The 70,830-nt window shown below is 41.8% G+C and overlaps 7 protein-coding genes across 8 annotated transcripts in view; 3 read left to right on the plus strand and 4 right to left on the minus strand.

Moving 5' to 3' along the window:
• Positions 1-10: 10 nt before the first annotated feature.
• On the minus strand, positions 11-3,075 carry LOC139651885 (macoilin-like; the record flags this gene model as incomplete). Its single annotated transcript, XM_071528775.1, has 5 exons — positions 2,999-3,075; positions 1,543-1,684; positions 1,266-1,392; positions 548-671; positions 11-180 (listed from the first exon to the last, which is right to left on the minus strand). Coding segments are annotated over exons 1-5 (640 nt in total), but the record flags the coding sequence as incomplete, so codon positions are not given.
• A 2,142-nt stretch (positions 3,076-5,217) lies between these two features.
• LOC139651872 (cysteine-rich venom protein-like) lies at positions 5,218-9,950 on the plus strand. Its single transcript, XM_071528753.1, has 7 exons — positions 5,218-5,314; positions 5,693-5,793; positions 7,141-7,231; positions 8,225-8,367; positions 8,616-8,710; positions 9,281-9,363; positions 9,823-9,950. The coding sequence occupies exons 1-7, from the start codon at positions 5,218-5,220 to the stop codon at positions 9,948-9,950; spliced, it is 738 nt and encodes a 245-aa protein (XP_071384854.1).
• Positions 9,951-25,024: 15,074 nt separating this feature from the next.
• Positions 25,025-34,330, plus strand: rhag (Rh associated glycoprotein). Its single transcript, XM_071528782.1, has 10 exons — positions 25,025-25,292; positions 29,158-29,341; positions 29,857-30,007; positions 30,231-30,378; positions 30,677-30,843; positions 30,943-31,080; positions 31,512-31,633; positions 31,756-31,829; positions 31,942-32,015; positions 32,466-34,330. The coding sequence occupies exons 1-10, from the start codon at positions 25,118-25,120 to the stop codon at positions 32,538-32,540; spliced, it is 1,308 nt and encodes a 435-aa protein (XP_071384883.1). The 5' UTR covers positions 25,025-25,117; the 3' UTR covers positions 32,541-34,330.
• Positions 34,331-36,672: 2,342 nt separating this feature from the next.
• LOC139651873 (nuclear RNA export factor 1-like) lies at positions 36,673-38,520 on the minus strand. Its single transcript, XM_071528755.1, has 2 exons — positions 36,966-38,520; positions 36,673-36,887 (listed from the first exon to the last, which is right to left on the minus strand). The coding sequence occupies exons 1-2, from the start codon at positions 38,518-38,520 to the stop codon at positions 36,673-36,675; spliced, it is 1,770 nt and encodes a 589-aa protein (XP_071384856.1).
• A 3,089-nt stretch (positions 38,521-41,609) lies between these two features.
• LOC139651881 (protein FAM133) lies at positions 41,610-45,578 on the plus strand. Its single transcript, XM_071528763.1, has 7 exons — positions 41,610-41,742; positions 42,126-42,201; positions 43,133-43,297; positions 43,647-43,708; positions 43,813-43,902; positions 44,272-44,364; positions 44,485-45,578. Exons 1-7 carry the CDS (start codon positions 41,740-41,742, stop codon positions 44,533-44,535), a joined length of 540 nt encoding a protein of 179 aa, XP_071384864.1. The 5' UTR covers positions 41,610-41,739; the 3' UTR covers positions 44,536-45,578.
• A 766-nt stretch (positions 45,579-46,344) lies between these two features.
• rd3 (retinal degeneration 3, GUCY2D regulator) lies at positions 46,345-50,441 on the minus strand. Its single transcript, XM_071528762.1, has 2 exons — positions 50,152-50,441; positions 46,345-46,781 (listed from the first exon to the last, which is right to left on the minus strand). The coding sequence occupies exons 1-2, from the start codon at positions 50,439-50,441 to the stop codon at positions 46,415-46,417; spliced, it is 657 nt and encodes a 218-aa protein (XP_071384863.1). The 3' UTR covers positions 46,345-46,414.
• A 15,886-nt stretch (positions 50,442-66,327) lies between these two features.
• Positions 66,328-70,830, minus strand: part of slc30a1a (solute carrier family 30 member 1a) — a 5,502-nt gene continuing 999 nt past the window's right edge. The window contains exon 2 of one of the 2 annotated variants that reach the window (XM_071528765.1): positions 66,328-69,017. In XM_071528765.1, the coding sequence (XP_071384866.1) occupies positions 68,134-69,017 (884 nt within the window). In that variant the 3' untranslated portion in view covers positions 66,328-68,133. Of the gene's footprint in view, positions 69,033-70,830 lie in introns of both variants that reach the window. The other variant, XM_071528764.1, reaches the window with a different exon arrangement.

The following is a 70,830-nucleotide window of genomic DNA, read 5'->3' on the forward strand; positions in this document are numbered from 1 at the left end:
CTGCCGCTGCCATCTGTGCCGGTCTTGGGGTACAGCTGCAGGCCTGGAGGGAGCGAGTGCTGGAGGAGGTGCATGTGGAAGTCGTTCTCACTCTGCACAGCTTTCTGTGTGCGCAGCTTGAAGATGTTGGTGAAGTAGCAGGTGGCGTCAAACCCCAGATACACGACGGGGTATCCGATGCTGCGTGCCATTACAATGAGACAGAGAGACAGTTACAATATGTGTGACATACTACCAAGACATAAACACAGCCTGACTGACCACCGAAAACACCAGATGCTCACACCAATGGTTAAAAATATGTCTATTTTTACATCTTTCATTTCACACTTGATTGGTCATCAGCCTGTGGGCGTTAAACCTGAAATTACTCCAAAAATAATCCATGGAGGACAGAACATTGAGGCCAATTCATATATCATACAGACAGTTTAATACTCCCACTTTCTTATTACAGCTCAATCATCTAGTGAAAGAAATCTCGATTCTAAGAAAGCATCTGAATTCCGCTTAAGGCAGAGTGAGGGTTTATATGAAATCAACGCACCAGTGTGCAGCGAAAAGATGAGACAGGTTGGCATGGGAGTTCTTCAGGTCTTTGAGTCGAAGCGAAGCCTCCGTGTACACAAGCAGAATCCACAGGGACACCGTCGATATACAGATGCCCTTCTCTGAAGAGAAATGAGATGCTGTTGTTGGAAAGAGGACTGAAACATTTTACTCAAGCAGAAGTACTGCTATTTCAAGTCAGAGTTAACCAGCACCTGTTGTAAAATAACTAAATGGGTAGCTCACTAAAAAAGTAGCCAGGCACTTAAGATTTTGTGCATATCCAATATGAACACAGATAGTATCATCTATGGAAGTGACTGTGTTTTACTGTTAATGACCGCTCACACTGTACTCACTAATAGTATGTCTACAAATAAAACTCACTCAAGTAAAATAAGGAGCAAATCATTAAACTCTGTAAAAGCAGAGTGTATAATGTGCATTACAAAATCTACCAGGGTAGTGGTAAATAGTTACTTTCCACTTTTGCATATTGTATGTGCATGTATATCAGTTTACTTTTTAGGTGAGGATTAGGGTTAGGGATGTTGAGTTACATTTTGTGGTAATACACCATGGTAATACAAGCTCAAATGTCAAGTTGGCACATAACAATAGCTGCATGACTGAAAATTGTGAATCTGAGAGCTTGCATGATTTTGCATATTTTCAAGAATCTATCAAGCAATTATATATACAACCAAGACACTCACCTGTGTGCCATATGTAATTGAATAACACATAGGTGCTAGCCACAAAGAACAGCCAGTGCAGTGGAACAAAAATTAAGCAAAAGATGTCCAGAGTGAACGCGGCACAAACAAACACAACACAAATAACCTGCGGACAGAGAATACATTCGCTTTAGTAAGCATTAATTTAAAACACTGAAAATAACGGTTGCTGTATGTTAAAATGTCAGCAGGCTGCAGATTCTTGGCAGTATTATCGTGTCCAGTCAGAATATGAAATGAGAGCAGGGTCTCTCACCAGCCCGTGGCAGTGGAAAGTGGTGTACACACTCCCAAAGAACAGCCAGCACGGCCACAGGTACTCCAGTCGAAATTCCAGGATGAAATCTGCCAGCAGCACCAGCGTCCACATTATCATAAACTTCAGGAAGGTGTAAGCGCTGCGAACACAAGTTGTATGTACAAAACTGTATGAATATATCAAATGTCAGTCAGTGTTATTATAATTATACACCAAACATTAGCAGGGGGGATGTGTTTCAGTTTGGGCCTAAGTAAAATACATTTTTTTTCTGCTTCTGATTCAAGTAAATGAAGAGATTTTGAATTAAGCATCTGAGACATGCCAAGGCATTAAACACACAAGCCAATAGACAGGCTATGGTTGAAACCTTCATTTAGTTACACAATCCTAAACGTATAATTGAGCAGCTGCATCCAATAAAACGCAGCACATCACACAAAGTGAATTAAGGAGCAATGATTTTGCCCTCATTCGGCACTCATTTTATTAGGCTACCACAAACCAAATGGGAGCTGTGGTTTTCTCCTTTGTTCTGTTCATCCATAGGCTGCTATCACATCGCCCCTTCTTTGTTTGGTAACCATGGTGATATTTCATCTGTAAGAGTGAGGAGGGAGACAGAGACAGCACCACAGCATCCTGTAGTCCCCAAACAAGTTAAAATATACCCTGTAATGTATAAAATATAGCCTGTAGTTAATTTATCTTGCCTACCCAAGATACTTTGATAATGACAAACAATAAATATGCAATGGTGAATACAAAAAGCAGAGATGTCTGACATATATAACCTAATAATTTCATGAATATACCCTTAAAACAATGCTTTGTTTATATTTTAAAAATACATTACACTACATTAACGGTAGTCTTGCTGGTGTGAAAAATGCAAAAATGTAACATCAGTGTATTTTTTTTTTCTTCTGTGGCAAATCTTTTTCGTCTGGACTCAGTCTAGACGCTGTCTGTTATGGTTTCAAATTATCTTTTTTTGTGGTCAAAATTAGCTCTTTTCACGTAACGTGTCATAATAATAATACTAGTACAAATAATTATAATACGTATGCAGCTATTAATGTTGTTCAAGGCAAACGGAATAGCCAACTTTTGCATAAAATATGGCCAGGGAATAGCCTCGTGAAACAGAAAACCAGCAGCAGGCCCCACGTTAACTTACACAGCTGCTGGTTTCTGGCTTCTTGTAAACAATGCAGGCTAAAGCTGTGAAGTAACACACTCGTCCAACATTTCTACACACCTGCCCGCCTCCCAAATTCAGGCTACACACCTCCTAACGTCCCGGCCTACTTTCTAGAAAATGTCAGACATGAGAGGTTTCGGGGTGAGACGCAGACAGGTGAGCGGGATGATGGCTGGATTACACAAAGACCGCACAACAACAAAAGCACCCACAGCCAGGCGACGCGGCACGGCACGGCACGTATTGTACCTTTCAGACAGCTTCTCCGTTATTTTAATTTTTTTCATTTTCCGTAGCCTGTTCGCGTCCACATACCGTTTCTTCATCTTATGGCTTCTACTCCCTCTGCACTGTTATTACACCGCACGAGCGCGGCAGCAAAGAAATGAAGCCCAAAAAATATATAAGATCCTAGTGGAAGAGGATGTAACAACCTGACGTCTGGGAACAATATTAGTCTACTGATGATGCTAACGACCGTTCTGCGCATGCTCAGTGGTCAGTGTACCTACATATCTTCATCGCAGGAGGGGAGCAGATCTACAGCGGCAGAGACCCTCATTTTGTTATCAGTGTATTTCAAAAGCTCGTAACTTGGCGAAAAAATTTACCAAAATACTAAAAACCTGACGAGCAAACGAGCTGAATCACCAACTCAAAAATATCCCTTACAAAAAAAGAACTATAGTAGTCCTATAATACATTTTAGAGGGATATTGCACCAAAATCTAATCACAATTAGTAGCGTATGCTATATTTTATAGGACTATTATAACATAACAGTATTTTAGAATATCATAAGCTACATAAGGTCACTATAAGCTCACCATCGATTACCACAGACACACTACAAGTCCCTACTATAGCATTATTGTTGTAATACCATAGGATATATATATATGTATATATATATATATATATATATATATATATGTACACACACACACACACACACACATATATATATATATATATATATATATATATATATATATATATATATATATATACATACATATACATACTGTATATATAAACATAAAGTACAATAAGGTCACTGTAAGCACCTGGGCTGTTTTGTCAAACTCTCAATGCTTTGGAAACTTAAGAAAATTACATAGTTATTTTTTCAGCAATCTGAGTTGTTTCTACAGCAAATCAGATTGCTCTTGCTTTTATCTTTATAGTGCCTTCTTTTGGTTATTCAGTATATTCTTACAAATCAATGCATGTTTTTTTTTTTAATCATGGCTTCATTGAATTTAACTTTACAGGTAAAGTTTCTAGTTGTCTCTTTCTAGTTGTGCTGTGGCTGAGGTTTGGATTATTCATAGAAACATGCCTCTGTAGTGTGATACAAGGGGAAGTATCACCTCCCTCTGCAACCCTTTATAGCAAACCAGTCCACTAAAATACCCTCCTCTGGTTCACTAAAATACCCTCCACTGGTTCACTAAAATACCCTCCACTGGTTCACTAAAATACCCTCCTCTGGTTCACTAAAATACCCTCCACTGGTTCACTAAAATACCCTCCACTGGTTCACTAAAATACCCTCCACTGGTTCACTAAAATACCCTCCACTGGCCAGTTTACATGCAATAGGTTGGGCAACTTTTTCAATTCCACCTGTGCAAGAACCTGGTTATGTGATGAATCAAGCATCAAGACATTAAACACTCATCTGTCAACTTTCATCATCATCATCATCATCATCATCATCATCATCATCATCATCATCATCACACTGAGCTGTTGCTTCTATGTATTCTTTGTTCATATTCTTTGTTCAGGTAGTATAATATGCCGCAGTGTAATTATTGATCTTATTGACTCTCAGGGACTAGAGCTTCTCATCTCAAACCTACATATCCTGCACCTGACAGTATGGGTAGTGGTTGGTTGTGCCAGCTGTCCAGCTAATTGAAAAGTCCTGCTACTTTGAATGCAACCTGTAATATTGTTTCTCTGTTCTCTGCACTGTTAAGTGCTTTAACACAGACACACAAACCTGCCCTGCTTTCCATTAAATGTCAAGGACATTGGCTGGCAAAGGGTTCTGAAATCTTATCAATGTTCCCAATGTTAGTTTAACTTATTAATCTTATCGATGTTGGTTTGATTTAGATATCATTTCTAAATCCTTCCTGATGTTGCACACTAACCTTGTCACCAGAATGAAAATATACAGAAAAAGGCCCGCCCCTTTACCCCAATCCTCATGAAGACATGCATGGACAATGTAAGCACAGACGTCCAACTTTGCCTCATTAAAACCCTTCCATAAATGGTCAAGGACGTTTGACAAGTGCCACGTCAACAAACTGCTATCTTCACTTCGGTCTTTCTGTGAAATCTAGGGTGCCCTTGAGGTTGTGTGTTCAATTCTCACGTGTCAGTGTGGTCATGGGGGTATATAACACATCTCCGGCGCCCAGAGGCAGATGGTTCTGGATTTCACCATGTCCATGTACACGTTTGCCTTCCTGTGCGCCTTGGGTCTCTTCGCTGCGCTGCAGGTGCCTGGCACCTCGGCCGAGGATGTGGAAGACACCTTAGCAGTAAGTCAAATGAAACGCCTCCACTGCTGGGCATTTAATGAACAGTTTAATTAGCATGGACAAAGTGAGTGGAGCAAAGGTTGAGGCATATTCATGATGTGAAATAGATGATGTGAAAGTGTACTTTTCTTAAACACATGTAGCCTTTTTCTTTCCATACTTTTGTTGATACTATGTGGTTTCAATAAGTGCAAATGTATTAATCCTTCTTGTCTGTCTCATCTCTGATCATCATAACTGAAGGAGGGTGAGTGAATACTGTAATTTCTATTTGTCTTCATTAAGTTCCAATTACATTCATTCACTGTCATACAAGGTTGCTTATCAGTACCTGAATTTCAAACAATCTCTTTGTGTTTTTGCTTTACTTGTGTTTATGTAGGCTTCATCCTGACCTCTTCCTCAGACCAGAGTGAGATTGTGAACAAGCACAACGCTCTGAGGAGAGGCGTTCAACCTACTGCTAGCAACATGCTGAAAATGGTAAAATACTGTATATCAATTGAAAAGTCTCAGTGAGATCTTTTCAGTGCCAAAAGGACACAACTGAAATCATGACCCATAAGTTTTAATTAAACAAAAACTGAAAGCCGTAACAGTAAAAGTAGGGTTTTGTTTGCTACCAAAAGGGCGTAACTGCACGTACGCCCTTTTGACACCAAGCAAAACCCCACTTTTGACACTGAACAAGCATTGTGGGTAGAGGATTCTAACAGCACTTAGGTCAACTCAAAATGCATGCTGATGTAAGTAATGCTGGCATGGCAGCATGATCACATCATTTTTAGTATCCTATTCATATCCTAATTAATATTCTAGGTCAATATTCGATTAATGTAAATATATTAATATTCCCATAAAATACTTAGGCCTATAGATTCAGAATGTTATTTTATAATGTTAGGAGTGTGAACTGGTCAAGATGAGCTCTGGTAGTCACACTGCTGGTAGCTGAAGTTCTCCCTCAGTGTTATGAGGAGTTTTACAGGTCTTTGAATGTGTCCCAGGACACATCAATAAGTGATGTGTCCTGGGACACATACAAAAATGTATTATACTAGCAAAAGAAAAAAAAAGTAGTAGTTTAGAATCAAAAGTAGTTTCTTATGTCTATAGAGGTTTATTAAAAAGGTTTATTATAAGTTTTTAACAGAAAAAATGTATCAATCAATTTGATATGTTCCATGTAGCCTACAATTTTAAAGGCCTTGGTGAAAGTTGCTAAGCATTACTTCAAGATAAAGATATTCATTCTGATCTTGTTTTATATTTCAGTGTTGATTGAAGTGTAATTGCTAGATTTGTATTAAAATGAATGTGTTTTACAATTGTTTACTTACATACGTCCATATTCTGCATGGCTGTATTGGGACAGCGTATTTCACCCTTTTGCCATTTTTAAAAAAGTTAACAAATATAATTCAACTTAAATTGTAGCAGTAGTGTTTTTATAGTAATGCTTAATCTGATAACACAAAAAGTTAAATGTTTTTGTGCTTAGTATGTGGCAGCTGATCCAAGTTTGATCAAAATTTGTTTTGGCTCTAAATCTACTATAATGCACTTACGCCCCTTTGGCTCCAAGCCCTCGATATAATATTGCCCTAATAATGCTGCATAGTGTGTGTCACTGGGCATCAGCCAAAAGCATCTAAGCATCAATTCTCAATTGATCTAGCTTGTTAGTGTTTGATTTGACGCAGCATACACTCCCTCATGCTGTATATCAATATAAAATAAAGACTGTTTTCCGGATAAGCACACACAGTGAGGTTATATAGTGGTCACATGTGCTGATCTAGCGGCCGTTCTGTCCTGTGTTCCCCACAGAGCTGGAATAGTCAGACTGCAGCCAACGCTCAGAGATGGGCCAACACCTGCTCCATGAAGCACAGTCCTGCCAGCTCCAGGGAGATCAGCAGTAACTTCTCTCTTGTACCTTACACCTAGTCAGGCACGCTGTCACTTCACATGCACAAAGATAAGCACCATCGCACTACATCAAGGATTGCATATAGGGTTTTGAAGGCAGATATTTTTGGAGTGAAGCTGCCAATAGTTCATAATTTCTGCCAGTATCCAATGATGCCAAAAAAATTACAAGGATTTGGTGTTTCCCCCGAGTATTTTATTCCTTTTCAGGGTGGAAAAGCCTCCTGAACAGTATTTGTCCATCATGGGACACTAAAACTCTCCACTGAAACTTATACTAATTAAATTATTTTAGGGTTAGCAAGCAGGGTGACCGAGCCCACCTGTTCAATGGCAGGGAAACTCTGGGATAGACTGATACCTTTAAAGGAAGAATCAATTTACAGAAAATAGATTTAAAAATGAAACAAATACATAAAATGTGCAATGAAAATTACATTTCTTTGCAGGTTTTACAGGCTGATTTCATGAAGCTGTGATAAGGGAGGGACCTCTATCATATCAGAAGTGGACGACCAATACTCAATATTTAATAAAAAGCCATTATCAGCCTGATGTATTAGCAAACCGATGTATTGCCTAATTCTAACCAGGGCGTCTTTTAGGGCAAATATTGGCAACACAGATCATATCTTACATATGGTTTATCAATTGTACCTGCAGTGCAATTTATGACATTGTTGGCATCAAAAATACCCTCCTTTAAACAAAGAGCTAGATGAGATGTGAGTGGAGGGAGGGCTGAGGAAGAGCCATAGAAATTTGGTAGATATGACCCTCAGATAAAGTGGCCATATGGCCTCAGGGGAGAAAGGTAAGGGTGTTCACCTCAAGTTCCCGTCCCAATACAAAGACAGATCTGGTGACTGTGCATGGAAATGATTAATTTCCTTTCATGAGTAAGACACATTCACACTGCTTTTTAGTATATGGCCTTTTTAAGCAGACTGGAGTCTCTCTCACCTCTCCTCTTTGACTGCAGGTAGCGGCTGTGGAGAGAACCTGTACATGTCCAGCTATAAGAACACCTGGAGCAACGCTATCCAGTCCTGGTACGACGAGGTGAAGGACTGGCGCTACGGAGTGGGATCTACCAACGGAGGAGTGGTTGGACACTTCACACAGGTGCGGTTACATCCACAGCACTTTAATACTACCTGTATGTTTCCATAAATCACTAATAAATACACTCATTCACCTACATGGTATCACCTATTTGATTTTGAAAGTGTCAAAAATACAGACAAAAAAGCCCGCTGTGGCATGAGAATGAGTTAAAAATCACTCCGTACCCCAAGCAATGAATGGATAAACAATATTGCATGAGAACACCATGAGCCCCTGATGATTTTGTTTGTCTCTTGTCTGCACAGCTTGTGTGGTACAGGTCCAACCAGGTTGGCTGTGGCATGGCCTACTGCCCCAACTCCCGCTACAAGTACTTCTACGTCTGCCAGTACTGTCCCCCGTAAGGAAAAAAAACAGATCACACTACACAAGATATTTCAATTACAACATATCACTTCTGTCACTGGAAAACTGTAAGTTTAGTGTTTTTTCTTGCTTAAAGCGAATGTTGATATGATAATTTAAGTGCTGAGTGTGTTTTATGAACCTTGGGCCCTTTTCTGACAACACCTACATCGTTTTTCATGCATTTCAGACCATGATGTTCTGGTTTAAAAGTATTATTCTGATATAAATTATGCTGAAAGTATTAACAGAGCACTTTATGGTCGACGCATAGATCAATAAATCATGGGCAGTTAATAGGGTTATTAGGTCTGTAGATCTGTGCATGACCGTATGCAGCATCAGAGCCATAGCTTATACAGTAATCAAGGAGCGTTGAGACAATATGCAATCTGAATTATGCAGTTAATTTATGCCTTGAAGCAACTCTTATGCACCTTGCTGAGTCGTCTAATATAAATGTACTGCTTTACTGTCTCGGAGTGTATCAGTGACATGTTAGGGCTGAGATCCTGTGAGTCTTTGCTATTATGTTTAATATTTGATGTTCTGGCCTAAATTACAGTGGAAACTACCAGTACACCAACCCCTACAAGGCAGGACCCTCCTGTGGAGATTGCCCTAACGCCTGTGACAACAAGCTGTGCAGTAAGTAGCAAAATCTCTCCCAAGCCGTTGGTGTGGATAAGAACAGCAGATTAGCAGATTGGAGTTTTACTCATACAAACATTTCATGGAGGCAGAGCTGCTAACTGGCAAATTTGAATGGCAAAGAAGGAACTGGTCAAAATATAAATAAAAAATATAAATAGCAATAACTTATTTTTTTCATTTATTCATGACCATGGCATTCATGATGTTGGAAGGTCAGCACCTTTTTCACTGTGCTTCAGTCTAATGTTACTCAGCCAGAAAAACTGTGGTTCTTTGGCTCCGCCCACTGAGGTTTGACTAACCAATTAGATTATTTCTGCCTCCAGAGCAGCAGAAATATTGAATGATTTTTATCAGTGGGCAACATTACGTCTATCATCAACAATTTCTCTCTCTCTCTCTCTCTCTCTCTCTCTCTCTCTCTCTCACTCTTTCTCTCGCTCTCTCTTTCAGCCAACCCCTGTCCCTATGCTGATAAGTACAGCAACTGTCCTGATCTGAAGCAGCAGTGGGGCTGCAGCAACAAGGACGTGGCCTCCTGGTGTTCCGCCTCCTGCAAGTGCACCAGTCAGATCATTTGATTGCCTGTCCAGATGCACCCTGACTCATTAGTCAATTCATAATCATATTCAGTCATATCATAATTCAATAAAGATGAGCATATAAATAATATCCATATGTCTTGCGCAAACTCATTGTCAACATACCCACTCAAAACTATATCCAGCACCTCCTTTGTGCTGTTTGGAAATATTTCCTGCTGGTTTAATCTCTCAAGCCCTTTGACTCGTTTTCAAATCAGCAAAGATTAAAGAGGAAATTTACTTTGGCACACAATCTCTCTGTACAAACAGAACCTGCAGGGACAAATCCCCTGCTACTGTGTCTAAGGTGTAAACTGAGTGCAAAAAGGAAGGAGAAACCACTTGAGAGAGCGTGGATCTGGCAGAAGCAGTGCGGAAAAGCTAATTCCACAGAATAGAGTTTTCCCGAAATTGAGCCAAGACACATCCACAGTTGCCACACCCACTGGCTACTGCTAGCCCGGTCCCCAACCCTGTCCTGTTGACTGAGGACAGCCTTCCCTAGTATACAGTATCTACAATGAATCTCCATCTCCATCATCTCTACTCCTTTTGTCTTTATGGGGTATATCAGAGAGTTCATTCGTTTGAACCATCCCGATTTCCTATGTGATTTCCTGAATAATAATACTGTACAATTTCTATGCGTCACGCTCCTTAAAATATTCCACTGGTTGACATGCTTGGGGCAAATGGGAAAACCCCTTCTCTTTAACACTATACTCATAAAGCCTTGGAACTAATTTATGTTCTGGGAGTAATCCACAATGCCAGAATTCCACAGGAAGTTTTCCATTTTGATGAAAGTACTGAATTATGAAACCAAACAAATGTACCACTTTTTTCACAACTTCAAGTCTTCCTTTGGACATCCATGAAAGTGTTCAGAGACAGATGCCATTGTCCCTGAGACTTGCTTTTCCTTCCAAATGCCACATTTCCTTTCTCTGCTCCTCTGCTCTTAAACGGAGGCGGAGTCTGAGTCTCCCCACTTATCCACATCTGCAGGACGAGGCCGCGGGAGCGTGCCTCTCCACGGGGGTCAGCCACACATGTTCCGGCTGCACAGTAGGCTCCTGGTTCAAATGAGGCTTTGTTTGTATGAATTAGACTCATGCAACCTATGTCTGAGAAACACAGCTGGATCCATTGGTCTGCTCGGCTCGTATTTGTCCAGCCTGGATCTGGTTATGTTTTTTTTTCCAGTCTGCACTCTGCACCCTAGAGGTTGTTTTCATTTTGGCTTGTTAAATACTCTGCTCACACTTTATGTTAGATTTCCTATTACCAAATTGTCACGTGCATCGCTATTGTGTTGAAATTAGCTCCCTTTCCATGCGATAACAAACCTCTTTCATTGAAAATAAACACAATTTATGGACTAGGATGCTTGCCAAAAGGAACCTGACACTTCATATAGCACAGCATGTACGACTCCTGCATATATAACCTCTTATTTAGGTGGGGGGGGGGGGGCGTCTGACCCTCTCGGATCACTTTGCCCGGCCATCCGAAACATGTCTGTCAGTGCAATCCCCATGAGGTTTTTAAGTAAGGAGCCGGAGAATGAGAGAACCACCTGAACTGAGGGGAGGGGCGGAGAGTTCCTCCCCCAGCAGAGGGGAGATAAGGGGGATGAGCTCTTCCTCTGCCAGTGGGGGCGGGCGATAGCGGAGCTCCTCGGGCTTGTCCGCGCACGATAAGCCCGGCCGTGCCATCCTGTGGGGCTTATCAAGCACAGCAGCCCGCCTCAACAGTTAGTCCCAGGGCCGGAACGTGCTTATGGCGGTGGCGTCAGTTTGTCTTACTGAGCACTAGACTGTGTTATATGGGAAATTTAGTGACAAGATACATGGTCTCCTGCATTAAAGCTGCTGTAGATCTTATATGGTAAATTGTGATTGAGAGATTTGATCAATATGACTTGGGGAAGACAGCAAGGGTCTGCAGGGTGAGGGAAGTTGAAAACCTGATAGCATATGGTAACACAGTTTACAACAAGTCCTCCAGACAGTCCTCTACATGCTCGGTGACAGAGAGGCCTGGGGATGTACAGATGACACCTTTCCCTCGCTATTTCTTTGAATTAAATGGTGTTAGAAAAGAGGGGAGATGAGAGAAAGAGGGAGGGACATTCAACATTCACATAGCTAGAGAAAAGGCAGGAAGAGAGCGGGAGATCTGTTGCATCAGTCTGTCCAGACAGAAGACAGTTCATTTAGTCTGAGCTGTTATCTCGCCACATCGCGGTCCCACTGGGCCAGAAACAGGATGCTGAAAAAAACAGAAAGAGCTCAATCCATTTGAAACTGGACAAAGATCTCAGTGCTCAGTGAGGCAAACTGTATTTGATTTATTGTGCTAAACTGACAGTAAAAACCACAACTAAATACTGCATGACACTATCAGACCTGGGTCAGCTAGTCTTTGAAAATAATAGTTGTGTTTATTTTAAACTGCTTGGAGTGCCAGATGGGTGGGGTTTATCACATGAGGACAATTCAGATAGTGTTTGGCTAGCACTAAATTGGCAGAATACTAATTTGATATTCCAGTCTTTTCCTGTGATTGTCCAAACCTTCTTGCACTCATATTCCTCTGATCCATTTTAAGTAAACTCCACCAAAGTTAGACTAAAACAAACCATAAAAAGTATTTCCAAAAGCTATTACCAACCCAGGTTACTGGGTTGTGTATTGATTTGGTGTGTATCCAACAGCAGTTTTTAGTAACATTTAGCAAACAAGAGTCAAGAGTCCAGTCATGCTCCTCCAATCTGAGGCCAGAGTGTCTCTTTTTACTGACACTAAAGACTATCAGGTGCCATTCACACATGTCCTATTTGGTGGATGGTTTTATCCCACTATTAACCTTCATAGAAACCTGGCTTGGATGTTCGAGAAAAGTGAGCACGTCTGATTGGATATTTTGTGAGTTAGGGCGAATTCACATTAAGTAAGTTTGGAGCAGTTTATTCCAACTGTGGAGCATTTATCCCTTTAATTTGGTTTGTTTGGGCAGGTCAGGCACCAAATAACCGCAGTGAGATGCATGAAATGGCAGGTCTCTGTCCTCTTCCAAGCAAACTGTGCGGTTTGTTTGGAGTGAAAACACAATCTGAACAAACTACAGGAAACGACCTCAAAACACAAGTTTTTATGGGTATAAGGAGACGGATGTTGACTGATCTGATAGCCAGTAGTTCCTCATGCTTGGAAAGCTTAGTATAACACAATGAACCGCAGTCTGGACTGATGCTCATATCCAGTTATTTTTTCAACACCAGAGACGGTAAATTACAGCAAAGAGCACCCACAAGTCTTTTATGCTTAGCTAAAAATTAAAGGGACTGAAATCTGACTTGTTTTGACTTCCCTCACCAGTAAAATCTCTAACCTGGCAGGATGACAGGTCACCAAACCTCTGTCCAGTAAACAATCTACATGTGAGTCATGTGGCTTTTGTTTACAGGCCCTGGTTCACCTGCAATCGGGCAGTGTGAGCAAAAATGAACCAAGTACAAAATTGCAACAAAGTAAACGTTTCCGCTATGGTTCAGAAAGCAAACTGTAGGTGTCATTGCATCCTTAGGCCCAAAAGACTCAATATTACATTTTGGACTCCCACTGCCACCCCACTCTATGCTGGGGTGTCACCAGTGGGTATTGAACTCCTAACCCAGTGTGAGTGCCATGCCCTACCCACTGGTTGTAATGAAAGCAGAACGTTGTGGCTGTGCAGCTCGCTTCCTTTCATTCACTGCTTTGAGATGCTTTGAGGACAAAACTTGCCAACAGGCAGCCCAGCTTGCCTCTTAAGCTTTCATCACACACAAAGGAATACGGGAGGAACACACTCGAGCTAAAGCCCACTAACAGCAGCACTCCCCCATCACATGTCAAAGTATTGACAGATCACTTTCATCGATAAAGACCAGGAGGAAGGAGGAGGACGGAATATTGTAGCACTTTATTCCTAATCAGTATAGGTGATGGGTGGTGCTATAGCAACCACATACTTCCCTATATTGTCCTGAGAACCTCAAACCCTATAGCCTGGATACAGTGTATGGGGCCTTTGTGCGCTCTGTGCTTCCTAAAGTGGACGTGAGTGTGAACGTGGTTACTGTGTTATGAGTGAGCGTGACGGCTACAAGTTCAACCAATGGCCAAAGATGGAGCTCTCACAGCACAGCCGGTTAAAATAGGCCTGGTTCACGTCAGCCATTAGCACACGGGTGTTGTTCTTTCTCTGAGGATCGCTGCGCTCACTCAAGAGTCCTTCAGCAAACGCACATTAAACAAACACGCATTCAGACAAGGGGGTCCCCATTGCCACAGCAGAGGAAATGGTTAAAGTGGGTGTAGGCAAAGTCTAAACACAATGTATGGCAAAACATTCCTCCGTCCACAACCGCAAGTGTGAGAAAAAATAAAAGCAAAAACTGTCATGCTGGACAGATTAGGCCGACTCAGGAATTCATCCAATGTGTTTTCAATACAGGACAGCATGCATGTCATTATGATTAACGTGTCATGCGTCAACACATTGCAAACTTCAACGCAACATGTATCACCATGATCAGACTCAGATCAATTTCTAAGCAGGAAATACACATTCTCCTATAGTCCCAGAGGCTGTTTCTGTTTTTTTTTTTTTTGAAGGATTATAAATCGCGAGATCTGCACAAAATAAGTTCAGTTTCTTATGCAAACGTCCGTGTCGACATTCATATTCTGCAAATTTATTTCGCGCTGAAATATTTGGAAAATAAAAGTCTGGGAAAACTCTCGGACGTATGGTGTATTATCACACGAGGGAGGCCTAATGCCCTCGCAAATATTGCATGAGAGCAGGTTATTTTCCCCGGAGCGCCGTTCTCACTGCGGCTCCCCCGACTCCTTTCCCCACTCTTGGCCTTAATAATAAATAAGCCCCACGGGTCTTTACATCTGCTTATCGCTGCTGCCACGGTAATCTGACACAGACGTTTGCCAGGCCTGACATTTACACAAAAGGAGCGGAGAACATTCCTTTTTCTCATCCTGGCAAATCTGTTTGCCATTAGGCTGTGTCGTACAGATGCAGGGACCAAATCCATACGCTTCACTCAGGAATGGCTTTGGTCATGCGAGGGTCAATCGCTCGCGCTCCATTATTTCAGCGGCGGCCGATGCATTCTGGGTACAGTACGATGGGAGGGGAGGTAGTGCGAAGGTCAAGTCTTCCTGGATAGAGATTTAGAGACTCAAAGAAAGCTTTAGAGGGGAATGCTGCTCAATTTGACATTTTTTTTATTTGTTCGACCTTGCGCTGCCCGATTACGATTCAGAAACTGTCTCAACGCTGAACAGCAGATATCAATATGTCATGCCAATGTGCTGCATAACCAGCCTGGAGCCACAACAACAATGAGAGGGAAATTACTTTGTGGACTCATGCAACATTTATCTGGATTTTAATATTCAAATGAGTTTTGTATTACAGTATTGCTATCGCTTCCAAATGAGAAAACGCACTCTTGTAGCGCTCCTAAGTGCTGCATTGTCCTATTATTCTCTATGGAGCTGTGCATTGGTGTGTGACATTACAGATTACAGGGTGCGACAAGCTCCTCTCTCTTTGTTTCTTGTCATACATTTTCACCATGACAGGCCAACCCTTCATAAAGAATAGAAATGACTCGCTGCATTTCAAAGCGAGAGATAAATGCGTTGTACATAGTTATGTCCATAATTGCCGGTTCAGAAATCTCAGCTCGCCGCTGAATTGTTTACAGTTCCAAACAACAGAAAGCACTACAGGCTTGGTAAACAAGTTGTTATGAAATGTCATCGTAATCTCTTTAATTTATGGCTCTGTCATATGCAGTTACCACTGTGGTGTGTTGACACTTCACAGCTGGCTTGTTGAATTCCTCTCACTGTTCTCTACAGCTTCATGTATGTAATTTAAATGGCTGTAATCTATAAATTCAGTTGTCAAAGCGCAGTTAACCATCACATTCTGCTATAGAGAGTTTGAGGTAAGAGTTTCAATATGACTCCTTGGGACCTAAACAATGCAGTTAAATCAACACTACGAAAACACACACACACACACACACACACACACAAACGCATGCCCTCTAAAAAACAAATATTATTGTATTAAGCTGCTTGTATGGCTTGTTACATTTGAAATGAACCATCTCTTTCCAAATTAATGTCTCATTAGTTTCTAATACCAATTTGGCTTGGGGAGTGAAACGGTCATGAGTAAAGCTTTAAAAAGAGAGAACAAGCCTATATGGACTTCCATTCATATCCAAGATTTAAAAGTAGACTCTGCTTAATACTGTACATGTGTGTACTTAAGTAATTAGCATACCTTCTAATAACGAACATGTGGGGAAACATTTTAACAGCTGGAAAATCATTAAAAAAAGAAAGATAAATTTAACATATCCTCTATCTCGTGACTGCTGGAAAGTCTTGGATATAATCAGTGAATTTCCTTTAATTAACATGACTTTTGTAAAGGAGACAGAACAGAAACACGCCAGCCCTTCTTGCGATGTGTAAACATTGTTTTAAATACTTTAGTGCGAGGTTTTACAAGACTCATTAATTATGTCATGTACACAAAGTTCCTCCCTGCCATGTCGATTGCGTGACAAGTCGTTTTCTCTTTTTTTCCCCCCTCTTTTCTTCTTCACCGACATGCCTCAAACCAATCTCTCTACATCCTGTGCATTGAAAGCCCACTCCCCATGTCGTTCGAGTCAGGATGTTTTTTCGGTTGCTTTTTTTTTTCTTCCTCCCTCGTTTTCCTATTTCTGTGGGAAGTCCTGGGTTGTGGCCCAATCATTTTAGTTTTTATTAAGATGCGCTGATAATGCGGCAGGTTGATTGCCGCGTGGAGCCACATGAGGAAAGGGTGGGGTGAGGCCCTTCAATTAGAGCGTCATTTAAAGAAGCCTGCGCTAGATAAAGCAATTACACATCACTGCAGGGAGGCCCTGTGCTTAAAAGGCAGCGTGACATCAGGATTCACTGCAGAGGAAGCCGCAGCACCGGCTAACAAAAGCTTTGATCCAACAATAATACGATAACTATTTCTTTCTGGCGGGGTGGATTTGAAAGTGTCAAGAATGAGGATAAGGCCTGTGGGAAACATAACAAAAAAAGAACAGCATCTTTAACAGAGATTGCATTGTCTGTCTTGTAACACATCTCCACTCATACTGTACTGTGCTATGCATGCCATTAGTTTGACATTTCAAAGTGAAAAGGAAAATGTGCCTTAGCAGTGTACTTATTTTTGTGAGTTCTAGCTCTTAACCTCTTCACCCCCTGTTGCCTGTATTTCCCATCTCTGTCTCTACCATTCACTGTAAAACAGTGCAGAAACGTCATAGAAATACAATTTAATAAAGAGTGTTATCATACATTTCTTACTTGCAATGGCCTGGGACTTGAATTTGCTTGTGTTATCTTTGTAATTGAGGAAACTAGAAAGTAAAGCAAAGCTTTATCTCTGTGTGTGAGCAAATAGAAGAAGTCCCACGACACTGTAGAGTAACCAAACTGCCTCACCCCCTCTACAGCTGGCCAGTCACACATACTCCGCTCCTTCAAATGGACCACATACCGCGGCTGTAAACACTAAGCATGGCTTGAAATGTACAGTATGTGTAGACAACATACAGAAGGTCTTCATGAGCCAAACTTACACAGGAAACCAGCTAATGTCATCAATTTGTTATGTAGTTACAATTACCATACAGGAGATTTATTCTCTTCCTTTCATGCATGTTCTCCGATGCTCATAATTTAATGCATCTAATTGTATTCATTATAACTTGGATCAGCAGTTGCTGAGGGAGGAAATAGTTTGTTCCATTTCCATTCCCTCAGGGATTCGAACCAGTGACCTTCCCGCCACAACCTTATTTCTTTAACAATGAGGTGCAAAAATTCAAATAATAGTTTCAGTGGAAAGGATATGCATGCAGGGACTGTTACATATTACTGCAGTCATGGAAAAACCACGTAACTGCAGCGACTTTTCTTTCTCTTACTTGAAATGAAATTTTACATTGGAATTTGTGTGCTGAGCCACTTTCCTTAAAACCCACTGCATAATTTCAAAGATACATGGGTGCCAGTGAGAAAAATAAGCATTCTTTTCTTTTCTTCATTCGTGCAAAGCTTCCTTTTTGCAGATATGCGGTTTTGATCCCTCAGCATTGATATACAGTCCCTCTGTCTGCACTCTGTTGTGACTGATGTGTGTTGCACATGCCAGTGTAATATGATAAGCGCGGCACTAAATCCTCTGCACACCTGTTAAACATCCAAGTGCTCTCAGCCGTCTTCAAACAGAGTTGCCTATCAGCATCTGCATATGGTGTGCAAAGCCTTACACGCACATAGGAGCTGCTCTTGGAAATGGGGGGGGGGCATGGTGGTATACATTCCTATTATAAAGACACACTGTAATGTGTCAAATGTTTAACTGACAGCTAGATATTTCTCTTAGTTGAAGTTATCTGAGAGCCAATATAAACTAGAAGGGCACTCGGAGAGCGCAGACCTCCGCCAAGGCCAATTGCTTGTTTGTGAGTCGGATCTGGATCCGCTCCAAAATTTAATGGGTTCTTCCTTGGCCCATGCTACACCCTTCCACGAAGTTTCATGAAAATCGGGCCAGTCGTTTTTCTGTAATCCTGCTGACAAACAAACAAACAAACAAACGGCACTGAATACCCTCCTCCTTGGCGGAGGTAATTATAATTGGCTTTTTGCCATAGTTTGATGCTCACCTGGGTGAATTAGTTTCATGCACAACCTGTTTCAATAACAGAGATCCTCCCAAGAGGTTAAATGTGTACCCAGTAGATCCGTCACACTATGGGATGCTATATAGGAAACTGAGCGTGCTTCACTTAAATAGCATGAAGGGCCGCGGCAACATAAACATGATGAGAGCTTGCGATTGTTCTTGATTACTAGCATCTAAGATGCTGATTAGCCGCCTGCATAGGCTTTCCTCCTAGCCGGCTTATCAGGGTGTGCAACTGTTCCCCTCAGCCCCCACCACAGGAAACAAGGGGTGGGGTACTTTTTCGGGGGGGGGGGGGGGGGGGGGGGGGTGAGAGTGCGCAGACAGCCAGGGGATGGAGAGGAGGAATCTGTGCGGTGGATCGTCCTCTGCATTCCGATCCCCACCCACCCCCAGTGCATCATGGCCAGGATCCTCACTGCAAAAAAAAGTTTAAAAAATGTGTTTTTTTTTTAACAAAGTGAAAACATCTGACAGTGATGAGATAATACCACGTTTCCAATGCACTGTCACTTTTGAAACGAGTGGTAATATCTTACAATAAGGCAGATCATATCACTTGCAATGGAAACAAGTGAAATGAAATTTTTGTACTTGTTTTAAGAAAATTGAGGTTTTGACAGTGAACACAAGATTAAATTACTTGTACAGATGGACATTTTTGCGATCTCTACCGCCTACAATCCAGTCAGGCTCCTTTGAAGTAAGAGACAGGATCTGTTCTCATCTTCGGCATAACTCTGACAACATTCAGCCATTGTATCGAATGTCTGAAGTGAACCAGCTCTATGACCCCCCTCTCCCCAAGTATGCTGACCCCCCCCGCACCTGTGGTCACATTGCACAGAAGTTGAAAGGCTGAAGCTGGACGAACAGGCGATGACACAAGTCGAAAGAAGAGTGCACGCAATCAAATACGAATTATTTTCTTTACATGAATGTCATGCCGTTATGTTAGTGCTTTCTCTTTACGTTTGTCTCCACATGGTCCCTCCAGCTGCTCATTCAAAGAAGACAAAAATCCTGCAGCTGGAAACAATGTCGAACATGGAATGTAGATGGGAATACCGTCCAGTACGTGTCTAATCCCACCATGCGTGTTCATTTTCAGACTCAGTCCTGGCTCATTTCACAGGTGAATCGCCTATTCTAAGTGCAGCAGCTCCCAATAGACAGGGCATGAGAAGGACTGCTTACTACTGCGAGGGGGCACGCAGTTACTGAGACTGTTCCATAGCTGCCATAACTGGAAGGCCACAGGTTTGATCCCAGCAAGAGCCGATGTGTTCATGCCTGTCAACGTGTCCTCGAGCAAGACATGAAACCCCTACCTGCTCCATGGGTGCTGCTGCAGACTGACCCTGACCTTTGACCCCTCTGGCGAAATGCATATTTGTATTGTATGTTTCTCTCAGATGGATATGAAGAATCCAACTGCAAATTAGGATGTGTGTCCTAAAAGTTATGCTGGTAATACTTCTTGTACAATGCAGGACCGCAAATACATTTGACCTGACCAGTTTGGTTAGATCAGTATTATTTTTCTTAGAAGCGTTTAAAAATACAATTCCTGACATTTTTTACACTTTGCCTCAGTAATTTGTCCACAAACTAAATATGTGAAGCTCTGTGGATACTGGGTGCCTCTTTTTTAGCAGGTCTTAACAGATGTCGTATTGTATACACAGCACTTTTCGCTAAAAGATGAAATATTTTTAACTTCTACCTCTCTGCGTTCTGAGTGCTACAGGCATGCTAAGCCCTCAGTGCTGTTCTGAACCTGCAGCAGCACTTCTATTCCAGTGAAAATAACAACAAAGCGAAACTATAGCGCTACAACAAGAGTTCCCCGGTGGACACACAAGAGTTCACAGTACCTCCACTCCCTCACTTTGAGGTGGGGCCTGCATCCATTGGAGAATCATGTTCTCATCCTGTTATTCCTCATTCTGCCAAACAGGCCTCATAAATCAGGCTGGATTATTAAAGATACACACAGAGAGGTTACGCTCCTTGGAGCTCACGCACACTTATGTGGGATGCCTGATGTTACTTTATTGCCCCCAACCCTCCAGCGCATGCAACGCTCCGTCTCCACCCAGAAGAAGGGCCTGATTGCATCACAGTTTTGAGTAATGAGGAGAGAAGACCTGGGTTTTGTCCATCACACCGACTGGATTCTGTTTCTACTCAGGCACAAGATCTCTATGTATAAGAATCCTTCAGAACTGAGGAATGTTACGGTGATTCTCCTGAATGTCCGACCAGAGGCATGCAGAGGTCTGTGTCATGCAGTGTGAGGTTCAGGAGAAACTACTGGTCCTCTGTGGGAGTGATAAGAAGTTAATGTTTTAGGGGTTAGGTCACTAAGGATGCATGTGGAGCTGACCTTTGCATGAGAAAGAGAAAGGGCTGAACAAACACAGACACACAGAGGAATGTGCATGCAAAAATATCAACCGCAAGGTGGTTCTACTCACTAGTCAGGACAGTCAAAACACCAAGTGAATGATATGTACTTTGAATTTGATGAGTGACTGCCTATCTGTTGTTCATATATGAAATCAAGCAGTATTTACGTCACAGAATTCCTATCCATGGGCCGACTTGTCTCCATAAATAAATCCCACATGACAAAACTGACTTGTGGTCAAATCTGTTTACGCCTACAGTTCAGATAAAGGTTAATAAGATTTCCTTAATTGACAAATATGATCAAGACACCCTTGGATGGGAGAAAAATAGCCCAACTGTTTATTAGAGCAGTTGCATCAAAGAGGATTATTAGGAAAAAATGTGAGGCAGCCAGCCTCTGAAATAGGGCTGAGCGATATGGAAGACAACGAATAGCATGAATAATCAGAAGGAATTTTGTTCAATATCGACATGCATCAGTACTTATGGAAAATCACATTAAATAATATAATTGATGTTCATTATATTATTGGATTACATGGTACTACACATGTAATTTTCAACTGACATTCTCAAATATTTCAGAAATTATTTTGTGACACGATAATAAACAATAAAACACATATATCGATATTTTGCCCTGTCCTACTCCGTAACCCGTTTTTGACCTTTGCAGCTGTGTGGTGAATACGGGCCGTGGAGGAATGTCCTGACCCGGGGAACCAGAGCGCATTAAAGCCGTCGTCTATCATCCCCCTACTCTCCGCTCTCTTTCATCCCATAATATCTCCGAAATGCATTGCCATGACATCGAGACTCAGGTCTGTGACTGATAGACCAAGTGAACTGTGTGTCAACTGTACAGCAGGTCTGGTTTCAGAGCAGCAGAACATCAGAGCGGTCCGCAGTGTACGTTGCGTAACGGCACGTGGGGATCCCAGACAAAGGATGGGAGCGCATTTAGGCCTGATGGGTTGTTTATTTTCCACAGATCTGGGCTTTACGGTGGGCTGTGAGTGAACGCAGATAATTTGCTTAATGGCTTTCCTGGAATGTGAAGTTCACAGGGAGGCTAGATTAAAATGGTGATTGGACTCGATAAAAAAAATACTTAGCTGTTTTTTCTCTCTGCCTTGTTGCTTTCATGTTCCAGCTTTCCCTGATTCCGTAAGCCTAAACAGAGACCAACACATCTATTTCCACTGGCAGTAACTGGGTTTGTTTGATGAAATTACCCAATTCTTGAGTGAGGAAAGACTGACAGAGCGTGTTACAGAAAAGAGGGGCGGCCAGAATTTGACGTAATACAACATGATTGGCTCATTGGTGAACTCCTCTCTTGGAACTAGATTTCTCTGTGCTGGCACAGCAGTAAAAGAAGTGAAACAAAACACAGAGAAAGGTCTAACTGCAGAGGACTAGCATTTACTCAAGAGTGAGTAAAAGAGTGGCTTACTAAAAAAAAAATCCCTCAAATACATACATTAATTTGGGTATATGGTCTATTTCTAATAAAGCTACTAGCCTATCAATTGAGAGGAAAATTCCAGAATGACTGTGTTTTAGTGTAAATGACAGATTTATTTATTTATTTATATGTTATTTTATTCACTTCTCTTATGTCTAAAAATAAAAGTTACTAAATACTAAAGCACAAGTAAAAGTACAAATAAAGGCAATTACAGTTACTAGAATACGTGTACTTTCAGAAAATCCTCCCTTTCCTCTTGCCAATGACAATCAGGACATCAGCATGCTGCCAGCATCAGCCTGCAGGCCTTGCCATCTGTCTGATGGGGAAACTGAATCATATAGGCAAAGTTAAGAGATGTTTACAAAAGAAACAACCTAAGAGCACTGAGGCACCTCTGGGATATCCTACTGTGAAATGAGAGACCATTTGCTGTTATTGAACAGTCTTGACAGTGTGTAAATAGTTCTCACGCTCTCGGTCAAAACACTGAAAGATAAATGGCAGCTGAGCAGAGAGAGGCTGATCCTCAGTGTTTGAGATCTCTAACTAGTACAGACATAATGTTGGGTCAAATACTGGCAGATTGGATTTTTAGCTATACAAACATTTCTCAGAGGCAGAAATAATCTGATTGGTTAGTAAAATCTCAGTGGGCAGAGCCAGAGTACCACAGTTTTTCTGGCTAAGTAACATTAGACTGAAGCCCAGTGAAAAAGGCAACAGGTAAGAGAAGAAGTAGCTAATATTATGAAACCTAGCACTCTTGCTACTAACTGAAAAAATGACTAATACTAAGTTATCTAGGTTAGCTAGTTAGCCTAGCTGACCTTCCAAGTTCAAACTAGTCATAATAGCATATAACTATCTAGGTAAGCTAGTTAGCTAGCTGCTGACCTTCCAACATCATGAATGCCATTGTCATAAATGAACAAAACAAATAAGTTGTTACATTTGTATCTTTTATTATTTTATATTTTGGCCACAGCCGTGGAAGTTTGCCAGTTAGCTAACTAAAACTGTGGTTCTTTGGCTCTGCCCACTGAGGTTTAACTAACCAATGAGATTATTTCAACCTTTACAGCAGCTCTGCCTCTGTGAAATGTTTGTATGACTGAAACTCTAATCTGCCAAATGCAGTAAATTAATGCAATACTCTGCACACTGATTGAATAATGAGCAATGTCAATAAGAAAAACTGTGTTGGGAATATCTGGAGGAGGCGTGTGTGTGTGTGTGTGTGTGTGTGTGTGTGGGAGAGAGAGAAAGAGAGAGAGAGAGAGAATAGTACTGGCAGTAATGCTGAGTTTCTGATATCTCTCAACATTTGGAAGTAATTTCCTACAGGTCTGGGAAAATGTCCACCAAAGCCGAGCTCCAAGACAAACAGAAATGTGTCGCTGGCAGTGATTGAATACGCTCAGGGCCTCAGATTGTCAGCTCAGTGTGGGAGCCACTTACTGGATCAGAACCTGCGTGTGACCAAGAGACTTCGACTTGGATGGTTTCCGATGGGAAAGGAAGCAAAAGAGTAGAGATGCAACGTTTAATCGATTAGTTATTATTAATAGTTATTAGTTAACTATTAAATTAATTGCCAACTATTTTGATAATCGATTAATCGGTTTGAGTCATTTTTTAAGAAAAATAAGTCAAAATTCTCTGATTCCAGCTTCTTAAATGTGAATATAACTGATTATCTTTGGGTTGTGGACAAAACAAGACATTTGAGGACATCATCTTGGGCTTTGGGAAACTCTGAGAAAATAATCGACAGATTAATCGATAATGACAATAATCGTTAGTTGCAGCCCTACAAAAGAATATACGTAATGATGAAATCTAAACTGACAAACATCATCAAAGTATCTCCAATGATATCAAAAGCATTATATCAGAGAGAAACCTGGGCAAAACTCTTACAATATGAGTACTATTTTTTACTGAGCAAGCCAAAGAAGCAAAAAACATATTTCTTTTTTTTCATATTTAAGTTTTCTTACATTTTGATTAATTCTCCTTTGCTATATGTTGACACATGAAAAGCAAATGCACTGGTCTGAACATCTAAGTCCACAAGTCAACAAACATTACTTTGACAGTGAAAAACGAGTGGGAAAAAGCTCATTAAGCGTGTCTCTCATGTCTGCCCGCTGGCTGGGTGTCATTACGTTGTGTTTTGTCCCCTGTTTAAAACAGAGTTAACAGCGTCCAGAGAGGAAACCCATCCCCATGAGCAAAGGGCAGGAGGGGGGAGTTAACCGCCCGGGCCCCTCTCTTCTGCCCTGTCATTGGCCACCACGAACCCTGCACCAATTTAAAACCAGTTTCTTCCCTCCCTTCACACCAGTACAACCCCCAAAAAGACAGATAAGGAGGGAGAGAGAGAGAGAGTGTGTGTGTGTGAGTCAGAAAGTGGGACAGCAAGAGATAGACAAGAGTTTGACTCAGGATGCCTGCGTACGCCACCAACATGAGGTTGAAGTTCCCCATCGTGGCCTTGACTTTGGAGATTATCACCATCATCCTGTTTGCCGTGTTTGTGGTCTATGATGACGGCAAGGGTCACGGGCACGGCCACTCCAACGCCACCGACCATGAGGAGAATCCCATGAACCTCTACCCCAGTAAGTCTACCTGGGGCTGCTCACTGAGGGATGCAATGGAGGCTTCACTGGACATTTGGTTAATAGACTATTTTTGAAGAGGGAGGGGGGAGGTACATGTAAAAAGGATGGATTATCATTTTGTATTTTATGGTTCCTCTCTCAAAGCTAGAAATGAAAGAGGCAAGATCCTGCTGTGTTAGTTCATCAAGCAACAGTTTCTGGAGTTGGTCCATTGATAATGAAAGTGCAGCTTTTGTGGACATTGTGAAGGTACTGAGGGTGATTTTTCTGGGATATAGGCAATTTGTCTGGTTTTAGAAGTGTTAAAAATAAGTGTAAATAATATAAAAATATATATATATTTCTGTTAAAAAAAAGAACTTTCTACAAGTCAGGTTAGCTTGGTTCTCTAGTCTTTAGCTTTGAGAGAGGGAGATGTTCACACTTATTGAGTGAACCTGATATGCGATCACTGGAATAATATTAATTCTGTTTTAGGGTGGAATTTTCCAAGCAATTGCACACGCACAGAAATAGAAAAATCGACTGGTGGAAACGGTGATATTTGCAGAGCAGGTCTGCTGAGTGCAATAAGAGGAGTCATGGGGTTGCATTTTAGTCCATCACAAGTATCTTCTGTAGTCACACATGCAATAGAGCAGCTAAGTAAATCCAGCAGAGGAGAGTCAGGCCTCATACGGTGGAGAGTCCCCACTTTCTGTCACATGTGATTTACAGTAAGGTTTATACACAAAGGTTACAGCGGTTGGACACAGATAGACAGCAGGTGGGGCAGGAAAATAACCAAACTTCCCCCGCGTGAAACCGTGAAATGTTATAAATCGTGGAACACATCCATGGCTTGTCATCAGAATTCTTCAAGATAAACAAGAACTAGATACTTGCAGCCTGCTTGTTTGTTTAAACTATGATTAGTGAATCGATTATAGAGCGTTTTTCCACACTTTAAAGTGTTTCTTGGCGTCCCAAGTGTCATAGTCCTTATCTCTATTTAGATAGCTGGAACCACAAGCAGTCTGCTGGCTTACAGTGAATGTCTGCTCATGATTGGGTGGGGCAGGTGTGACCCATAGAGATTAGCTCAGTGGTCAGCATTAAGGCTGAGGATATTTTCCACTTAAGATGAGCTGTTGGCATATACATTTTCCGGTAATATAGTCCTCTTTTACTTTGCATTGTATCAATTAGAAGCTAAAAAAAAAAGAGATTTACTGCTATTTACTACCAGTCAAAAAAATCTCCTCTGCCATTAAAAGATGTTAAATGACCTAACTATTTGCAGGTACTTCTAAGAAAACATGACAGGCTCAGTAATGCACAGGACACTTTTAATTAGGTTAAATCAACCAAAGATTCCACCTTTTGAAAAATAATTTGGATAAACCACTAAAAAGCATCAGGTGCTTCCTGCTGCGTGCGGAGACATCATCTGTAGAGCACATACCAGACGTCTGTAATTATAGGTTCAAAGCAAGAGAAATAAGCAGAGGAATGCGGTTTGGAGGGGGTCAGTACTATCAAGGGGCAAATCAATCAAATTGAAAAGATAGAAATGAGTCTGGGGATTCTGGTCTGATGAAATACTAAATAAGTTTCTAATGAAGATTCTTGGGAAAAAAACGACCTTGGGATTTGATCTCAATAGGGATTTGATTTGCAGAATGAAAACATCAAAGGCGGACAAATGAGTTGCTCGAGGAGCTCCGATATGAAAAAAAATCTTTGCTTTGAAAACTAAAGCCATCCAGAAATTATATTTTGTGTTGATATCATTTTCTCTTTGCAGAAGTTGCCGTCTTGATAGCACTCCTTTGAACATATACAGTACATAACTCTCTAGGTCCAGTGGGGATTCTCTCTCTCCTTGGCTCACCCAAACCTATAGAGGATTACCAAATGTTACCTAACATCTGGGCGTGGAGCCAGTCAGTGTGGCAGCTTTCCAAATCCACCTCCTCTCCATCCCAACTGTGTTGTTCACTTATGGCCCCTACCACTATAGCATGTTTTAGTCATTTAGTGCTTTAGTCACCCAGCTGAGGAGAAGGTTGGGGGTCAAAGTTAAGACAAATCACACCACTATTCACAGTTCTTAGAAGCCCATCTGTTGTTTATACAGGATTTGTCAAGATGACCACTAATACTTTTGGTTTTCTGTTCTGGTTGAGTCATGCAGTCTCTCAATATGAAGTTTAATTTTCTGGCACAACTTTTGACCCCATACTCCCGTCCTTTTGTCCATCTGCTCATTCTAATCTATCATGAATCATCAAGGCTCTGAGAGGATGATGAACCTCAGGTCATGATGGATAGAGGATCCTTTAAATGAAATGACTACTCTGGCTTTATTAACAACAAATATATAGATATTCCAAGTTACAAATATATTCTAAATATGTGGCTACTACACCACAGCTCTGAATTTAATTACAGGGCTGATTGAGTTTCTAGCAGATGGGAGGAGTTTGGATAATGCTGGAAGGTTATAATGCAGCCTGTAACATCCCAGAGCATAAAGAACTCAATACATACATACACAAGTATCCAGTTTGGCAACCTAACAAAACACACATCTGGATAAAAGTGATCATGTTTTTGCAATTCAAATTCTCTGATTCTCACCTACTCAATTAGATTGAGGTGTTTACATGTCCCACGTTTTAATGAGAATACAGTCATAATCATATTTAAAATTGACTTGCTGCAGTGCACGTACACATAGTCCATGAAAATGGGTGAAGAAGGGTGTAACCTACTTATTTATTCTGTCATTCTAGAGCTGCTATGTGGTGTGCATGGAAATATTGCATGATATGTATATTTTTTTCCTCCTATCTAGTATCTAGCCATAGATGGAAACATTAAATTGGCAAACTGTATACCTAAAATGTATGCACTCACAGTAACGGAAGGGGCTTTAGATAGAAGCGTCAAACGGACTATGTAAAGTTATGTAAGACTGAGGTGCAGCGACAAACACCTTTCCTTCCATTATCTAATTGTGTGCTGAGAAAGTCCTGTCTAGACAATCCTGGTCACCTCCATGCTCACTATGAACTGGGGAAATGAGGCCTATTGTTTTCCAGGCTGCACACACATCCATGCTGATGTATTTCCCACATGAGGTGAATCATATTGACACAAATATGGCGTATGGAAAGCGGGAGTAACATTTCCTGTCAATGATGATTCTTTCTTCGAGACGTGGAGGGCCCAGTTCTCAAGAAATGTCTCCTCAAACAGCTAGTGTCCATCTTGAGGTATATATTATCTCTGCATAAATAAGCTTGTATCCTGATGTGCAAAGCGAGAACTTTTGTACATTCTTACTTCCAAAAATATAGCGAAAACACCAAGCATGGGTAGTGAGACAAAGGACAGTCGTTTTAACATAATCCAAACACATTCCAAAGACTCTCATCTCCAACAACTGAAACTAACAGGGAAGAATGTCTTAAATGTCCCTTTCCCCCTGAGACTTCATAGGTTTAAACTTATTAAGATCATGTGGAGTTAATGGAGCAACAGTGAACCCAACAAGATCAGCAGGGGACTTTTCCCAGAATCCCATTCACAGCGTAATTGAATTGCCTTGCCCTTTGGCAAGTCAGGTCTGACAACCCAGCCCCTCCTAGGGAATGACTTCTGTGAAGCCCAATAACTGGCCGATGAATAATTTTAAGCTAGAACGTCAAAAGGATACAACCATTAACAGGAGTTTCAATGGCAAATGGCAAATTCCTAAGGCGATATCACGGAGCAGTTTATCTGATTCAATTTTAGTTGAGGTAGGAGTCTAACAAAGCGAGCCTCTGTCATCCCACCGGTGGTAGACCTGACCTCCCTTTCCCTCTGCCTCCAGTGTTCCAGGATGTCCACGTAATGATCTTCATCGGCTTCGGGTTCCTGATGACCTTCCTGAAGAGATATGGCTTCAGCAGCGTGGGCGTCAACTTGCTCCTGGCCGCCTTCGGCCTGCAGTGGGGCCTCCTGATGCAGGGCATCTGGCACCTGACGGACGGCAAGATCAAAGTCAACATCTTCAAGTACTGTTGTCTCCTCTTAACCTTTATTTATGCAGGGAAGGGTTTGCTGAACAGTTCACCTTCATGCTGTTCCACACATTCCCACTTGGGAGATGCCCAGTACAACCAGTGTCTTCTACTGTTAGCTGTTGGCACTGAGTAGCTCTGATGCAGCAGTTGTGGTAGTTGTTGAGGGTTTTCCAGATCTTCGCAGCCAGTCTGAGGAATTGAACTTATAACTTTTATGTCACAAAAAAGATTTCTATGCATACAAGGGAAGGAGGAAAACATATCGTGATCATGATCATAACACCATTGAGATAATGGTCATCTTCTCTAGCAGTAATACTTCAAGTTTATTTGTATAGCCCTTAATCATAGTTACAGTGTCAAAGGGCTTCACAATGTGAATCTATTATAAAACTATAAACTAAAACAATAAATGAAAACTTTGTCTTTGTGTTCCGCCTCCTCTCTCTCCTGTTTTTCCCAAATGTCTGTTTTCCTAATGGCTTGTTGTCTTCCCTCCCTAAAAGAATCATCAATGCAGACTTCAGCACAGCCACAGTTCTGATCTCCTTCGGAGCGGTTCTGGGTAAAACCAGCCCAGTGCAGCTCCTCATCATGACCGTGCTGGAGATCACCATCTTTTCCATCAATGAGCATCTGGTGGCTGAAATCCTTGGTGTGAGTACACTATGACACAGATATGACACACGTACATGTGGATGAAATACACCACCAAAACACAGCTATTGCACCTCATGAATTCCTGAATTATGGACGGGAACCTTGATTGCATGAACTGCACCGGAGAGTGATGAATACCAATTTTCCAACATATTACTTGGGTAAAATATGCATTGATATGATTGGATTGATATGACATTTCCTCGCCTTTCCTTCACAGGCTAATGATGTCGGAGCATCCATGATCATCCATGCCTATGGAGCTTACTTCGGCCTGGCAGTGGCTCGAGTGCTTTACCGACCAGGGCTAAGGAATGGACACGAGAACGACGGATCCGTCTACCATTCTGATCTGTTCGCCATGATCGGTAAGAGCCAGTGTAAATTAGATTAATTTATGAATCATCAGCTGACAGCATTAATGTGTTCTGTCTTGGCTTGACTTTCCCCTCACTGCCTTGGTGCTGTTTTTCACTGGCCTCCCCCATATGTGTGACTGATGCCACCTAATGGACTCAAATAACCATGCAGCACACACACACTGATAAAGCCATAGTCACCTCCCTATGCATTTCTGCTCATCAAAAATAACATTAATAAACATATCCACAGATGCTATGCTTATGTTGAAATGTGTTTTGATTTCTTCATTGCCCTCCTCTACAGGAACCGTCTTCCTGTGGATGTTCTGGCCCAGTTTTAACTCGGCCATCGCTGACCCGGGCTTCACCCAGCTCACGGCGGTGATCAACACCTACTTGTCTCTGTCTGCCTGTGTGCTCTCTGCCTACGCCGTCTCCAGCCTGGTGGAGCACAAAGGAAAGCTGGACATGGTCAGACTCCCTTCCTTCAATATTCAGAGCAGCATTAGCTCCAGGATTTATGAAAACAAACGTGATCAATTCATTGTTTTACCTCTGCACCTGCTGTAGGTCCACATTCAAAATGCCACCTTGGCTGGAGGCGTTGCCGTGGGAACCTGCGCTGACATGGACATCGGGCCATTTGGGGCTATGCTGATTGGATTAGTGGCTGGCATCATCTCTACCTTGGGCTTCAAGTACCTCACTGTGAGTTGAAGGTCAAACCAAAGATGCGAATTAAACTGTGTCAAAGGTGGTAGCTTTTAGTTGTAGTTTCAAATGGATGCTTTAAAAAGTTTGGGAAATTAGAGGTGTAAGCTTCACATTACATTCACAATATAAGAGTTTTCTCACCAATTGAGACATCAGTCAGACAAAAAAGAAACACCAACTCTTATGAAGCAATTAATAGCACAAATTTAAGACAACTTATGGTAAGATAGAGAATTTTATTCTTTGTTTGCCAAAAAACAATAGCACTTTTACAGACAGGATCCTCTCTATTTTAGAGATACTGAATGTTGAACTTGGTGACCTGTTTTTTTTTTCAAAACATACAGTGCATTTCACATTTCCAAATCAAACTCTAGTAGACACTCCTTTGGTTGCAATGAGATGCCTTTCTTTCTCCTTTGCAGCCCATCCTGGCATCCAACATGGGCATCCAGGATACCTGCGGTGTCCACAATCTGCACGGCATGCCTGGCATCCTGGGAGGCTTGGCGGGCATCGTGGCTGTGGCTTTGGGGAAAAAGGAGGGGTAAGGGCTATCTCACACACCACAAGTCTCATATGTACACATACACATAAACATACTGTGTATTTAGAGTCGTTTTCGACTTCAGTTTCTAACTCCTGTGTCCTCCTCCTCCTCCACTTCAGTGGTGATGCTGCCATGCAAGCTGCTGCCTTGGCTTCATCCCTCGGGTTTGCTTTGGTTGGAGGAGCTGTTACAGGTGGGTGGGGACGGAAAATAAAAATGACTAGGTAGTTATGAGTGAACATGCTTTGTCACTGGATAGAAAGGCAGCAGGATGATTGAACGAATCATTTTCTTCTTCATTCAAGGTTTGATAATGAAGCTGCCGTTCTGGGGACAGCCTCCTGACCAGAACTGCTTTGATGATTCTATTTACTGGGAGGTAAGAAACCCCATTCCTCATAAATATTATCTCTAGCTCCTCATTGTCTAGCATCACAACTGATAGATACAACAACTGATAGGTATCCCGATATTCTTTTCATTAAAATTGTCAATTATCATATCAGATGGATGTGCTTCACTGTATCAGTACAATTCAGATATTATCAGACTAATAGATTAATCAGATTAATTATGAATTAATTAATTATGAATATGAAAGATTATCAGATTAATAGACTAGATCGCATTTCAAATACTTTCCTTTTATTTTCTGAACTGTCTGGTATTGTTTTGTCCTCTGTGGTAAAGGTAGTAATGCAAGAAGATTTCAATAAATGCCAAGAATCATTTGCAAATACTGTCTGGTGCCTGTATCATATATATACCCATGTGTTATCCACTTCCCTAGTTGTGGTACAGACAAATGATTTGGGTGCCTGTTTTCCAGGTTCCCGAGGAGGAGGAGGAGAACGAGGAGAGCTTGGCTCATGCAGATCATTCCAAGAACAAGGCAGAGGCTTAGAGAGCCGCCCATCACCCATTTGAACTAGAGATGAAGAAGTAAAGAATCATTAACCAGTTAAACGATGGCTGCAAATTTGTCAGTTTTATTCTCATGTTAAAAAAAACGAGTGGATTTAATCGACCCATTGACAAAAAAGATGTTGTTGGGTCAAATTTTGTTAACTGTTTTGTAAATAATGATATCCATACTTATGCATCTCTTCTCAACTACACTAATCAGGGAAATTGTGTCGCACTTTTTATGTGTGACATAAAGTCTGCATTATTTTTCATCATAGTACAGCTCAAAATTCAAATTTGTCAGTGAATGTAAAAATCTATACACCATTAGTAGTATTGAATATGGTTGAAATAGCTGATGTTTGCCACAATGAGACAGGTTTACACAAACAAGTCTCCAACATATCATGCTTACAGTGCATTAGCTATCTGACTTTGAGAATTGATAACAACAAAACACAATTAAGACATGGATTATCCCATTAGAACAGCAACTTTCAGGGATTTTTTTTGTACACTGAATTTAGGAAACATAGTAGGCTATACCATTGCTTCACTGCTGACACCCAACTGCTTCAATAAGCTTTATCTTTCTTTCTTTTTATATTATCAAAAGTGTAAAAGCATGTTTTAGGCTATTAGTATAGTGTATATTTCCTTTATACATTCTTTTATATTTCCATACAACTGACGTGTATCTGTGCTCAGCCTCAGACCAAAGACAGAGTCATAAAGTGTCTTTGGTCGGCTGTCAGGTTACCTCACTGGAGCCCAGTCCTACTGCTAGGAGCCAGAGTCAGGTGTGTGAGGTGAGCAGCAGCCGCTTCAGCACGGCTCTGACATGGGCAGGGATAGTCGCATAACGCTCTCGTAACTCATGAACCTTAAAGTGGCTCGGCTTCCAACGTCTCACAGTGTTTTCTACCTGTCTGAGGCTGTGCAGTGCCTCTAGTCTAACGAGGCTCGGATTCAGAGGCATGCATTTGGCGTCAGATTTGGCTGTCACTGGGCAACAGGTTCATATTTTTTCCTGTATTGTATTTACATCCAGTGTAATCTCATATGTACAGTTTGGTTTTTAGATGAAATGACAAAGTCAGTTTGATTGAGTCCCTGCAATGTTAAAGACGAGCAGTTGGTACTGAATATATTTCAGATATCTTTTTTAAAAAGAATCCCACAAGAACTTGTGCACTGATAAAAAAAAAAGAAAGAAATCAAAAATAGGCCAATGTGATGTAAAGTGAGATTTATTTACATACAGTGTAAAAGTGACAAAAAAGTTCAAAAACTAAAAAAGTGCACAACAGATACTGTTTTGGTCATAGATCATCATCAGTCACTTTTTGTCACTTTTGTACTGTATGTAAATAAATGTTAGGCCTTTTGCATCCGTTGGCCTATTTTGGATTTCTTTCTTTTTTATCAGTACGCCAGTTCTTGTTGGATTCTTTTTTATATGATTTTTGAAACCAAACTCCAGGACTTTTCCTTAGACAGCAGACATCTCTCACTTCCTCTGCTAGATTCTTAAAAATCATTTAGTTGCACAGTGTTGGAGTGCTGTAGGAAAGTTTTTAGTATGTTAAATATCAAAATATAGTCAAAGCAGGGCTGGATGAAACTGACTACACATAGTATTAATTAATAGTACTTCAGTTGTCAAAAGATTCATGATGCCCAGGACACCACAAAGCATCAAGACTTTGTTTTTTTATACAGTGGACATGTGCTCTATTTTTGTATAATATACTAATACTGTCATAATAAATATGTTTTTATACAATACCAGTGTTAATTTGGGTATTTTTGTGTTACTAATAATATTTTTGGAAATTTTAGAATATTTTGGCTTCCTTAAATTTCACTATTGAAATATGTTATCTATGCTGTAGATCAGCATGTGCCAATTCTGACTTTTTGGACGTTAGGATGAATTATTTTTTGTTTAAATTAACATTTAAAGAATGAAGGTAAATTGAACTGAACTTGACAGGGTTTCCACAATCTTCCTCAATTGTTTGTGAGTACTTGCAGTCTGCTAAAGATGAAAGAGTTTTATTTGACCTCCCTACTATTAGCTACCTTAGGTGGCTATCAGCTAGCTAAATAGCTTGAAGCTTGATCTGATGCCCAAGTTCAGGTTATTTTCACAACTTATGTTTCTTCTATTCTGCATTTAATCATTAGAAAAATTACTTTGACTACTAGCTATCCCGTTAGGTGATGTAGCTGCTTGTCTGCTTGGTGTCAATGAAAGTCTAGCTACACCAGATCAGATCCATATGAATCAGCACCATTATTACCTAATGCTATACACTTACTTCCTGCACTTGGTTGCACAGAGCTTTGCTCATTTGCCATGTACAGAAATACAGAAATTAATGTTGAATATTACATTAACTTCTCATTCATTTTCATAGCACAAGGGCATTGTTCTCTGTTGATGAGTTTACATTCTACCTGTGGAGCCGCTGTCCTCTCCTTAATGCAGCCAGCCTTACTATTAGTGCATCTTTACCTTGATGTCACAGATTGCTCAGGAAAATAAGAGGGAACTGGTTCATGCCTATGGGTCCTTGCACTATTTTCTCTTCATAACTGTTGACATTCTACAGCCAAGCATATTTCACATCAAGGAACCTTGATGTGAAATCATTGGGTAATAACACATCAAGGAACCTTGATGTGAAACACTGCAACGAACACTGCACCACAATGATGAACACTGCAAGGACATGATGCATTTCAGGACTGGTGAAAGAAAAACTTTTTCTTTCACCAGTCACTTTCACAGTTTCAGATATGAACTTTGCAAAGCAGCTGGTTAAGTCGTCAAATTACCTGTCACAATCACCAGTATTTGGCTGATGGCTTGTTTTAATTTCCAACCTTAATAATTGTACCCAATTACATCTAATGTTAGTGGTCCCTCCTTTTACAGCATCCAAGAAAAAGGCTGAAGATGATGACATATCTTGGCAGCATCTGCAACTTAAGTCTGTTAATGCAGCTTTTCACCCACTGATGCTGGGTAACACACACAATGATATGAGGATTTTTTTTTATTTTTTTTTAGCTTTTTCTATTTTTGATAAGGAAAATGAAGTGCCTTACATTGTTTTGTAAATTACCTTTTCTTCATGAGCTTATACTGCCACATGCCTGGTCTTATTTATAAAAAATATTTTACATTTTTAAGTGAAGGATTCATCAAGATGCAATAGATCTATGTTTAAATGCTTCTCTATTCTCCCAGTTGTCATTCTCATCTAATCTCCAAAGAATGTAGGTTAGATGGAGATTAGATGTTTATTGTTACCCCCTAACAGGAATGTGACACGTTTCACTTGCCAGTTTCACTTTTGAATGTACTACCTTTCAGGGTTGGTATGCAGAGACAGCAAATGTTAGAATACGGTGGCACAAGTTCAGGCTCACCTCACACTGCCTTTGACATTGGGTCATACTGATGTAACATTAGCCTGAGGTTACCTGGCTGCTGAAGTTAACTTCCCAACCTGCAGAAAGCTACATCAACACAGTCTGCTAAGCGTGGTTAACTTGCTTTGTGGTGGATGGACAAAACCCTTAAGTTGAGCAAGGTAGAATACTAAACACTGGTGATGTATTGGTAAATAAAAAGGTAAAGTATGACCTCCAGTCGTGATCATTAACAACAACAATGTAAAAGATCCAACTGTATTTTCAGAAAATAATTACATTTTCTTACAAAAATGATAATGAACGTGCCTCTGTGACGCCACAACGTTACTGAAGTCCAAATGGCTCGTTTAGAGGCTCAGTTGTCTAATATAGATTGTGTGAATTTAGCTGGTTACCGTGCTTGCTTACCGTTTTGATACTTTCGTTTACTTCTGTACTTTTGTTTAGCTTCAACTCCAACTCCTTTATAACCAAAGTGGCACGATATGGGACCTCTATAGGGCTATTTGTAGGGGCAACGACAATGCTTCATAAGCTTTGTTTTTTTGGGGGGGGTTTATTTGGTCTACATCAGCTTTAATAAAACAAGGCAAAGAAAGAAAAAGGATCAAACAAAAAAATCCATATAAATAAAATGACTGTTCACTGAAATGATTATTATTGCACAGAAGACATTTATTTATTCATTTTGTGAATGCAACATCAGGAATCGTGCCTGCCATCTTCAACAGGGTGAACATTTGTCCAGCTCTGTTGAAATCCCACTCGTTGTCCTGTAGACACTTGTGGGACCACTCCAGGTTCATGCCGGATTTCAGGGAGAAGGCTGAGAGCATCTCCTGCTGCGGTCCGGTGAGGGTGGACCCCGGGCTGGAAGACGGGGCCGGGGCCGGGGCCGGGGCCGGGGCCGGGGCCGGGGCCGGGGTCGGGGCCGGGGCCGGGGCCGGGGCCGGGGCCGGGGCCGGGGCCGGGGCCGCAAAGGCTCGGCAGGTCTCCTCTGTAGTGGCCGTCCGGATGGAAAGCTGGTCGTCCACTATGTGCAAACCAGAATCCCCAGCAGGGACGGTGATGAAGACTCGAGAGAAGGCCTTAGTGGACTCCCGCAGTTTACCGTCCACTTCTTTGAAAATTCCACTCACTGTGAATGACAGCAGTGTATTTGTGCAGGTCCTCACATCAACAGTGAAGGAGGCAGGGTCATGCCGAGTCTTGGGGAGCTCGTTGAGGAAAGCCACCACGTTTACTCGCGTGCGTTTTAGCAGGCGAGACCGCATCGTGGAGTCTTTGATCTGCTTCAGGTTTCGACTGTCTTTGTGGTACTCTCCCAGACCGCTCTTGGAGAGGTTCTGTGTCACGAGGGAGAAAGAAGCTCCATCGTGGTAGGCGTCCAGAAGAGGCTGTCTGTCCCCTGAGTCGTAGATGCTGTAATATTTTTCCAAGAAGTGAAGGATGAAAGCCTTGACTTCATCGGAGGCATTACAGCTGTCCTTGAAGGCGGGGAAGGCGGTGGGTGGGGGGAGGTCCAGGCCATCCAGTTTGAGAAGCCGGGGGAACCTCTCCCGCACAGCGCTGATGTAGGAGGCCTGGTCCTTGAACAGGTCACACAGCGGGTTCCCGATCAGCCACAGCTCCACCAGCTCCAGGCCTTTCACCTTGTCCAGCTCCCGGTCCGACCTCAGCCTATTGTGGGACAGGTTGAGGGTCTTCAGTTTGGGGGTCTTGGTGCCCAATTCAGCCAGTTTGTCCAATTCGTGAATACGGTTGTTGCTCAGGTTCAAGCGCACCAGCTCTGGAATGTTTTCTTCTATGATCTTGAGCACAGCCTCCATGCTCGTCTTCCTATTCAGGATGACTTCAATGTTCTGGGACGCCAGGTCCGAGTCTGTGTGGATGTTGTTCAGGTCAAGTGCTTGCTGGGAGCCGTCAAAGCGCTTTGCCATGCATTGCTTCAGGTGCGGCAAGTTTTCAGGCTTCAGGTCAGAGAGGAGGAAGGACGGAGGAGGTCTGGTGTTGACGTATACTGCCACCTTATAACTGTCTGCGTCTGTGATCTTGTGGGAGCATTTGTACAAAGCAGTGGCGGCAGCGGCATCATCCACATAAAAATGGGCCCGCCGACTGTCAACATGAAAATGTTCAGGTGTGTAGGGTACTGAGCAGATGCTCTGGAGAGCTGTCAATAACCAGTTCTTGTCATATTTCCTTCCATGTGGTATCGTTACTTTGTACCAGCCTGATCTGCTTTCCCCTAGTCCACTGTTTTCTCCACCTTCTTGGTCTCTGTCGACCCGCCCATTTCTTCTCTGATTGGGCCTTCCGTAGGGGTTGAATCTGCGCTGGGAGCCGCTGTCATGGGAGCTGTCTCTCATAGCTACACCCCCGTCATTGCCAAGCCTGGACTGTGGTCCGGGGCCCCAGAAGTTCCCGGAGTGGCCTCCGCGCTGGCGGTCCCTGCTGTCCGAGCGGGCCCTGAGGGTGTCTCTGCCTCTGCGGAACAGCGGGCCGGTTCTGTCTTCATGCCCGTCCGCCATTCCTGGGAACAGCGTTAGTTCGAAAACACAATCCTGGATGAAAAATAATATTCACAAGGACAGAATTGTCCGTCTTACGATACACGAAAAGCGAGGATATGTGCGATACTTCAGCATTCCATTCACCTTAGATTAATTAGAACCTTACATTCGTTATAAAGGTGATTGTGACGCAATCACAATGAGTTGTTTACTTTCAATTCAGCTCACCTAATCACCTAATCTACGACGGCGTTTTAGGGCCACTGCAAAAAAATAATAATAATAAAATAGATTTTCATAATCATAATATTTCGAGAATAAAGTCATAATATTTCGACAAAAAGGTCGAAATATTACGAGAATAAAAGTCGAAATATTACGAGAATAATATCGTAAGTAATCATATCAGCAGTAAGGATCCATCAGGTTCTGCTGGAGAAGAACAGGAGCTCCCAGCACTCTGCTCAGCTCAGTCTGGGTAGAGGACACACACACACACACACACGCACACACACACACAGAAGAAACCACATCAGCATCAGTGGGGTAGAGTCATACTACAAGACAGCTATAGTAGAAGATAGTAGAGTTGTAGTAGAAGAGAACAGAGTCATAGTACAAGACATAACGTCTGTCATGGTAGAAGGTATTAATCAATACAAGAATGCAGAAGTAGCCTAATAATCTTCCCAGTTAACAGTTACTAACCAGTTAATGAGAGTCAATGAGAGGAGTTCTGCCAAGAGAAACTAACCAAACACTGATATCTCTTGTAGCAATCATAGGTAGAAATGCATCTTTTGAGCAGACATTAACGTTGCACAAATCAATAATACAGCTAGAGTTAGGGTAACACTTTATAATAACCATCATTAATAAATGGTAAATTGATAGTTAATTAAACTTTAGTTAATAGTTATTTTACTGTTAACAAACAATGAAATGATCATTAATAATGTTTACTAATTATTAGTAATTCTATAATTTATGTTATTTTATCATTAGTTTGTGTAATATAAAATAATTTGTTTATAAATTATATATTGTATCATAGCTTTTTACCCTTTTTACCGTCTCTTATCAGCTATGATAATGATCATTTCATTGTTTGTTAACAGTAAAATAACTATTAACTAAAGTTTAATTAACTATCAATTTACCATTTATTAATGATGGTTATTATAAAGTGTTACCAGAGTTAGAAAACAATTTCCCTACAATATCAAGTAGGCTATCCTCCAAGCAAAGTACAAAACCATTATAAATAGAGTCCAGTATAAGAAGACAGATGCCTCGCCACAGACTCCGAGTGTGATCACAAGTTCAAAACAAATGGAAGACAGTCTCTAAAATGACTTGACAGGATAACCGCGATGAAAGATCTTAAAAGAAATGTCTTTAACTTTGTTAACCAGGAGATATCTATTATGAAGAGACCATATCTTTTCCCAGCATATGTTCTGAACAAGCTTATTCCAGGTTGCATAACAAACTAATAAAACAACCACATTGCTTGAATCTCCTTTGGTTGCTGATCTGTGATACATTTCATACAGAAATTAATGTTGAATGTTATATGAACTTCTCATTTATTTTCATAGCACAAGGGCATTGTTCTCTGTTGACGTTTACATTCTACCTGTGGTGCTGTTGTCCTCTCCTTAACGCAGCCAGCCTCACTACTAGTGCATCTTTACTTTGATGTCACAGATTGCTCGGGAAAATAAAAGGGAATTTGTTCATGCCTCTGGGTCCTTGCGCTATTTTCTCTTCATAACAGTTGACATTCTACAGCCAAGCATCTTTCACATCAAGGAGTGATCATGCAACTTGTATGCAGACATGACATGATGGCACTATGAAAGCAATACAACAGTTATGGAGGCACCAGTTTATTAAAAGTAAACAACATAAAGCCTACCAACAACACTCAGAGGTCAGAGCTCAGAGATTACAAATAGTAATCATTTGGCATCATCTACAAGAATAAAACCCTGCAGATGTGCATAGTAAGCAAAATGCAAGTCATACATCCCCACATGTAACACAAGTGACACCCGAAATAGAAAGAAAAAATAAATTCAATTGTATGTTCTCATAGATGCACAGCCATTGTCCTTCAATCAATGTCTTTTAAACAGTGTGCTGACAAAAGGATTGCTGATGCACAAAGCTAAATTTAGACATCCAAAAGCTTAACACATTTGATACAGAGAGGTTGGAAGCATAGAAGGAAAATGTGTTACAATGAATGAAAACTTCAATAACAAAGGCAAGGCAAATATACATTATAGGAAAACAATTTAGGATTTTGACTGATATCAGTTTGTGATAGAAACTTTCAGAGAACATTAAGATCTTACCAATTTCTTCCCTAAATTTCTAACCCTATATATCATAAATATCTTACAGAAAAAAATGAATCCTGCAAGTTTGTGAGCTTGATCTCTGGTGGTCAAAGGCAATATTACATTAAAGTAGACAATTTCTATATGCCCAAATATCTATGAAATGATTAAAAAAAAAATTAAAAAAAAAGAAGAACAGGCTGACAAAAGCATGCCAACATGTGATTTTCCACTGCTGAAGATATTCCCCTAGGGGATCAATAACGTGCATCTTATTCGTAATATACCACAACAATACCTTTCAAACAGTTTCTTTTGACAAATGGCATGTTTTTAATTTGTTGACACGTTATACTGGTTGTCCATGCAATCCTACAAAAAAGGAGCCACATAACACGTTATCCAATGTACAACATCAACAATGACAGATGAATTACACTTTAGGCACGAACCTTCTCTCAATCTTTTATTACAATTAAATGTTATAATTTAGTTATAGTTTAGTTATAGTTATAGTTATAGTTATAGTTATAGTTTAGTTTAGTTTAGTTTGTTCAAAAACGTCTATCCTGGTAATATGGTCGTGCATAGAGCAGCCCACATAGTCAGGTAACAGGTTTATTGTCCATGATAAATGATTTTCTACTTGACGATAGGAAAATGAATGGGGCTTTTCCCATGAATTAATTCACCACTAGGGGCGCTACGTGTCATTTTTATTCCCGGGTTGAACCACCAGAACGCAATAAACAATGGTGCATTATGGGATACAAAATGTCTCCCAACAGTGCTAACTAGTCGATAAGAGATAATTTGGATTTGTTTTATTTACCTTGTTATTGGAGTGTTATCTTATATTTCTATTATTCAATAACACTCTGCTGCCGCCATGGTGAGTAGCTTCACCACTAACAACAGTCGTCTGTTCATTGGCTTTAAACGGCATCTTAAAGATGGGTAACATAGCCAAGTTAAGCTAGCAGGCTAACGTTTACTTCAGCTGAGCGCAAGGGAACACATTTCTGTCTTCTGAACAGGATTCGGTCTTTTCTGATCTTACATCTTGTGCAACTGTGGCCCATGAGATGTCGGTTTAAAGTAATATGGGTTCATTAGCATGTAATGTTGCTGAACGTTAACTTAAGTAGCGTTAGCTACGTTAACACTCTGCCATCACGACACGAGTATCGTACTGTTTATCTCACAGTTAATTAAAACTCCTTTGTCGCACTAGGACGCATTTCGAAACACTTGATTTTGTTCTTTTGTTTCTAGTCAACTAAAGTGGAGTCCAAAGTAAGAAGTGAATCCAGCTCAAGAACAGATGAAAGAAGGAGATCAAGCAGCAGTGGTAAGAGAAGTTCAGACACAGTAACATCCAGCTTGCTCAGGGCTTAACCCGTCACATGTCAAACTCTAGACTAGTGCCATGATATCGATTATTACTGAAAACCCTTTTTGCATTTTCACATTTGCATGATGCCCGATCTAAGGTGAGAGACCACATGTACAATTATGTGACAGCTGTGTTGAGCACCTGTTAATGTCAAAACATTGTCAAGCAGGTTAGGCTGTGGCAGATCACAGAAACTCTGAAGAGGACTGTACGCTGGTCAGTTGCTGTTGATGGTGTAAAACAGCATCATGGGCTCAACATATGCAAAGCATGCAAATCATACAATCAGGTGCCTTACCTGGTGTGATAGGGTACATACCTGGACTAGCCTGTGCAGACTGTTATGGTGCTTAGCAATTTTTTTTGTACTGCATTAAGACTTTGACATTACTTGGTCAACACCCATGGTGGATTTTTTGAACTAGTATAACAAAAAAGTTGAAATTCACTTAAGTGGCGGCAAAGAACTACTAAGATACTGTACCTTCTTGCTTATAGGGGAAAAAAATGCAAAACCATTAATTTATGTTGGGTTTTATATCTTGAAACATTCAATGCAAGGTTGCTAATGCTATCACATATGAAGTGTCGGTCATTACATGCAAAGGCAAATAAGGAATGACTGTGTGTGAAGTGCTCAATGCTGCAACTCTTGTTTGATAGCATCAGAAGCAGGACTGGAAACTCCACTTGGAAAGCCAAGTGGATTTTAGACTAGGATCTCCAAATGATTAGTTGGATGGTTGGGTACAAAAAAGGCTGATGAGAAATTTCCCAGCATTCAGCTGGTGGCTAGCATTAATTTCTCACCCTAATACCAATCATTGAGTGCTTCAACACAAATGTAAACGGCTTATCTAGCTTTATTTGGCATGTTTTTATTCAGGAAGAGAAAAAAAGAAGCGAAAACGCAGCCGTAGTAGATCTTCCTCATCCTCCTCTACCAGCTCGTCGTCGTCGTCTTCATCGTCTTCGTCCTCATCATCTTCTTCTTCTTCCTCATGCTCATCACACTCATCCAGCCGCAGTCGGAGTAGCTCTAGCAGCAGTGGTAAGTATGTTTTACCGTAAGTATTTCATCTTACAGGACTGCAATACATCTGAGAATCTTTGGCTGGCTAAATCTTTGATCTGTCTAAAAATACATTTTTTTCAGACAGCCTGTTATGTAGTTGTTTTTTTTTCAGATTTCTGTTGTATTGGCCTGGTTTATTAACTGATTAGAATTAATGTCTGTCTTTTGTTATTTTATTGTCTGCAAAAAACTTTTATTGTCTGCACTGTAATTCTGTTTTGAAACGGTTTATAAAGTGTGTTATCATCATAACAATAATATCCATATGTTCTGGATTTGATTTAGTTTGTTCTAATTTCTGTGCATTTTTCTGTGTACCGGTTAGATTCCCGTAGTAAATCCAGAAAGCAGTCTAAGAAAAGGAAAAAAGAGAAACAACCTAAAAAGGTAATTTTCTACACTGGGTGTCGTGCAGTTTGAACTGACTGTAACATTTTTCCATAAGTTACTCACAGAACTTTGAATTTTACTCATTTTGTATTTTGGACCAGAAAGGGAAAAAGGAGAAGAGGCAAAAACGTAAGAAGGACAAGAAAATTAAAGAAAAAGAAGAGTGCTCTGGACCTGTTCAGATCTCCAAGGTAGCACAACTTGCTTGCATTCAATAATTGTCCCAATGGGTGTTATGCTTAAACTGATGTTAATTTAGAAGATTTATTGCTTGTTTTGCCTGCCTAATACAATGTGAAACAACAGTGCTTTGTTGTCAGCCATGCATCCTGTGCATTTTCTGGTACAAATCTAAGATAAATGGTTACCTGTGTGGCACACTGTAACACTCACATCCTGGGAATCTTTTTGTTCCAGAATTGTAGGTAGTTATACTGTTTATTACAGTCTCATTACATTGTTTTAATTAATATATGATAGGTATATTTGCTGAGTAGCATGCATCCATGCCCATACATACCTACTAGCCCCCTTAAAATGACTATTGACTTCTCTTGCAGTACTTGAAGGAGAGAAAGAAAGGTGGCAAGTACAGCATGATCTCAGGGAAGAAGATAAAGATGAAAGTGAAGAAGTCAAAGAAAGACAAACAGGTATCTCACTCCATTGCAATTAAGTGAAAGTGAACTTTTTGTTTTTATAAGTGTGCTTTTTTGATTTGCGAACAACATTGTGATTTGCTTCAGTTGACATATGGCTTTTGTTTTTTACAGCGGGACAAAAATCGTGCAGAGCTTCTTGAGTTCCTCAACTCCACCCTGTGATGACATTGTGGACACCAGAAGTTGTCCTCCGGCTTGGACATGCCAGTTTTTCCTCAGCAGAACTCAGGAAACAACATGCCCGTCCGTGACAGCTTTCCAGGAAAATAAATATGAAGTGTTTTCACAGCAAGAGATGAGGAATTTGACTTGCATTGTCACAAATGGGCAGCAGAAGCTGCCTGGAGTAAAGGATCTGTATCTCTTGCAGTAAAGTGTGCTGTTAACCCTGCGTTCAGACCGCTAGCAACCACATCGCCATGCTACTGTCCAATGGCCAATTTCAGCTTTGTGTGCTAGCCGCAGCACCAGTGGTGTTACAGCGATAGGTGGAGCATTTATGACAGGCAGTATGACCTGAAATTTCAGCTGTGGCCAACTTTTCCTCACTGAGAGGAGGCGAAGGTGAAAAAGGTCAACATCGGCCAACTTTTATCAGGTCAGTTAAAGTGGAAGGACTTCTGGTGGCTGGTTTCTTGAGTTGCTGGCGGTTTGAACGTTCGGTCTCTCCTGTGGTTGTTATCCCCTTTATACTGTATGCAAGTTTTGGATTAATTTTATTTTTTTACTTGCTGGCTATGTAATTTGCTGTCGCCCTTACTACATTCAAGACTGCCCCTACATTTTCTTCTCTGTATGTTCAGTCAATACCATGTGGGACTGATCGTTATGTTTCCACAGTTGAGTGGCTGTGGGCGCTACAATTTCATCAGTGAATATTGTTAAGGCCGTTTTTGTTAGAATAAGCTTTGTTCAAAATGATGCAAATCTTGCATTGTGTTTGATGATGACAGTCCACTGTATGTCTTAGTCATTTTCAGAATGTTGATAATATTAATGTTCACTCCCCTCAATTTTTCATTCCTGTTATGAATTGTGGTTCAACATCGTTCAACGTCATGTTAATTATGTTAAAATATAAAATACAAACACTGTTAGTCCTCCAATAGCAAACCAGCTGACAGCTTTATTTGGATGATGGAGTAAACCTGTTGTATATTGCTGAATTTTGATATGTGGTAAACAGAAAAGAAACAGCAATAAACTGCTGGAAAGATTCCATAATACTTTGAAATGTTTCACTGGGAAACATCTGCTCATTCTATTAACATTACAGCACTTTCCTTTGTGTGTGACTCCCGCTTCCAATCGAAGAAGACTGAGGCAAAACACTCGTTGACCTTGGATGATGAATAGCCATTGTGCAAAATTCTTTGCTATTTGAAGAAAGTCAAAGTGCAGTCTATGGAGGGAGAGCGTGACTCATTTTCTGAATGACGCTATTGTGAACATTGACTATTACAGAGAGTCTTAAGAATGTATAAGTATAAGATTTATACAAATCTCATGCAAAGTATATTGTCATAGAGGATTATTCACCTCAAATGCCATTTTGCGAAGTGTGACAAAATTCCACCATACTTGTTTTCTCAAAAATACTTGATTAGGGGTTAAGAAAGCCATTATGTTACATATGGATTCCTCTCAGGCTAAAGTACAGCCTGCGATGCTTAAATGCCAGTAAAGAACAAAATGTCTACAAAATCTAAGAGGCATCACAGGAAGAGGTGGTAATCGCATAGCAGAATTTAAAATGTTCTAAGTCCTGGAAAAAGTAGTCAAGGTACAGAAAATCGGAAGAAAAAAAACACCTGTCATGGTGTGCTTTACCATTTCAGATTAAAAGGTACAGCATTCACCAAGGGATCAAATGCTTTGTGGTCTCATACTGACAAAGGAGGAGGATGGGAGAGATGTTCATATTCATCCTGCCTCGCCTGGTGCAAAGCAGGCAAGGCAGAGGGTCCTGGAGCTGAACAGTAAGCCTCTCCGTGTCACTGGAGCGTCCCACCATCACTGTCCCATGGACGCACGCCCCAGATCAGACGACCTTACTGCTGCTCCCTCCTTTGTATCTGAATTCGGGCATGCTCCACACCCTCTGGGCCCTCTCCTCCTTCTCCATCCCTCTCTCCACGTCCTCCGAGACAGTCTTGAGGTCGCTTATCGCCGCCCCGTCGGCCACAGCGGAGGTCAGGCCTACCGTGCTTCCGAAAGGGTTGATCTTGACCCGGGACCGGAAGTTCATGAGGGACACGCTCATGGCGCGCCTGTTGTTCCACTGGCGGGTGAGCCGCTGCGCCTCCTCCTCCTCCTTCACGCGGTCCAGGGCCTCCAGCAGGACGGAGCGGAACAGGCCGGACACCTCCTGCACCTCAGGCTCGTTTGCCTCCATGGCCTCGCGGAACCTGGACAGAGCAAGAAAAACCACATGTAGTGAACTGCCTAAGAATCGGACAGCGACACATTACTTGATGTTTTGGCTCCATTCTGTCCTTACTTTGCGTTTGCCGGCTTCAGTTTAATGGTATTTTCAGCCATATTGGATGAACAGTTAAAGAGTTGCAAACGTGGAGATATTAAGAACATTAGCAGTATGCTCACCATTTTTCATCAGTGTGGTGAAAGGCATTTTGATTTTCTGAAAGTTGGGGAAGTTCATGTCAAGATTAAGACATATTGCGGGTAACAATATGTTGTTTTTCTGTAATAATTTGATAGCTTGGTTGGCAGCAGTTTCAGTTCATCCTAGAATTTGAATACAAAAACCTGACAAAAACCCAAAAGAAAGTTATTGTCTTGTGTATGTAAAAAAAACTCTTTTCTCTTTAAACTGTTACACGACTGACAAGACTGACAATAGTGTATGTTCATCATTCTTGAAATAGTCTGCATCCCAACAAAATGCATTTTCATTTCAACTGTTAACATATTAAGACTGACAGTTCAGATCTTTTGTACTATAATTTGATAACTTAACTTGGCAGCATGTCCAGCATTTTGAGTACTAAGTTTGAAGTTTGACAACATGCCTGAAAAGAGAACCAAAACTCAAACCGAAACTTGTTTTACTTGTCCTACAGAACAAATAAACTCTTTCAGTTTTCCCTTCAAACTGTTGTCTTTCTTTGCTTCAACAGCACTTACACCTTTTAGTTCAGCTTACTTGAAAATGTTAAGGCAATCGGTTTCCTGATATTTTCCTAGTAATGTGAATGCTTAGGCATACTTAAGTACTGCTTACTTAACATAACTCAGATTTTTATAGTCAACCTAATTAATTATTTTGAGTTAACTATACTCAAGTTTACTGTAAGCATAACGTTTTTTAATGAGTACTGCTTATTTAACATAACTCAGATCTTTAAGTTGTCTGAATTGACATTTTATAGTCAACCTAATTAATGATTTGGAGTTAACTATACTCAAGATTACTGCCATGACATGAGTTGCCTAAATATAGTTCTTTTCAGCTTTAACAACTTAAAATTAATAATCTACTTTACATGGAAATTTTGAGGCAATCGGTTTCCTGACTTTTTTTAAGTAAAGTCAACTTATTACAATTTACAGTGTATGCCAGAGGTTCTTCATCTCTCTTCAGGGTGAAAATATCCTCAAATTGAAATTGTCAATCTGCACTTTTACCTCATAGTCATTCTGTCTTTTCACCACCAAAGCGAATATTAAATGTGTTGCTGTTCAGATATTTACAGAACTCATTGTACCATCAATTGCAGCGATGAACACTATCTCTTCATATTTCATCAAATATTACCATACAAGGGAACCCTGGCTGGTGGGTTTATATAACTACTCTAGCACGACCTTGTCTATTGCACATTAGAGGAGCAGAGAAATAGAAACAGAAGGACTACTTTACATGAGCTGGAGGGTGAGCTTTGAGAGCCCTCATCAACTGAACTGCTCACTGCACCATGAAATGACCTCAGTAGCTGATTGCTCGCTCAGTTGCCCCCCTTAAACGTTTTCAAGCCTGTATTATAATTTTTTCATATATGTTTTGACTTCAACCAGGACATCCAGGAAAAATAAATACTCCATACTGATATTGCCATAGTTAGGGTTTCAATTCCTACTGGGGCTAACCAAGCCAAAAATGTATGCACTCATGGCACTGTAAGGCACTTAAGATAAAAAAAACATCCACAAAATGTTATAAAAGGGCACCTGTCCTTCCCTAGAACAGAAAATATCTGTTGCGAAGACGGTTTTTGCTTGAGCCCCGGTCTCTAAAAATGTCTGAGGCTGATTTCCTGGTTCATTATTGTCTGGCGGATCACAGCCATCAGCCCCTCTGCCTGCATGACCAGCAGACACCGCGCTGAGAGGCCCTCCTGCTAACCCCCAATTACTCCTCCCAACAAGAAGAGGCTAAGGCCTTAACAAGCCTTTAAATAGACTGCTCTTTGGGAACCTTTCCAGCAGTTAATTATTCCAGTTGGTTCCCACAAGTTTCTCCTTTTCTCTGCTTAGATCTGAAGGCACAGGCACAGTGTGTTCAGAGCCAGTGTTCATAAGAAATGATGTGATTCATAACCAGTTAAGGGCCAGAACGATACTTACCGTCTGTTACTGTTACTGTACCAAATATCCACTGAATGTTCAATTTCCAGTGTCAGTGTCAACTTCCCTCCAGTTAGAGGTACCGCACAAACACAATCAAAATCCCCCAGAGCCTATAAACCTTTCTGATCTGGTCATTACAGTCGTTAGAATTAGGCTATAATGTTTTGAACAAATGAATTTACTTTCAAAGTGGAAATAGAAATCTAACAACTGTTTCATGAAATTTCTTGAAAGGAAGTTCGAAAATACGCAGCCAAACGGCTGTCAGCCAGACAGCAATCGGCCAACAAGTCCCATTTGTCAATTGGCAAAATTTGGCAAGTTGTTTTGGCGACCAACTGGACCGCACCGTTGTTTACCTCTTGGCTTTCTTAACATAAATAGTTTGTTGCCGTCTGGAACCATCCGAGTTTAACACCCTTTCAGAGTGAGGGCCAATTAATTTCACATCACACCTAAGGATTCAACCTCCACGCAGCTAATTGAAATCACAAAAATGTGTTCAAATTGGTCCCTGTGGTGTACAGCAGTGTGTGTGACTTGCAATTAGCTTTTAGCACCTCGCTGTGGCCTCATGTTCACACCTCGCTGCCACCTTCACACAAAAACTGTCAAATTCTAACAAGGAGATGACAACTCGGCAGCATTAGCTTTCTGCGAACAGATGCTAACAAACGAGCTCAGGAGGTCTCCTGGCTGTTTGGGCCAGCTGTGGATTAGAGGACATAGAACCAAAGCATTAGTCATGTAGGGTGACTGAGAACTTGGCCAGCGGATCAGTTCACCTGACGAATCCAGGAAGGGGATTTCATCACCTGTTAGTTTATCTGTTTGTCTGTCTGTCACCAGGATATCTCAAAAACGAATGAACAGATTTACATAAAATTTGGTGGACAGTTAGGCCTTGACCCAAGGAACAACTGATTAGATTTTGGTGGTGATGATTATTGTTTTTTAACCAAAACTGTGAAACTAATGGATCCTATATGGGTATGTTTGCAGGGTCAAGAAGTCAATTTAACCTAAAAGAAATTATGTTTAAACCTTCGCCAGTGTTGGTGAAGGTTTGCGCTCTTCGAGATCCTTCGTGCTGATGTGGCTTCCCAGTAGCATATGCAGTAATTATACTTTATGTTTCTGTATGGTCCATGCTACATGACCAGCCTCCTAAGTAGGGTGCGGCCTTACTTCAGTATGACCAGCCCGCAGCAGGACGGCGGCACCTTGGAGCAGAGGTCCTCCAGGCCCAGCCGCTCCCCGGTGCTGATGCTGAAGGAGGCGCGGGGCGTGGTGACCAGCCAGCTGTAGTCCACGCCGGTCTTGAGGCGCCGATACTCGTTCTCCCTCTCCCTCTGCTGCCTCTCCGCCTCCTTCAGCTGCCAGCTGAACTCCACCATCAGGGTGTCGGTGACCACGTCCGCCGGGTCCCGCCGGGGGCTCCGGTAGTAAGGCTCGTTCCAGCTGAACCAGGAGGCCATGGCCTTGTCCTCCCCAACTCGCCCTGGTCTCCCTGCTGAAGGAAAGAGAATCAGAGGGAGTCATCGTGCTGAAATGACTGGATGTGGCCTTGAATTAAATTAAGTTGTTAAAATTTTTGGTTGGCTCAGTTGATTTCACAATGGATCAAACAGTATTTTTGTAAGGCTAGTGTATGCAGAATATGAGGAGAATGCATTCTGGCTTTAGTTTGGGTATTTTTTCATTGGTATACAGTAGATTAGATTTACTGTTTTCATAACTTTCATAATCTTGAGACCCCCTGAACAAGACAACATTACAGAATTGAATGTCCAAGCTATTAAATGTTTAAATGGTTGGTTAGTTCAATTGATTGTTTCTTTGTTTTGCAAGGCTGTGGAGAGGGCATTCAGTTATATTTAGTTTTCTTTCTTTTTTTTCATTTATCTTATATATTACATGTAGGCCTACTGCTTTCATAATTTGCCAGACCCTGTCCTCAGAAGTCTGAACAGGCTGTTTTTATAGATCTAATTATATTGCCGAAGGAGAATTTCACCCACTCTCCTTTGTTCTACAGGTGTCATATCCACTCCCATAGACGCTGTACGCCATTCAATATTCCGGCTCTGGCTTTTTTCTTTTTGAGGAGAAAATACTGAAAATTCAGGGAAGGGGGCACTGAGTATTGTTAAGTCTGGACTATTAAAGATAGTAGTTTTACATTTAAGATCCATAAGCTTTGGAAAAGCCTTCCTGAAGACATATGGCTGATAGACTGTTGTAATTCCTCCTATCTCTTTAAAAACACATTCTATAAACGTACATTTGACAGTTTTAATATATTGTGGTAGTCCATATATTTGTAATGTTGTACTTTGATAATTTTGCAGGTGAGCTCTTAATTCTGTAATACATTCTGCTTTATTAGGTTGTCATTTAGTTTTGTAACTGTCCTCTTTAATCTTCTGTCAATCTGTAGATATATTGATCTTGTACTCTTCCATATTTTATGTTAAACCACTAGTATTACACAGATACCTATTTGATAACACTATATTGACATGTTGGGGTTGTTTTGCTGCTGTAGGTCAGATAACCAAGATGTCAGCCAGCATGTGCAGATGCATTGACAACAAAGAGACAGACTGAGATTAGTCCCAGCCCTGCCCTTGAGCTTACATGCCACAGATGTGGCTTTTAAACTTACTGGCACATCCTACAATTTAATGCTGAGCTGTCTTGCCCTTCCAAATGGATTCATTCAGCCAATACAGCCATGATGCCCCTGTATGTTATAGCAGTGATCTGTCAGTCACTCCTCAAAACCCCTCAGATGTCTTGTGTAGCTTGTAATTCCATATTATCCAACCCGCAGTCCAGCTCAACTGTATTTAGTTCATGTTTAATTATAACATTTGTTTTCAAATTAATTGATTCTATTCAAAAGAAATACATTCATGAATATCAGCTGAGGTCCCTCTCATTTCCGTAGGCCTTTGGCATGTTCAAATGCACTAATTTCTCATGGACAACAGAAAATTAGTTTTCTTGGCCTACTTTAGATTTTTTATTTTTTAGATTTTTGCTTGTAGTTCAATTTTCTGACCATCCTTTTTCAATCTTGGTCCTCCTGCTGCCTCCTTTTGACAGACATTCACATTTTGAAGTATTTTGAAATGGCACTGACCACTTTACTAACCATTATCCAAAGCTGCTTTTGTTAACTAGCTCTAAAGCAAAGCATATAAAAAAAGAAAATAAAGAAACCTCTTCTTACCTTATCCCAAGTTTTACTTTGGACCCGACAGCAAATCAAATCAGTCTGAAGGAGATTCAGAAAGTCCTCAGACCTCCAGTTCGATGGATTTTGCAGAGAAAAGAGTAGCTCAGTGAAAACAAGGTGAGTGAATAGAGATGTGGATTCTCTCTGAACACTCTTCTTGTCACAGTCCTACAGGATAATCTCCACCTCTCCCTCTCCCTCTCCCTCTCCCTCCCTCTCTCTCTGTCCCCTCCTCCTCCCAGGAGCCTCTGGCCTGCCTTTACTTGTTGCTGGAGGTTGGGGGCACTATCTCCAATGGGAGCCATCGGATCACAGCCCCTGATGAAGTGCTTATGTAGCTTTTTACGATTCGCCGTTGCCATAGCGATGCTCCTAAGCCTATTTGTCCACAATAAGCTCCATCAGCTGAAAGGGAGGTGGAGAGCGATGAAGAGGCAGATAAAGAGGGAGGAGTGGGTTGAGCGGAGAGAGGGAAGAGAGAGAGAGATAAATCAAAGGGAGAGACAGATAAGAGGGAGAGAGCGAGATAGGGAGCGATAAAGGCAGAGGGAGAGCATGGCGTTTTTGAGGATAGGGTTAGTTAACGTGTGTGGGCTCACGGTGACGACAGCTTAGTTATGCGGGGAGTGGCAGCAGCATCTGCGAGAGGTCAGCCTGCGTAAATGATTTTCCCCACAGCTAACGAGCTTCGCCGGCCCAGAGCAGAGCGGTCTTGCATGAATTATAGCAGGTTGAAAAAGTGATTAATTGCTGGGATTATTTGCTGGGAATGTGCGTATGTATGTGTGTGTTTTGGAGGGGCGGGGGGGGCAAGAGTGAGAGACAGCGATAGAGAGAGGGAGAGAGACAGCAAAAGAGTCCAGATTGTATGTGTGTGTAGGTGGATATCAAGGTTTGTTGGCTTATTCTGTGTGTAGGTGTGAGCTTACCCAGCTAACCTCAGACAGTATTCACTGCACGTATTCAGAAGTAGCCGTGAAGCCCCATCTCCCCACACACACACACACACACACACACACACCACCTCCTCCTCCTCTACACTGCTGAATAAAAAGCTGGATGAACTATGACCTCCACTCAGTGATCACAACACTGACATCCACCAGTGTAAACAGAAAACCAGCTATATTTTCAGAGGAGTATCAATTTATCTTTTATCTCCTTGGCATTTTCAAGTCATTTAAATCAGTCTAATTCTACTTACTATGATGTATACTCTAGGTTTATATGATAAACATGTATATCATCCTAGAAAGCAGCTAGTTCACAAATAAAAAGGTGAGTTTTGTCAGGTTTACTACATCCTTGCCCCTCCTCCTCTCCACTGACTGTGTGCTTTGTGTTCGCTCAAAGCTAAATACCTGTTCTGTGGTTCAGGCAGTGTTTACATACATGCACCGCTACTGTCCCTCGGGCCATTATGTGTGTAAGGCAGTAGATAATGATGAGGGCCGTGCATCCTTTGGCAGACAGTCAAGATGCAACCAAAATGAATAGTAGCATAATCCGGATAGAGGACGCCGCTCTTGTTCAGGGCCACAGTGTCATGTCTTTAATCTGAATGAGCATACAGTATATTTATATGAATCCACTGTGGGTAAGAGTCGGGCCTGTTAAAGGCAGTATATGTACTTCAGCTTGTAGGTGACAGATGGGCAGGTAAGATCTCCCTTTAATCCAAACAGATGACAGTGCTAATCCTCTAAAGTAATTCCCCCTATCAGCTCAGTGATAACCTCACCAAAGTAACCGTAACTCTAACGGTGCGTCATCGGACGCCGCTGTTGCCCTGTGCGGTTTGGGAGGTTTGGGAGATTTGCCATGAATGGCTGAAAGACACCTGTGTGGTCTGACATGACACAGGTTTAGACCCCCGCCTCATATTGTCTAGTACGTTTATCACCCAAATCCCAGAGTCAATGATTGTTCATGCTTGTGTTTTGACCTACATGGACTACCACATGGGAGGGGTTTACTGCCTCAGGGGTTCAGAGAGTCACATGAGTTGTTACTCACAGAAAAATATACTAATTTGACTTTCAAATACAAATACTGCTCTTATTGCCTAAACTTGTTGCCATTCATTGTTTCTCAGAGAGAGGGATAAGATATTAAAAGATACTCCCAAATAGGTTAGATTTGGTAAGTGCATTGCAGGTGCACCAGTTCAGTTCTGTATTGTACTGTTAAGAGACTTATCCTGGAATAACAGTATCAACAGGGGGCGCCACACAACCATTACAGATGGAGGCTTTAAGTGAAGCTGCAGTTGCTGATTTCTTCATTAATTTCCCCAGCAACCCAATGTAAACACTCTAGCCAATGGCTATCTGTTGAAAGTAAACTGTCCTTGCTGGTGAGCTTAACTCCTTTCTGTTAAGTTAATTATTGCACTATCATGTGAAATCTTTAGTAAACAAAACTATATTTGTCTGTAAAACTATACTTTGGCTTCCCCTACACTGTGCACACACACATACAGTAGGCTTCTTATATCCTTAGTGTCTCTGTGTAATGGTTAATTTAATGGCTCATTACACTCAGTTCAAACATGGCACTAATCTCATGCCTTGGGGTTAATATTTGAATACAATTGTTTGAATGCCACTGGAAACCATTTTTCTAATGGTATTCCTCACAGGTCCCATATCCTCAGCACTCAAACGCACCACTAGGGGGAAGATGCTCACCATATTTGTAAGTCCTGTTAGCTGCTAAAAGGTTAAATAGAAGCTGTTAACCTCATTATTTCTTTGCCTCTGCTGTAATATTTCTGCACCGGCACATTAGACGAGGTAATTACAGCTTGTGTGAATATGCAGCCTGTGGGGCTGAGAGGAAGAGGAAGGGGACCGGGGTGTGCAGGAGCGTTGTTATGAGAACCCATACTTCACATTCTTGAGATGAAAAGCTTGAAAAGTTTGGCCAAATAAACAACACCGCCGCACCTATTGGACAAATATTAATCCATACACCTCCACTCTCGCACATTCCTTGCTCAGCAACCATAACAAGGAAACAGAGGGGGGGGGGGGGGTCATGAGTCTTGGGAGAATGGCTCACAGCTCCTGGCACACACAGAGAGGTTTGTTTAGTAGATAATAGCTGAGAGCGTGTATTGAATTGGCACTGCATATTACCCCACTTACATTATCGGAGCTCGCCGCGCAGCACATTATGAGACAATCAAGCCTTTGGGCCCCTCCAGTGAGGGAACAAGCCCCCCCAGAGAGCGGTGAAGTGCTGCAGACACAGGGCCGGGCTGAATGTCAGCTTTGTCTCATTGTCAGGCCGGTTCACATTGGGCCCCTGTCCCCACATCTGTCATTGTGTCGTCTGGGTCTGGCCGTGTGCACTCTGCACCCGACTGTACACACTACACGCTCCGTGGTGAACTGAGCAACTCGTGATCACATGATGAGCTGACCCACACACACACACACAACACACTGACTCAGCCGCTGGATGCTCAACGCTGAAGTTAAAGGTCTTTTCCACCGAAACGGACTTTAAGGCTGTCATTCTGAAAGCTTGCTTTGATGACTTTGGATTTATGAGTTCTCAAGGTTGAGGTGAATAAAATATTAACACGTTAAACACGTTCAGTTTTTGCCCTTCATGATTTTAGATGCTTGAAATATAGTATGGCAGATGTCATTGTATTCCCTATTGTTATGTCTAACAATAAAACTCAACTGAATTAAAGTGATAAACCGCTTGATTGTTGTTGTTTTTTATGTTATATGAATCAGCAATATAGAGAGCAGTAAAACAGACATGTATCTATATGAAAATGTCACAAGTTATCACTTTAATAGTACAGACTTTTAAAAGAACTCAAAAAAGTAGCATTACTGAAAAAAATAATCGAATTAAATTCCAAATGTAACCGTTTACTTTCCAGCCCAGACATGAAGACGAGGGGAAACAGGGGAGAACTTTAGAGGAGGAAAGCAACTAGAGTGATGCAAGAGGAGGGAGTGAGGGGGAATTCCTAGAAGCAGAGGGAAAGAAAGGCAAAGAGAAGGATTATGAGAGAGGTAGAGACGTCTGAGGGTGTTATAGGAGAATTTTGAAAGGGCGCTCAGCCTCACTCAGAAAATGAGGGAAGTGAGCGCTACAAGTGATGCCAATGTATAGAACTGCTGCTGTAATTGCAGTTCACTCCCTGTAACTTTACTCTCACTTCTTAATCTGACTGAGTTGCATAAAACTGACTCATGTATCTAACCTCTTCCTCTCTTGTTTCTCTGTCTTAACAAACTGTCACTAGGTCTTCCAACGCGTGTAAATTTCGCAATAACAAACCTGTGTAATAACAAATATGTGCTTCAGCATGTCTGACTGGAATTGAAATCGGCCGACCGGTCCACAGTGCAGCTCCCCTCTAGTGTGACTACAGGGAAGGAAGTTCAGGGCAGATCACATGAGCGCACTGAAAAACCCCTGATTTGCTGACATCCCCTTTTTCATTGGCCTTTGGCCAAGGTCCCATTTTAGTAGTGAAGCCTCCATGGACTACGTACTAAGGTCAGTGTCTCTGAGCTGACTGCTCTATCTCACAGCTCATCATGGTCCGAGCCGCTAGATAAGGAGGCATCTGGAAACTGTGACATAGAGCTCATACCTGCACTGTCATCGTTGCAAGTCAAAAGTAATGAGTGAAACCATTTATTCCTATGAATTTGTGACCATTTATTCCTACAAGTTGTTTTGTACCTTTGGATTAAATTCCTGCTACAGAACTGTCAAATCAAACAACAACGTGCTAAAAGTCGCATGGACAAGAAGAGTGATGACACGCTTCATTTCTTTGTGCATTTATCCCGGCCTAACCAGCCTATTGAGTGGAGATCAGTATGCCAGCTTGCTGCAGTCAGACAGAGTCAGTTTAGCATGGACACCCCGAGGCCCAATTCTCTGCCTGTTACACGGCCATATTGCGAGGACAGATGGCTGGAAATGTAATGAAATGAAAGAATAAATTCCTCTACTCCAAACTCGGTTGACTTTCCGTGCAGAATGCGGCGTTATCTCCCTGACCGGGGCACTGTCAAATTCTCAGACTAATTGATTTAGCCTGTATTGAACGTCTGAGCGTCTCGGATAACATCGCTCACACTCTAATTCATCTGCAGTGGGATCAGATGCTTACAGCGCCGTTGTTAGTGTTGTCCCGCTAACACTAACACAACATGAGCTCATGACCTCCTTGATGAAGTACCTGCTCTCTCTGCCTCTTTCTGTCTCTCTCTTGCTCTCTATCTGTCACTCTCTCCTGATGGATACTGTATCATGGTAGAGTAATGGACCGTTTGTTCTGCCATTACTTCCAACCAAGTCTATTAGAGGGCAGCGGGTAAGGAGACCATCCATCAACCGGACGACCCGAGTTAAAGCCCTGCTGCAGTGTCCTTGAACAAGACACTGCATCCCTACCAGCTCAAAGGCTGCTGCTCTGTATCTGACCTCTGACCTTTCTGAGTTTGTGCTGTCATGTTCTTCCCCGTGTTTATGTGAGTTACCTCCCACAGTCCAAACACAGGCAAGTCAGGTGGACTGGAGACTCCAGCTTGCCCCGCAGGTGTGAATGGGAGTGTTGTTCTGCGTTAGGACTCATGACCTGTCCAGGGTGTTTCCCTGCCTTCCACCCAATGCATGCTGGGACAGCTGCTGCAGGGGGAAGATCATGAGAAAGTTATATGAATACAGTGAGATACAGGAAAAACATTGTGACTCCCGGAGAGCCTACTGTATGTTCCTGTGGCTGAAAAATTCAGAAAAACAAGCTTGTGTAAACACTTTGGAAGTACAACTATGTGGAAAAACGCATCCAACACTTTACTCGCTGCTTACTGGTGCGCTTTCTGCTGTGTGTGTTCCCATTATAGAGCCATTCTTTTGCTGTGCAGCTGCCCCTGTTTGTCTGTCATCAAGGACACGCAGCCCGCTGTAGATGCCGCAGCAAACAGCCAATCACTATCACAAAAAAAAAAAAAGATTAAAAAAACACCCCCGTGTTGTGGCACACACTTTTCCATGACATGCTTTCTTTCAGGATTACACCACTTTCCATGGATATCAGTTTTCACAATCCGCTCACACCACAGAACCGGCTTTGTGAATGTCACCCAACAATGGTGGATAGCCCGAGGAGCGATTACACTTCTGCCGTCACACTTTCCTCTCTGGTTTATCACCGATTTCAGGCGGTTTTGTCGGCGAGGCAGGGGAGAAGTGTTTGCTTTCTGCGTGTTGACTGAGTCTGCGATTCTGGCAGCAGGAACAAGAAAGACCCAGGGCTGTGGGTTAGCCGGCGCACGCGGCCTCATGTGCTTCTGCTGCTTCTCAAGCGTTTTGCTTTGGCGTTTGATTATTCAGTGATGATGTTCTTTTTTTGGTTCTTTAACACCCTCCCTTGGTATCTTTGGTGCGTTGATGCGGCAGGAAGGACAAGTGGTTCAGCAGTATAGAAAAGACAAAAGATATTTAGATTTAGTTGTGTCATTGTATGGATTGTCTTTGGAATGAGTCCTGTGTGTCAGCGCATACATAAAACACAATTCTGATAATTACAAAACAGTTGGTGAAAGCTGATTGGAAAGCTATGGATCAACTTTTAATTGTTAACTCATCCCCTATGCAGGTAGTTGGTTTATGGATGTTTACTGTAGGAAAGACCAAGACAAATAATCTCTTATGTCCTAAATAACTATTCTTTAAATGAAGGACAAGTCTGAACAGGCTGTTAATTAGTGGTTAAATCAGAGATCAAGTCACCAGAGTGACTGACTGAACACAGAAGAAAAGCAAAAGCACATTGATCCAACTGACTTTTAGTTTCTCAGCCTGTATGTAATAGGTTTATTAGGAACTTATTAGGTAAACATTGCCAGTGGAAAGTAGCAAAGATTAGCCAATTAATGTGGTTTAAGTACATGAACTCATAGTGTAAACTTTAACTATTACCACATGCCTGTGAGTATAGCCCAACTTACATGGTGGACATACTGGAGGGCAAGAGAGAGAGAGAATGAGTGTGGGGAGATAGGGAGGGATATTTTATTTTATTTTATTTTATTTAGGCCAGTTAAGAACATTATGTACAATTATTTATAATTATGGCCTAGCAAAAGCTGTCTTTTGGGGTAGGGGAAAATTAAATAAAAATACAAAATTTAATTAAATAAAAAAATAAATTATGATAAAATCAAAGCAAGCAAAGGTGTGACAGAGGGAAAGACAAGGACACGTGACATAGAAACAAACGAGGTGACAAACAACAGAACTAAAAGTGCTACAAGAAGAGAAAATAGACCATAAACGGGATATAACACAACAAAGCAAATTACACACACACACAAATAATGACAGGTTATGTATGTGTGTGGGGGGGGGGGATCAACAGTGAAAGTATTTGATCTGGTTAGGAGGAACCATATTCTGGTTTTCAGAGAATTCCTCTTATCAATGTCTCAGTCACTCTCACTCTCCTGCACATCCTCGTGACAACATGCATTGTGTGTGTGTGTGTGTGTGTGTGTGTGTGTTGGGAGTGGTTGCTTGCGAGGCTTCTACCACAGCAGTGTTTTGACCTTGCCCTGCTTCCCGTAGATAAATCGGAACCGTAGCTGGAGTTCCTGAGAGCGGGTGGAGGAGGAGATCAGGGGGAGAAAGAGCAGCAAAAACATTGTGAAATGGTGATAACTTTGTTTGTGACCTGCCTCTCCTCAGCTCCAGCATTACATAACACTGCACAACATGCATAAGATTTATGTCATCAGTACAATAATAATATCTCGGTTGCTGGATTTCAAGACATGGCTCAGAATTTTGAACCACATTTCTCATTTTGGCCTGTTGTGAACTGAGTGACTGATTGAATAATTCCAGTCCCTTTAAAATAGACAAAATATGAAAAATGGGGAAAAAAAATAAGGTAAACATAAGGCAGTGTGGATCTTCAAGACAGAGTGCAATTGGGTATGAAGCAGGAAAACAGATGTGCAGAGGAACGAGTGGCACAATAAAAAAAAAAAACAGCATTACATCAATACAATAAATAAAAAACACATAAAATACAATCTGCAGCAACTTGCTTGAGGGGTTCAGGCTGGCAGAATCTGTGTCATCTTTTAAATGACCTCTTAAAACGCACTTGACAGGCTTTTATATAATTTGTTTTTCTTTATTTTAGTCCCGCTCTATTTGATCTGTTTTTTATCTTATATTATGTTTCTGCTTGGGCTCAGTGGGTCTGTCAGAAAACACACTGTGGTCATGGAGGGCTGCAGTGTGTGCAGAAATATATCAAACCAGCAGCAGACAGAGTGTATGAACCTTCCTCATATTTACTGTGTAATGTAAATATATATATTGCAATGACGCTTGTGCTGAATTCAGTTGTTTAGCATTTATTTGCCAGGATTTACCAGTAAATAAAGACAAGCATTACTGTTTTTTGTTTTGTTTTGAAATTAAAAAGTCACAATTACAAATCTATAAATTACCAATTAGAAGAGTCATTTAAAAGATTCAATAACCAGTTACTATTATGACTATCAAAACATGTGAGAGGAAGGGAAGTTGTTTTGATGTTGATGCCAAAGATACAGTTTTATATGATGTTTATGACACCAAATTGACCTGCTGTAAGATAACTAATATGGCAACAGTTCTACCTGATTGGAATTTGGAGTGGGGTGACCACAACACACACCATTTCTCTATTAAGTTTTAACAAATAAGCAAGTAAAGAGTCAGAAATAATAGCTGACAATCTGTTCTTTTGTTCCATATTCATTATCTAATGAGAAGTGGGATGATTATAAAGTAAAGGGAACCTGTTTCTACTGTCACCCATAGTGAAAACCCTTCAGGATTCATAGGATTTAACTGTATTATGGGTGAAATGCCCCTTTAACAATCCCCATAAAGTATGTCATATTGAAATCCTGCTACACTCCTGCAGCAGTAACTTATCAAACCTAACAATTTTACAACACTCCAGTCAATATTTAGCACCCATCTATCTTCAGATCACACCAGCTGCATTGTGATGAGCTGCTGGGAGTGTGAAGACTTGCAGTCCTCCTCGCGCTGTGATTGGTCAAGTGGCTGATGACGGCGCTTCCAGGTGCAACGGGTCCAAGACGCCTGCTGTCTCCACTGTATGCAGATTGCGTAACAGTGGAGGGGAAGAGTGAGCTTGTTTGGTGTTGATCTTCCCTCTCTCTTCTCTCCCTCAGTGTTCGCCGGCAGCCCGGTTTATCGGTGAGGAATTAATTATTGCCGGTTGACCCCACTCAACTCTGTGATCAAAGTCTGCGAGATTGGAGAGCGAGGCATGAGATGTACAGTACAGGCAGCCGGTGAAACATTAACCCCCCGCTCCTGAACCCAGAGAGTGATTTCTATTTAAGTATACCATTTGTTTTTCACCGGTCTGCCATAGTAGTGAGTGTCAAGGCTACAAAATCCTTCTCTAATATGCCTTCTCCCCCTCATTTACACCCCCCTCTTTGTGTATTTAAGAGGTGAAATAAGGGATCAGTAGTTTTCCCCTGGATTCCCTCAGTCAGTTTCGTGGAAAAAAAAAAAAAAAGCAGGAGGTCCCACTAGTTTGTACACTCAGTGCCGAAAAAAGCCTTTATCCTACTTGGACTGCCACTGCAGTGTTATTGGCTCAGTGTTGGTGGTGACCGCCGGTCTCCACTTGGACCATCATCATCATCATCTTCATCTTCGTCGCAGAGCTGGTTAACATTCCAGCGTCTCTAATCTCTCGCCAAGACGGACAGGTCTTTTCTGGGTACGACCTGGTCATGTGGTCCGATGAAAGGTTTCTGAGAGGTGAGGGAGAGGTGTAATCCAGTTTAATGAGCCGGGTCTCTTTTTTTTTTCACTCTGTAAGCCAGCAGTTTTTAAACTATATGGTCGTCTACCCCGGCCTCTGGTTTCCCATGGCTGTGTCTTACATCACTAATGCTTGTCAGTACTTCTAGATTTGAAATGTCATCAGAGGTGGAGAGAGAACTATTTACTCAAGCGGAAGTATTAGTACTTCAGTTAAATTCTACTCATGTCAAAATGAGAGTATTTGCCTAAGAAGATCGCTCAAGCAAGAGTATCTCATTAAAAATGCTGAAGTACTTCGCTCCTTTAAAGCAAAAATCATTGCCAGCTAAGTGTTCCTTTTTAGCACATATGAATAAAGCTGTGATAATAAGCTGCGATATCAGTTATGGTAGATAAAGTCTACAATTCTTCTTCTATTTATTCCAAAGAAACTGAAAATGTAAAACGCATCATTTTCTGTGTGCCAGAGTATTTTTCCTGGGAAAGAGCTACCAGACACCGGGTGTTTAGAACAGCAAATGTAAAAGCTTTCATGATCTGGATATCAGTTGAATCACTTTTGTGTTACATGAATCAGCCATAGAGAGTAGTAAAACAGACATTTATTGGTATGAAAATGCCATGGATTACCACTTTAAATGTACTCAGAAAAGTGGCATTAGTCTAAAAAAGTATTCAGACACTAGAGGAGTTGTAACTAGTTGCAAGCCACTTCATCTCATTTAAAGCCACTGCGGTGTCCACTCATCACTTCATCTCTTGATAGATATTTTCCTCAGCCCGCTGTGTGCTGACTGATGTAGACAAAAACAGGTTATTCAGTAGCATTTATTCCACACAAATTGGTAAATTCAAGGCAGAGTTCTGCTTTTACGGCCCACATGTCTGTTTCAGTTCACTTTCTCTGTGTCCGTTGCGTTCAAAGCAAACCTGAAACTGACCAGTCAGCAGTTGGTCAGATAACCAGTTAGTGGGGATTACAGCTCAATTTAAGATGTCAACATGTTGATCCAGTCTGACACGATATGATCAATGTGAACATGAACAACTTAGTTCCAAGCTAGAAACCAGAGAAGACTTTTTTTTCCAACCACAAAAACTTGAACAATCACACCAAACCAAAACATGTCCAGACAGGTGCTAACTCCTTTTGGACATAAATATTATATGAATTTATTTATTTTATATAAATATAAAACAATAAGCATTCAAATTGTAATGAATACACATGGGATATTCTTGTGGCAGAGGATCGCACAATCAGTGTTTATATACGTAAATATCTCTTTCCTGAAAGCATACAAATTGTGTTTCCTCTCCATAAATAAGCTTTTGCTATCACTTCCATTAAACTGCACACTTACCCACAGATCCTCCAACAGCCTCCGGTCAACTTTTCTATCTTTTCCCTTTCATTCTCAGTGGAGCCTTGCGTCAGTGTGGCATCAAGGACACATTTATCTGGTTCGTGGCCATGGGAGATACTACTGAGAGTTCACTATAATAAACAAACCTGTCCTCGAGCACAGGAAGGACAGAGTTTGAAAGGTAAAATGCAATTGTATTCTCATCTAGGATATGAAGAATACAGGATAACACAACAACAGCCTATACATGTCAAATTCAGTTCATTCACTTTAGAATATGCAGCTCACATAGTAATGACAGACCCTTCATGACTTCTAGATTGAAAGAGCCATTTATAGTCAAAGGCTGTGAACAGTGATTTTACTGAAAGTGAATTGTGCTGAAAGTGACCCCTGTGTCAGTGAAATACCAAGCTGTGGTTTGTAAATGGCACTTTGTAACACAGCGGACTCTTTCTCTCCAAACAGCTCAGAAGTCACTGGTTACTACTACAATGCCCTTTAATAGAGAACTTTTCCTCAGATAACAGTAGCTTTCACTGCAAGCTTCATTCCCTTTATCTTTTGAAACGGCTCTGTTACTAGTGACGAGAAAGCTACTGATATGTGGTGAAAGAAGGAGCCTTGTAAGTAACTATCACAGCAGAGATGGACAGTACTGATTGATAAATAGACTTCACTGTGTGGCCTTCAGGCCCCAGTAGACTTGCATTTGGTAGCGTTTGAAGAGATGCTGCATGGATAAACTGAAGGCCGGTACCCGTGGCAATATTTTTAGACTGAAGTTGCCGATAGCTGATATGTTGTGCTGATATTCAATGTCTTTGGATTTGGGTATTTTTAATGCAAAACATTACAGGGATTCAGTGGTTCCCCCATAACATGTCAGGGTGGAAAAGCCTCTGAAACAACAGATAGGCCATCATTTAGACACTAAAACTCTCCATTGAAACCCACAATAATGAAATTCTTTTAGAGTTAGCAGCAAAATAAACACAATTTAAAGAATAAAGAAAATGTGCAAAGAAAATGCCTTTTTCTGTGGCTGTGGTCAAGGAGGAACCTCCATCACATCAGAGGTGGATGACACTGACTGGCCGATATTTGATATTAAGGCCAATATCGGCCCGATATATTGGTCGAACCCCAGTGTGTGTGTGTGTGTGTGACTCCACTATGCCATCTGTCTCACTGGCTTTGTCCATGGGATTTTCCAACAGTGTGAGTAGGACAGGAGGCTTGGTGGCAGGTGGGTGGGTGTGGAGCGGGGGGGGGGGGGTTAGGGTGAGGTTAGTCGAGGGTGAGAGGTCAGTCCGGAGCTAAATGGATTCCCCCTTGCCAGCACAGCGTTTGTATGCGCAGCGACGACGTGCGTAAGCTAAAACTCTGGCGTTATTCAACCTGGGGACGGGACACAATACCCCCAAAGAGGGGTCCTGATAATACACGAAACCAACATGTCAGCAGCGGGTCAATGCGGCCCCGCTTCACTGTGGGCCCGCTGCGTACAATGCCCCCGTTTGGAAAGGTGCAAAGAAAACCTGACAAAAACACAAACGGCACAAAAGAGAGGTGCTGTAACGCGTCCGCCCCTCTCTGTCCGCATTTTCCGTCTCTGTGGGTAATGAGGGCAGACAGTGAGGAGCGAGCCGGCCGGCCCGCAGCACTGAGGAATGCTGGGTAGAGCCCCGCGCTTGTTGCCTTTGGAATGCCCCTGGGCCTCTTACATAAGTCGCTCAGGCCCCCGGGGCCTCTCCGCCGGACACACATTCACACACTCTGAGTCCCCCCTTCCCTGCTTAAAGTCACACCGAAACGGAGACTCAACTGTTTCGCTTTCTATCGTACCAACTGTTTTTTTTTCTTGTATTTTTTTTAATGAAAATCTCATTATTTTTACTTCCTGGAAAACAGAAAACCTTTGATGGTGACATCGTCGTGTACCAGGAAGCGAACATACAAATTCCAAACAATAAAAGTGATACTGATATCCCATTGGTTTACACTTTTGAATGATCCCTCCTCGCATTATCCTTCCCTGATATCCTCTTTCAACAAGAAATACAGTATATCACATTAAGGAAGCAAGATGCTCCGAAAATGTTGTTTCATTGTGACTTTAGTGAGAAACAGCCACTAACTCAAGCCAATGTCCATTTTTTGACACCATGGATAAGAGTCGTGAAATACTGTAATGTTATTCTACAGTGTGTACAACTCACTCATGGTTACTCAATAGGGTTAGGGTTACTTTTAAGCTTTACAGAGCCACAAATGTGAATCACCTTGCTTGATTAAAAGTGTAACAAGTGGCTTTTTAGGTCCTATCTCACAAATATCCTTCTTAATATGGCTTCTAATCTCATCTCAGATGTAATTAAATAGCATAGAGGTATAGCAAGTATTTAATATTAATCCCTCTCCGCCATTAGACAACTAAAGCTTTGCGGAGCGCTAAATCAAACCCACCAGCCCCACAATGGGCAGGGACAATTAATATTTTATTAGCTAATGTCCTCATAAGTTTAATGTCACTCTGTTGTCTGCATATTGTATGGATATCTAGTGAGTCAGGCAGTGGAAATATAGGGTGAGTGTATAAAATATAATCATAGTTGTGCCCTTCTCTATCTCCCCTCCATGACTGAAGTGGATTTAATTGGCAAAATAAACATGGGATCAAAGCTTTCAGTTGGATTCACAAGGCCCTAATGTTTTGTACACTTTATATACAATATGTTCTAAACTTATGCAACTTGAAGCCAAACATAATGTTGTCTCAAACTTTGATGATGAGTGGTACATCCCAAAATACAGCAAGCCACTTTGAGAAGTCAGACAGGTAATTCACATTCACACAGGTAATAAATAAAGCAAACGGCACATTTCACTTCATCAACTGTACCAAACAGCCAGATTTTTTTTTATTTCACAATGACACATTGGACAGGTACTGTATATATATCAAAAACACATCAGCTGACATGTCATATCTAAAATTCCAAAAAACAACACTTTTTTTTTCCAATTTGCACATGGAGCTCAAGTCTCAAAAGATACAGAATAAAAGTAACCAAACATTACAAATGAAGGAACGCGTCAAAATACATTTCCCAGTACATATTTCTATATTGCATACACATTGACTTGGAGTGGAAAACTGAAATGCATCTATGAATCACCATCTAAATGATATCTGTGGTGACGATGAGGGAATTATCAATATTCCTACAACTTCAAAGGCCACTGTATGGACTTAAATTCAGCAAACAGCCTGCCTAGCTGTCCAAAACAATAAGGACAGAGAAGCTATGTGTGACGTGTCGTTCCCTAAATAGTTATTCATATTGTTGAAGTATACCAGAATGTACTGGTAAGCAGCGACTAGAGCCTTGTGAAGCTCTGAGATTCAAACACCGAGTTTCAGTTTGGTCACGCAAACATTGCAGTAAAAAGTCTCTGGAAATGTAAAAATCCCTCAGCATGGATTGTGACAAGGTCCCACCCCACCCCACCCAACACATTCATGAGGACTTGAAAATGAAAATCAACAGCCACCAGAAAGCCCTCCAGCATAGATTCACACGGAGAATAGTGTTTCACCAATGGCGTACAGTGCTCATTTCTTTGTGACAGACCCGACCCTCTGGCTCGCAAGGCATCGCATCTTCGACGAACATTTATTTACTTGACTTTGCCTTTGCAAGAAGATCAGTGACATTGTGTGTCTACTATACTCAGTGCTATGTCGAAGCAGGTTGTTTTGTTTTTTTAAAAGGCAAGGTGAGAGAGGTGTCGATACGGCTTCTGTATCCAACTAGCGACTGCAATTAAAACTGAGTCAAGGCCAGAAAAAGTCTGAGAAACAAAATCATTATAAAACATCACATTTGAAAAACTTTTGACTACAGCATAGATGGTCTGTCAAAAAATTCAAGACATAACATTGCAAAATTGTTTCTATCATCCAAACTAAATATTACAAAGCATCTACAGAGAGAAATAGATCATTTCTAATAACTTAAATACATAAATTATTATGCAATACAATGCTCTTCCATTTGGGGCCAGAGGCTAAGAAAATAGATCTGTTCAAAGCCTATGCAAAAACAAAATGTAGACTCTTTGACGATAGGTCCATAGACTAAAGGAAGAAAACCTAGTGATGTGTGCTCTAACTTGCATGTGTTGTGTCCTTGCGGAGGAGAGGGGGTCTCTCCGATCCCTTCAGTCCTGCAGTGAGAAGCTTTGGCACAGAAACACCATGGGACGAGATGACGCATCACAACACGGCGCTAATGAGGGACACTCATGCAGGCCTCGCTCCAGTCCTGGAGGAGATAGGTCAGTGAACCCCAACATGCATCACCGCCATACTGCCAGGGCGACAGACAACGAGAGAGGGGCTGCGCTGGAGAGGAGAGGCTGGCTGGGGTGGGGGGTCAGGAGGTGGAGGTATAGAAATAGATGGAGAGAGAGGAGATTGCGAGAGAAACCGAGACACAGAGGGGGTAAAACGGAGGGTTTTGGAGGACTAAGAGGATAAAAGGCTAAGAAAGATGATTTCCTTGTCAGGGCGATGACACAGCCAGTTTCCCCGCCTAGGGGTCAAAAAACAAAGAGTGTCCTGCGAATGACAGTCTGACGGTTTTGGCCCGGCGTAGTCGTTTCCCCAGCCCCTCCTCTGTCTCTCCCTCCATTTCACAGAGATGACTCCACCTCTCTAGTGATGATGACCTCTGCCTCCGGCCGGGGGAGCAGCTGGACGGCCGCGGCCTGCTCCGGGGTCTCGCTGATGGCCTCCAGGGCTGAAGCGTCCTCCGTCTTGCAGTCGCTGCCGGACTTCTTGTCGGCGGCGGGCTTGTCCGCGGAGCCGCAGCACAGTTTGGGGGCGCACTGAGTCCGACAGGAGAGCTCGCACAGGGAGTCCCGCGACTCGGAGTTGAAGGTGACGAACTCGGGCTGGATGGTGGTGGCGTGGATGCCCTCGTCGTGGAAGAAGTCCTTGATGCGCTTGGCCACCTCCATGTAAGACGTGGGGTCGTGGCACTTGATGTGCGCCGTGGCGATGATGCGGCTGCCGGCCAGCTGCCAGATGTGCAGCTCGTGGATGGCCAGCACGCCGTCCAGGCTCAGCAGCCGCTCGTTGAGCAGGTGCATGTCGATCTGCTTGGGCACCGTCTGCAGCAGGATGAGGGCGGACTCCTTGAGCAGCGGGTAGGTGGTGTACAGCAGGATGCCCACCATCATGATGCAGAGCGTGGGGTCCAGGTAGAGCACCCAGCAAGGCCCGGACATCTTCTGGGCCATGGTGGGACCCTCCAGCAGGTCCACCAGAGTGTGGTTGCTGTGCCGGTGGTCCGTGCTGTGGCTGTTGAAGCATGGGTTGACGCAGTCCTCGTCGGGGTTGCAGGGCTGCCACACAAAGGTGAAGATGAGGGCGTTGACCACCACGATGACGGAGCCCAGGGCGTCACCCAGCACGTGCAGGAAGACCCCGCGCATATTGAGCTGCGAGGCCGAACCTTGGTCGTGGTCCAACTCCTCGTAATGGGTGCTGCCGTTCATCTGCACCTCTGTGCTGTCTTTATGGCCGATTTCTGAAGACACAAATGGAGAGAGCTTAGTTTAGCCTATTGGAATATGAAGTAAAACGCCAAATAAATGAAGGGAAAGGTCTGAATGTCAGTGGTGGCTAATGGCTACTTGGGGTAGCTAATGTCCACGGTTTCCAGTTTATGACACATACTAAGGTGTGTATGTTAAAAACTAAGAAAAATCACTATAGACTGCATGTGTCGAATTGCAAGTCTCTCCGAAACTTGAAACAAGAGAGCCAGGACTCTAGCCTGTGACATCATCGGGTGACACTTCTTGGAGCTGCTAGTAAGAGGAGAGTGACTCTGGCGAATGTACTGGGACATGAGCACATTGATTCTGGATTGAGACTGGAAGCACTACAGCGCATTTAGGTGTAAACACCCAGATACATTCTAAGGGCCATAAAGTCAACATCTCGTTCACTTTCCACAGAGCTACTCGGAGGGGTATTTGCTGATAACAATGTTGGATTCTAGCTTTGATTGTGAGATGATTTAGCCCTGTGACTGAGGCGGTTATAACTGATTTGGGCTACAAACAGGAGAGCCACACCAAGTCCTATTCTGCATAAAACAGAACTAAATTATCAGCCATGGTGCATCGTGTGAAGGAAACCTCCCAGACATGTACAATAACCAGCATGTGGGAACTTCTGCATTCAGCCAACACACCAAACACACCCTGTATCGTAACTCACATTAAGCAAATTCAATTAGTGTTTTGCAGGCAGTGTGGCGGCACACGCGGCGCTGAGGCAATGACACCTGAGCAGCGGCTGCTCGCCTCCATCCCGGGCCGCCGAGACACCGGGCCATTCATCAACGGCTAATGGTGTGGCTGGAGCTGTCGGCTCCGCGGCTACACTGATGTATGACCCAGTGGCAGCGATCAGTGCATGGAGGAGGGGAAAATAGCCTCCATTCATTGAAACTGGCAGGGCCTAACATTGTAGGGGAGAGATGAGGTCTCTTCTATGGGTTTAATCCTTCTTGGTGTGTGTGTGTGTATATGTGGGTGGGAGGTACTGGCTCTCAGTGACCAGTGGCACACCCAAGGAAGCTACGTAGGCCTATTACTGTTTATTAAGCTGAGACATCAAGTTATGGCTGTGTAACAATAAGGTTATCACTGTGTACCCACAGTGAATTTCACTTGTAAAATTACTGGAAATATCGAAGTGGAATGTGAGCAGTCAAAATAGGGAATGGGGGCTCTCAGACATTTTGCTTGCAAGTTTGGACTTGTCAAAAACAAGATGGCTCATGGCTGAGTCAGAGATGTTTCTACATAGGCCAATTTATAGGCTAGTTGATCTTTACAAAGTGTGAAACCAGAGGCTTCACCTGTGAATGTCACCAAGCAGCCAGGTGTGAGGGAGGCCACGTTTCCATGGATAGAGTAACTCATCAGCAACAGCTATCTGATGACAAACACGCGTGTTCAAAAACCACAGTCCTAATAGGAACACGAAGGATTAGTCAGCAGCAACGGGGTCCTTACTACAATGCACTGAAGATGCATTCACTGTTATGCAATCTCGACGGTTAACCATGATGAAAGCCATGATAAAGCCAATTTCCTGGCACGTGCTATTAATTTGGTATGACACGTAATAGGGCTACGTTGATAGTCGTGGCTTATGAAATGATGCCGAAACCACAATACTGTTTACACTTCTTGTATAAGGTTACATAGCTTAGCGCAGGGGAGACGGAGAAGACAGACAGATTAAACTCAATACCACAAGAGGACTGTCTCCTCATATCTCCTCAAAACCACAACATAACGAAGAGAGTA

This window comes from Centroberyx affinis, unplaced genomic scaffold, assembly GCF_046629955.1.
Source record: "Centroberyx affinis isolate AG114_WGS23_722 - 3 ecotype Tasmania unplaced genomic scaffold, CSIRO-AGI_Caff_v1 ptg001724l_1, whole genome shotgun sequence".
NCBI classification, from domain to species: domain Eukaryota; kingdom Metazoa; phylum Chordata; class Actinopteri; order Beryciformes; family Berycidae; genus Centroberyx; species Centroberyx affinis.

What these genes read in the sequence shown, in the direction of transcription:
- rd3 (XM_071528762.1), bottom strand. Translation starts at nt 50,441, where the DNA reads ATGGCCTCCTGGTTCAGCTGGAACGAGCCTTACTACCGGAGCCCCCGG. An exon ending in TGCGGGCTGGTCATACTGAA is followed by an intron (nt 46,782 to 50,151) that starts GTAAGGCCGCAC and finishes TGCTCTGTCCAG; the next exon opens with GTTCCGCGAGGCCATGGAGG.
- rhag (XM_071528782.1), top strand. Translation starts at nt 25,118, where the DNA reads ATGCCTGCGTACGCCACCAACATGAGGTTGAAGTTCCCCATCGTGGCC. An exon ending in TGGTGGCTGAAATCCTTGGT is followed by an intron (nt 30,008 to 30,230) that starts GTGAGTACACTA and finishes TTTCCTTCACAG; the next exon opens with GCTAATGATGTCGGAGCATC. An exon ending in GCTTTGGGGAAAAAGGAGGG is followed by an intron (nt 31,634 to 31,755) that starts GTAAGGGCTATC and finishes CCTCCACTTCAG; the next exon opens with TGGTGATGCTGCCATGCAAG.
- LOC139651881 (XM_071528763.1), top strand. An exon ending in GAGTAGCTCTAGCAGCAGTG is followed by an intron (nt 43,298 to 43,646) that starts GTAAGTATGTTT and finishes TGTACCGGTTAG; the next exon opens with ATTCCCGTAGTAAATCCAGA. An exon ending in AAGAGAAACAACCTAAAAAG is followed by an intron (nt 43,709 to 43,812) that starts GTAATTTTCTAC and finishes ATTTTGGACCAG; the next exon opens with AAAGGGAAAAAGGAGAAGAG.
- LOC139651873 (XM_071528755.1), bottom strand. Translation starts at nt 38,520, where the DNA reads ATGGCGGACGGGCATGAAGACAGAACCGGCCCGCTGTTCCGCAGAGGC. An exon ending in GGAGACCTGCCGAGCCTTTG is followed by an intron (nt 36,888 to 36,965) that starts CGGCCCCGGCCC and finishes CGGCCCCGGCCC; the next exon opens with CGGCCCCGGCCCCGGCCCCG.
- LOC139651872 (XM_071528753.1), top strand. Translation starts at nt 5,218, where the DNA reads ATGTACACGTTTGCCTTCCTGTGCGCCTTGGGTCTCTTCGCTGCGCTG. An exon ending in CAGCTCCAGGGAGATCAGCA is followed by an intron (nt 7,232 to 8,224) that starts GTAACTTCTCTC and finishes CTTTGACTGCAG; the next exon opens with GTAGCGGCTGTGGAGAGAAC. An exon ending in TGGTTGGACACTTCACACAG is followed by an intron (nt 8,368 to 8,615) that starts GTGCGGTTACAT and finishes TTGTCTGCACAG; the next exon opens with CTTGTGTGGTACAGGTCCAA.